The sequence below is a fragment of the Spermophilus citellus genome (assembly GCF_964194105.1).
Source record: "Spermophilus citellus genome assembly, chromosome: 2".
Lineage (NCBI taxonomy): Eukaryota > Metazoa > Chordata > Mammalia > Rodentia > Sciuridae > Spermophilus > Spermophilus citellus.
Window position 1 is genome coordinate 178881823 of NC_138183.1, and position 60025 is coordinate 178941847.

The 60025-nt window shown below is 35.1% G+C and overlaps 2 protein-coding genes across 2 annotated transcripts; both read right to left on the reverse strand.

Annotated features, from left to right (window-relative positions):
- Positions 1-24288: 24288 nt before the first annotated feature.
- Positions 24289-27478, reverse strand: TRIM48 (tripartite motif containing 48; the record flags this gene model as incomplete). Its single annotated transcript, XM_081280314.1, is given in 6 exon segments — positions 24289-24433; positions 24923-24945; positions 26376-26417; positions 26419-26472; positions 27070-27205; positions 27207-27478. Coding segments are annotated over 6 exon segments (672 nt in total).
- Positions 27479-36556: 9078 nt separating this feature from the next.
- On the reverse strand, positions 36557-51068 carry LOC308641696 (tripartite motif-containing protein 64-like; the record flags this gene model as incomplete). Its single annotated transcript, XM_081280316.1, has 8 exons — positions 36557-36653; positions 39783-39888; positions 45849-46055; positions 47125-47222; positions 48107-48129; positions 48849-49079; positions 49769-49864; positions 50658-51068. The coding sequence occupies 8 exons, from the start codon at positions 51066-51068 to the stop codon at positions 36557-36559; spliced, it is 1269 nt and encodes a 422-aa protein (XP_081136442.1).
- Positions 51069-60025: the final 8957 nt, after the last annotated feature.

A 60025-nucleotide genomic window follows, 5' to 3' on the forward strand; every position in this document is an offset into this window, starting at 1 on the left:
TGTGAGCTGCTTCCCTCTGCCACACACTCCATCATGATGTTCTGCCTCACCTCAAGCCCAAGGAATAGAGCTAGCCTTCTCTGTACTAAGACCTCTGAAACTGTGAGTGCTCAAATAAACTTCTCCTCCTTAGGGTTGTTCTGGTCAAATCCTTTAGTCACAGCAGTGAAAAATCTGAATAAAACGGTAGATTTTCATATTGTTGGTCAATTTACATTGTTCAAAATATTTTTGAAAAACAGGCTGAGAAGTTCTTCATACACTATGAATGTTTTGCATAAAATTTTATGCCAGTTTAATTAAACCAATATTTGTAAAGTGCTTACTCTATGATGTGTGAGATTTTGGAGGGTGGGTATTTAAAATTAAGACATGATGTATTTTCTCAATAATATCCTCAGTCTAGTAGAGAAGACAGATATTTAAAAGACATTTTAATACACTATGATCTTCCCTACAATAAATATATATACAAAGAATAAATCCATAGAAGAAAGGAGACTTTAATTTTTCAGGTTTGGAAACCATAGAATATTTCACAAATGTGAGGCCTACAAAGAGGGGAACTGTCTTCAAAGCAAAGAGAACTAAATAGGTAATGGCATATTCAAGGGCAATGTCTAAATTTCCTTACATTATGATTTTTTATATACATAGTAATTTGACATTTCTGTACCTTCCTCACACAGGTTAAAAATGCCATGTTAGCAGGAGCCATAGGAATCATCTTGTACTCAGATCCAGCTGACTACTTTGCCCCTGGGATACAGCCATATCCCAAAGGCTGGAACTTTCCTGGAACTGCAGTGCAGAGAGGAAATGTGTTAAATTTGAATGGTGCTCGTGACCCTCTCACTCCAGGCTATCCAGCTAAAGGTGATGGATGAGCCTATGAGCCTGTCAGTGTACCGTTTTTTGCAAAAAGATTCCTTGCTGTTTTAGATGGGGAAAAAAGCAAGCATCTATAGAATAACATTAAAATAACTACAAAATGTATGCATTATGTAATTTTGGATTATTAATACTAGGAATTCAAAATAATTGCCTTTGTAGTATATATGTATGTATGTATGTGTGAATGTATTTGGCGCTAGAAATTGAACCCTGGGCACTCATTTGCTGAGCTACATTCCCACATCTTTTTATTTTGACATGAGGTCCCAATAAGTTAATTAAGGCCTAAATTGGTGATACTGACCTCAAACTTGCACTCCTACTGCCTCAGCCTTCTGAGTTACTAGAATTACAGGTGAGTGCCATTGCACTTGGCCTTTGCATTATTTTTTAGTTTGAATTCTCATGACATGTAGGCATGGGAAGGGAATATTCAGTTGGTATTCTCCTTTTACCCTTACTAGACAAGAGTTTCAGAAATGTTGCTCCTCATACCCAAAGTAATATTGCTCTTAACAAACTAGGATTTACATTTTCTAAGTTATCTAGGATTGTATGCTTCTTTAGATCACTCACTTGTATTTTAAAAATACCAATGAGGTTTTTTTATTAGTGTTATTTTAAATGTCAATTTTGAAGTTTTGACATGTATAAAGCCATCTTTTTTTAAAAGAGAGAGAAGAGAGAGAGAGAGAGAGAGAGAGAGAGAGAGAATTTTTTTAATATTTATTTTTTAGTTATTGGAGGACACAACATCTTTGTTTGTATGTGGTGCTGAGGATCGAACCCAGGCCACGCGCATGCCAAGTGAGCGCGCTACAGCTTGAGCCACATCCCCCGCCCTGTAAAGCCATCTTTACAAACTCTTCCTTTCTCTGTCTACTCTTCTTCCTTTCTCTGTCTACTCTTCCTTTCTCTGTCTACTCTTCTTGCCTAGGCAACCATTGTTCTGTTGTTTCTCAGCATAATTATTTTGAGATCCATCCATGTTGGCATTTCTGTCATAGTTTGTTTCTGACTAATATTGCATTGACTGGCTATACCAGAGTTGGTTTATCCATTCACTTGTTGAGGGACATTTGGATTGTTTCATTTTAGAAACTTTTACATATAAAAGTGCTACAAACAAGTTTACAAGTAAGTGTCAGTGTGTATACATTTATTTCTCTTTGGTAAATACTTAGAAGAAGAATGGATGAATAAGATGGCAGATTGATATTTAACTTATAAAGAAATTTTCAAATTTGTTTTCCAAAAAGACTGCTCTACTTTGTATTCCACCTAATAATCCAGTTCCTATATCCTTGCCAGTAGTTATGTGGCAGTGGCTTTTAATTCTGGATTTTAAGTAAGTCCTCTAAGTTACAACTCTTCTTTTGTAAAGTTATTGTCACATCTTGGTCCTTTCCATGTGAATTTTAAAGCTGGGAATCCAACAGACATTTTTTTTTTTTCTGTGAGTTTAAAGGAAATCTGTAGATCAATTTGAGGAGATTTGACATCTTAAAATGTTTGAATCTTTTGGTATATGAAAAAAGTACAACTCTTTACTAGTTAATTTCTCTCAGCAATGTGTTATAGTTTCAATGTATGGATCATGCACATCTTTTGTCAGATTTATTCATAAGCATTTCATAATTTTGTACTATTGTAAATTACATTAAATCTCAAGTCCTATTGCTCATTACCAATATACAGTAATGCTATTGTATTTCTAGAAAAAAATAACTTAACCCTTTACCTTGCAAACTTGTTAAATTCACTAATTATTTTTAAGGTTTTTACAATCCATTAGCATATTTACATAGATGATTATATCATTTGCAAAAAAATATGGTTTTCTTTGTTTCTAATTTTTATATGTGTCATTTCTTTTTCTTGCCTTATTGTACTGGCCAGTAAGCACTTTCATTATAATGTGGAACACAGTTGTTAGAGCAGACATCCTTGCTTTGTTTTTGTTCTATAGGAAAACATTCAGTCTTTCTCTGGTAGCAGAGTATTTTGGGGATTGAATTTAGATGCTCTCACATACCAGGCAGGCACTCTACCACTGAGCTCCATGCTGAGTTCTTTCATAAAATTTTAGTTTGAGACAGGGTTTTGCTAAATTGCCTAGGCTGGCCTCAAAATTTCTGTTCTGTCTCAGCTTCCCAAGTAACTGGGATTACAAGTATGTACCAACATAGTCAACTCTCTGTTTGATATGACATTAGCTCTAGGTTTTAATGAATTGTTTTTGTTGGACTGAGGGAGGTCATTTCTATGTGCTTAACATTTTTGTCAGTAACCTATATTGGGTTTTTTAAAATGCTTTTTCTTTGTATATTGAGCAATCCTATGTTATTAATGCTTTCATTGAATCCATACAGATATTTTTATGCTAATCCAATACCATCCTGGAATAAACTAGTTGGTCACAATTTATTTTGATTTTTCTATTTTATTTCATGTGTGCTAAACTTTTCTTAAGAATATTTTCTTTATGGTCATATTGTAAAGTGGTCTGTGAATGTTTTTGTAATATTATTGTGCCATTCCAGAATGGGACACTTACATTTTCCTTATTTTTCTGTGTGAATTTATATAGAATTGGTTAAATTTTGTCTAGAGAGATTGGGATAGAATTTGCCCATAATTCCTCTGGACCTGAAGTTTATTTGTAGAAATTGTTTCTGTTTTAACTACCAGTTGAATTTCTTTAGTAGGCATAAGACTATTCGGGTTATCTATGTAGCCCCGAATGAAATTTGGTAATTCATTTCAGGGATTTTGTTTATTGAATTTGTCAGACAATTAAGAGTGTAGAATTTTTTCATAATACTCATATTATTTTTTTAAACTTTGTCCACTAAGACCATAATGATATTTTCTCCTTTATTTTTTATTTAACAATTTATGTTTCCCCTTTTGTTCATTATTTGTCTCATTAGAGATTGATTAGTTTTATTGATTTTATCAAAGAACCAGCTTTGAGTGTCATTTTTTAATCTCTATTATTTTGTGTTTGATTCATATATTTTTAGATTTATTCCAATTTTTTCCTTTCTCCTATTGTTTTAACTTTAATTTTTTCTTCTTTTTCTAAACTTTGAAGTTGGAATATGATTTCATTTGTTTGAAACCTGTCCTTTTCCTACGATAGGTGTTTTAGTGCTATTATTCTACTAAGCACTGCTCTGTCTTGTACAACTTTTGATATACCGTTTTTATTTATTCAGTTCAAAGTAGTTTATCATGTTAGTTTGCATTTCTACTTTAACCCATAGATTTTTTGTTATTATGTTATTTAGTTTTCAAATATTCAGGGTTTTCCCAAGTATCTCTCTAATGTTGGTTTCTAATTTCACTGTGGTCAGAGAATATAACTTTTATGATTTTTATGGATACTGAGATGTGTTTTATGGTCCAAAATATAGTGTATCAACACTTATTTCATATGTATTTGAAAAAAAATGGAATACAGTATTCTATAAATGTTAATTTGGCCAAGTTAATAGATAGATACTTCTATTTAAGTTATATATTTACTGAATTTCTAGATATATTGTTAAACTTTTTGTTTCAATACTCAATTACTATATCTAATAAGAAATAGTTGTTTGGCAAAACAATCATTTCATATATTTTGTCATTTTTACATTGTTTGAAACATTTCTTCAATCTTGGCTGAAAGCCAAAAGTTCTTAATGGTTTTAAGGCTTTCAATAGTTTTCTGTCTTTCTTTGAAGAGAATAATGCATTACTGTTTGAATAAAATATTTGTTCTTATTTCCCAAGACCTTATGAATTCAATTTTTCCCAATAATTGTAGTTTTAGAATCTGAGATACATTTTCTAGGCATCTAGTTAACTGAAACTTCTCAAAGAAGGATTCAAAATATCCTTCAGGAAATTAAAGAAAATTCTTGTAAGTTAAAGAGAATTAGGTGAAATGTCAAAACAAAATCGAGAATCTATAAACCCTACAATTAGTTTTACCTTAAAATGTAAACAACTTAATTCTTACTGTTGAATCTAATAGGCCATAATAAAACAATAGCTTGGTTTTTTTTTTGGGGGGGGGCTTTTAATTTTTATATAATTGCAAATGTCTAGCGAAATTGGCTGGACATATTGGTGCATGCCTATAATCCCAATTACTCAGGAGGATTAAAAGTTTGATGCTAATCTGGGAAACATAGGTAGACCCTGTCTGAAAATAAAATGAGAAAAATATTGGGGATATAGCTCAGTGGTAGAGGGCCGACCTACCATGGGTGAAGTTCTGGGTTCAATCCCCAGTACTGAGAAAACAATGTGTATAGCAAGCAAAGCTATAATAATAATACAAATATTTCCTACATAGTTTTTGCTCAGATTCTTCAATTGTTTTCATTTATGTACTTGATTTTGCAGATTATACTTTCAGACTAAATATTGAAGAAGGAGTTGGAATCACGAAAATACCTGTGCATCCCATTGGACATAATGATGCAGAAATATTACTACGGTATATAGTTTTTTTAGTTGGATATGAGAGGAAGACATTTTGTCATTTTCTCATCTAAAACCAATAAAACCCAATTGTGTTAAAAGTAAAGTCTTGTATCAAAATAATTCCTGAAGTAGGAATGATGGAACACACTTCTATTCCATAACAGGAGCAGTCAGTTTAGTGACTAGGAAATAAGAAAACAGTGCTCTGGTAGCTCTAAATGAAATTCTCAAATGCAAAGGTATGTTTAAAGATAAAAATGGATACTGGTTTGAGATTTGTTTTCAGGTATTTGAATTTACTTAGATATTCAATAAATACTTATTTATACCCAACCTGTAGTTTAGAAATACAATCATGCTTACCACTTACTAGATGTATGATCTTGGACCAATTGATTCTTCTCTGATTCAGTCTGCTTATTTATAAAACAAGGACAGTAAATTTTCTCCCTGATGGGGTTGTCATTAATTTTTACTAGTTAGCATAGTGTCTAGAATATAGTAAACACCAATTAATGTTTGCTCATACTGTATTCTGTAACTGAAGTTTTTTTACGTATCTCCCAACCCATTGTTTAAATGTTTCTGCCAGAACAACTTCATGATTTCTTTATGGGTACACACTACATATTTGACAGCTTTTTTAAAATTCATTTCTTCCTAACACAGTTATGAATTTCCTGATGTTGGATATCTTGTACTCACTGTTTCCCCATAGAAGTAAGATCAAGGGTGAGGAGACTTTTGCTTCCCATCTGCCTTCACTATTATATGTTTTTCCTCCTCAGCTCTTAGCACCAAAATATTATATATTTTACTTATTTGCTCCAGTTATGTCAAGAATACAGGGAGAAAAGGCCAAAAATTTCTAGCTCAGGGAACTTTGTAGGCAACTTAATTTATAATTTACATTTTAATTATTTATTTCTTAAATATCTTTATTTTACTTTTATTTTATTTGGTGCTAAGGATTGAACCCAGTGCCTCACACATGAACGGCAGGTGCTCAACCACTAAGCCACAACCCCAGCCCCTATTTTTGTTTTTTGACATACTTTAAGTTGCTCAGGCTGGCCTTCAACTTGATATCCTCCTGTCTTCATCTTCTGAGTGGCTGAATTACTGGAGTATACCACTGTGATAGCTCCAATTTGCTTATTATTACAAAAAGTAAAAAAAAAAAAAAGAAAAAGAAAAAATGTGAAATAGTTTATTTACTGAATTTGATAAATAGTGTTTTAAAAAGGAATAAGTCATATTCCTGCTCTACCAAACTTGATTGTTAAATTGGTTATCTCCCTTTTCTGTCATACTTCACACCAAGATTCTGCTGTTGTAATGTAAGGGTTTAGAAGGAACGAGAATTGTTACCTGATCTTTTAATTTTCCAATGTACATTTATATATGTATGTATACAATTCATGGTCTGGTAAATTTTCACAACACTGCTTTTTAGAAATGATCTTGGATTCTAAAAGCTCAGCTGCACTCAGGGGACCCATAATTGGTAAACCTAAGGGCTTTCTAGCACTAAATCAAATTTTCTAACATCATCCTCTCCTCAGTAAAGTATAAAATTGATATTTATTTAAAAAATCTGATCAGGAGCTGTGGCACATGTCTATAATCCCAGCCACTCATGATGCTGAGGCAAGAGAACCACAAGTTTGAAGCCAGCCTCTGCAATTTAGTGAGGACCTAAGAAATTTAGCTATACCGTGTCTTAAAATTTAAAAATAAGTAAATACATGAATAAAAAAGCCTGCGGATTTAACTCAGTGCTAAATTTTCCCCATGTTCAATTCCCAGTACCAAAAATTAAAAATAAAAAAAAATTGAATTTTAAAATAATAAAATAAAGGGATGGTGATGTAGTTCAGTGGTAAGGCACCCTTGGGTTCAAAGAAGAAAAAAAAGAGAGAGAGACAGAAATTACTATATATTTTATCACAGTATTTATAAAGGTCCTGTAAGGGTATTGAGGGTGTTGAGAATGAAATCATTTAATTTTAATAGTTTGTGGGGATTTTTTTTTTGTTATTTTGTTCGTTTGTTTGTTTTTTGTTTGTTATTGTTTTCGGTATTTTACAAAATCCTGATAACTCATGTCTAGTTCTTGTGTAAATGCAGGTTAAAAATGTAGGTAAAATCTAAATATGTTTTTGCCTTGTTTGGGAGAAAACAATGAATGGTTCACTTAACGTTTTCAAAGCTTTTAAAGTTAACTTTTCATTTTGTCTGGAGAAATAAGGACCACCTTTCCCTGAGAAAATCTACCCAAGATCCTTCCAAGATGGATCTGAAAGCTGATAACGGAGTGAGAGAAAACTTTCAGGTTTGTTTCACTTCCACTAGTGTCTACTGCCACCACAAAAATGAGAGAATAAGATTGGATTGTTATATGGCAATGTTCTTGTCAAACCTTTACCTGTATTATTATTATTACTATTTTCCTCCCTGCTAAATCTTACAACCAGAAACCATGAAATCAAGATTGTTTAGAAGTCGTGGATGGGTTGATGGAAGAAGCCGACTATGGACAACAATTTGGTCTGGCAACTTCATTTTTTCAAGTCCTGTGTACATTTCCAAACAGAACAGAGTCCTAATTTGGCACTGATCCTTAAAGAATTTTCTTCTGCAGCTCTAACCATGAAGAGCAATCCAGAAGGCTGTTCTCGCTGCAGGGAGCTCTCCTGGGTTCTCCCACCTGAAGCTTACAGCCCTTGGGCTCCACTGGGCTCACAGAGCTATGACTGGGGAGCCATCTCAGCTTTTTGGATGAAGTGCACCAAATCTCTGGTCCATAAGAAGGGCGCGATTTCTGCCCTGTGTGAACCTTGACCCTGGAACCCATGCTTCCCACCATCCTCCTTTCTCTACTCTGTTCTGTGTGTTTGAAAATTTTGATTCCTTTCCCAAATTAGATGGAACATCTTTTTATGTATTTAGAATTTTTTTATATCCTTTGCCCATTTTAATTAACTTGTTGCTTTGTGTGAACTCTTTAAATGTTAAAGGATCTCAACCTGTAATACGCTGTATTGTTGTCTAGTTTTGCGATTATATAAAGAAATTATTTTTATATACATGCAAAAAAATGGTAAATGTATTAAAAATAAAAAGACTTTCTGAATGGTCATGGTGGTGCACACCTGTAATCCCAGTGGCTGGATTTACTGAGGCATGAGGATTGCAAGGTCAAAGCAATGTCAAGGCACTAAGCAACTCAGGGGCTGTCTCTAAATATAAAGTAGGGCTGGGAATTTGACTCGGTATTCAACTGTTACTGAGTTCAGTCCTGGGATCACCCCTCCCCTCAAACAAAGAAAGAAAGAAACAAACAAACAAACAATAAAGGCTTTCTGGACCCTCCATTATCCTGAATATTCTGGCTTGTGCTTAACTTTTTATCCTTCTTTATTTCACTCTTGTGTCAGGGCCACTCCAGACTCAATGGTTTGCTTTAGTCATTTCAACTTATACTTTCTCCCACTTAATTATCCCTGCCAAACACACTCTAATCATGTTTTATCTCTAAGGTCAAATTTTTCTTTCTTACAGTCATCTGAGTCCACTTTTCAGCACTTATGACCACAGGGACTAGTATTTTCCTTCATAACGTTCAACCTTATCGAAAGTAAGTGATTACTCTTACAACTGTCTCTTCAACAACTTTCTCTAAAAGTGCAAGTTTGCTTTCATGAGAATAGCAAGCTTCCCATAGAGTAATAATTTTCTTTCTTTCTGGTCTGTCCTTGATGGCTAGCACATATTGTTAATAAATAAGGAATGAAAATTATATTCTAATTTATGAGTCACTGAATAAAATACATAATAACCAACAAAAAGTCTCCAATTTCAGTGAAAGCAGCCCACATTAAACTATATCAATCTCTAGTACATACGGATTTAATCATGTAATTTCAGGGGGTGATACATTTCTTTGAATAAAGACAGCATTTATATATGTATTTTTAAAATTATTTTTCCCCTGAGAATTGTACCCAAGTGCACTTAATCAAAGAGTTACATTCCCAGAACTTTTACTTTTTTTCTTTTGAGACAAGGTCTTCTAAATTACGTAAGGCATGGTTAAATTGCCGAGGCTGGCATGGAATGGGAAATCCTTTTGCTCAACTTCCAGAGTAGGTGGATTATAGGCAGCAGTGGCTGGCATGCCTAAACAATTTTTTCAAATTGATATTTAAAAAAAATGACAGTGGAAGGCATCACAATTCTTATTACACATATACAGCAAAATTTTTCATACCTCTTGTTGTATATAAAATATGTTCACTCCAATTTGTGTCCTCATACATATACTTCGGATAATGATGTCCATCACCTTCCACCATCCTTGCTAAACCCCTGCCCTTTCCCATCCTCTCCCTCCCTCCCTCCCTTTTATCCTATCTAGAGTTCATTTATTCCACCCTTGCTGTTCCTCCCTATCCCACTAAGAATCAGCCTCCTTATATCAGAGAAAACTTTGATACTTGTCTTTTGGGGATTGGATAACTTCACTTAGCATTATTTTCATTTACCTGCAAATGCCATGATTTTATTCACTTTTATTGTGAGTAATATTCCATTGTGTATATATGCCTCATTTTTTTAATCTATTCATCTACTGAAGGACATCTAGGTTGGTTCCATAGTTTAGCTATTGTGAATTGGGCTGCTATAAACATTGATGTGGCTATGTCCCTGTAGTATGCTGTTTTTAAGTCCTTTGAGTATGCACCAAGGAGATGGATGGCTAGGTCAAATGATGGTTCCAGTTCTAGATTTCAAAGGAATCTACATACTGCTTTCCACATGGACTGCACCAATTTGCAGTCCTACCAGCAATGTATGAGTGTACTCTTTCCCCCACATCCTAGACAACACTTTTTGTTTTTTTGTTTTTTGTTTTCATAATAGCTTCCATTCTGACTGGAGTGAAATGAAATCTTAGAGTAGTTTTGATTTGCATTTCTCTAACTGCTAGAGATAATGAACATTTTTTCATATATTTGTTGATTGATTGTATATCCTCTTCTGATAAATCTCTGTTCAGGTCCTTGGCCTATTTATTGATTGGATTATTTGGATTTTTTGGTGCTTAGCTTTTTGAGTTCTTTATAGACCCTAGAGATTAGTACTCTTTTTTTTTTTTTGGTTAAAGGAATATTTTATTTCCTTATTATTTAAACATCCTATTAATCATTTTTTTCTATTTGGAAAAATAAAACTCAAAATAAATTCAATGAACATTATTAATATGTAAATATTTTGATGGTACTTTTAATTTTTTTAATTGATTTTATTATTTTTTATAAATACACTACAACAGTGGAATGCATTACAATCCTTATTACACATATAGAGCATAATTTTTCATATCTCTGTATATAAACTATATTCACATCAATTTATGCCATTATACATGTACTTTTATGCATTATAATTCTTAATACACATATATACAATAATTTTTTATATCTGTATTAAGGTATGTTGACAACCAATTCAAGTCATCATACATGTACTTTGTATAATGATTACCATCACATTCCACCATCCTTGCTCATCCCCTTCCCCCTCCCTTTCCCTCCCACCCCTCTTTCCTATCTAGAATTAATTTAATCCTCCCATGCTCTCCCTCTCTAGCTAACTATGAGTCACCACCCCCCTTATATCAGAGAAAACATTCGGCATTTGGTTGTTTTGGAATTGGCTGACTTCACATTGCATTATCTTCTCCAGTGTCATCCATTTACCTGAAAATGTCATGATTTTTTTAATGCTGAGTAATATTCCCTTGTGTATAAATTTCATATTTTTTAATCCATTTGTCCATTGAAGGACATCTAAGTTGACTCCAGTTTAGCTATTGTGAATTGTGCTGCTATAAACATTGATGTGGCCCATGCATTTTATCAGATCAAAATGGAATGAAATTAGAAATCAACAACAAAATAAAAAATAAAAATTTCTGCATCACATGGAGACTGAACAATATGCTACTGAATGAACAATGGGTTACAGAAGACATCAAGGAGGAGATTAAAAAGTTTTTAGAGGTAAATGAGAACACAGACACAACATATCAAAATCTCTGGGACACTATGAAAGCAATACTAAGAGGAAAATTCATTTGCTGGAGTTCATTCCTTAAAAGAAGAAAAAGTCAACAAGTAAATGACTTCACACTACATCTCAAAGCCCTAGAAAAAGCAGAACAAATTAGCATCAAAAGTAGTAGAAGTCAAGAAATTAAAATCAGAGCTGAAATCAATGAAATCAAAACAAAAGAAATGATTGAAAAATCTGACAAAACAAAAAAGTTGGTTCTTTGAAAAAATAAATAAAATTGACATACCTTTAGCCATGCTAACGAAGAGGAGAGAGAGAATGCAAATTACTAGCATACATGATGAAATATGCAATATCATCACAGACACTACAGAAATACAGAAGATAATTAAAAATTATTTTGAAGCCTTATACTCCAATTAAATAGAAGATAGTGAAGACTTTGATAAATTCCTTAAGTCATATGATCTGCCCAGATTGATTCAGAAAGATATACACAATTTAACCAGACCAATATCAAGTGAGGAAATAGAAGAAGTATCAAAAGACTATCAACCTAGAAAAGCCCAGGACCAGACAGATATACAGCCAAGTTTTACAAGACCTTTAAAGAAGAACTAATATTAATACTCTTCAATCTAGTTTAGAAAGTAGAAAAAGAGGGAGTACTTCCAAATTCATTCTATGAGGCCAATATCATCCTGATTCCAAAACCAGACAAAGACACTTCAAAGATAGAAAACTTTGGACCAATATCTCTAACGAACATAGATGCAAAAATCCTCAATAAAATTCTGACAAATCAAATACAAAAATATATGAAAAAGATTGTGCACTCTGATCAAGTGGGATTCATCCCAGGGATGCAAGGTTGGTTAAACATTTGGAAATCAATAAGTGTAATGCATCACATCAATAGACTTAAAGATAAGAATCATATGATCACCTCAATAAACACAGAAAAAGCATTTGACAAAATGCTTTTATGATCAAAATATTAGAAAAACTAGGGATATATCTCAACATTGTAAAGGCTATCTATGCTAAGACTCAAGCTAACATCAATCTAAATGGAGAAAAACTGAAGGCATTCCCTCTAAAATCTGGAACAAGATAGGAATGCCCTCTCTTTCCATTTCTGTTCAACATAGTTCTTGAAACACTCAGCAGAGCAATTAGACAGATTAAAGAAATTAAAGGAATATCTATACGCAAAGAAGAACTTAAACTAGAACTTGCTGATGATATGATTCAATACCTAGAAAACACACACAAAAAAAATACTCCACCAGAAAACTTTGAGAACTAATAAATGAATTTAGCAAAGTGGCAGGATATAAAATCAACACCCATAAATCAAAGGTGTTTCTGTATATCAGTGATAAATCCTCTGAGAGGGAAATGAGGAAAACTACCCCTTTGACAATATCCTCAAGAAAAATCAGATACTTGGGAAACAACAAAAGAGGTGAAGGATCTATACAATGAGAACTACAGAATCCTAAAGAGAGAAATCAAAGAAGACCTTAGAAGATGGAAAGAACTAACTTACTCATGGATAGGCAGAATCAATATTATCAAAATGACCATACTACCAAAAGCACTATACAGTTTTAATGCAATTCTGATAAAAATCCGAATGGCATTCCTCATAGAAACAGAAAAAGCAATCATGAAATTTATCTGGAAAAATAAGAATATCTAAAGCAATAGAATAGCTAAGCAGGAAGAGTGAAGCAGGTGGTATTGCTATACTAGACCTTAAACTATACTAAAGAGCAATGTAACAAAAACAGCATTGTACTGGCATCAAAACAGGCTGGTAGACCAATGGTACAGAATAGAGGACACAGAGATTAACCCACAAAATTACAACTATCTTATATTAGACAAAGGTGCCAAAAACATGCACTGGAGAAAATATAGCATCTTCACCAAATGATGCTGAGAAAATTGGAAATTCATATGCAAAAAAAATGAAATTGAATCCCTATCTCTCACTATGTACAAAAGTTAACTCAAAATGGATCAAAGATGGAGGAATTAAACCAGAGACTCTACATCTAATAGAAAAAAAGTAGGCCCCAATCTTCATCATGTGGGATTAGGCCCCAACTTCCTTAATAAGACTACTATAGCACAAGAATTAAAACCAAAAATCAATAAATGGAATGGATTCAAACTAAAAGAAATAATCTGTGACGTGAACAGGGAGCCTACATCCTGGGAGCAAAATTTTCCTCCTTACACATGAGATAGAGCACTAATCTCTAGGGTATATAAAGAACTCAAGAAGCTAAGCACCAAAAATATAAATAAATAAAAAATAACCCAGTCGATAAATGGGCGAAGGACCTGAACAGACACTTCTCAAAAGAGGATATACAATCAATCATCAAATATATTAAAAAATGCTCATCATCACTAGCAATCAGAGAAATACAAATCAAAACTACTCTATGATATCACCTCACTCCAGTCAGAATGGCAGCTATTATGAAGACAAACAACAATAAGTGTTGGTGAGCATGTGGGGGAAAAGGTATAACCAACATTGTTGGTTGGACTGCAAATTGGTACAGCCAATGTGGAAAGCAGTATGGAGATTCCATGGAAATCTGGAAATGGAACCATCATATTACCCAGCTATTCCTCTTCTTGGACTACACCCAAAGGACCTAAAAACAGCATACTACAGGGACACAGCCACATCAATGTTTATAGCAGCCCAATTCACAATAGCTAAACTGTGGAGCCAACCTAGATGTCCTACAGTGGATGAATGGATACAAAAAATATGGCATATATATACACATAATGGAATATTACTCAGCACAAAAAAGAACAAGATCATGGCATTTGCAGGTAAATGGATGGTGTTAGAGAAGTTTATGCTAAGTGAAGTTAGCCAATCCCCAAAAAATAAATGCTGAATTTTTCTCTGATATAAGGGGGGTGACTCAAAGTGGGGTAGGGAGAGAGAGCATAGGAGAAAGATTACCTCTAGATAGGAAAGAGGGGTGGGAGAGAAAGGGCGGGGTAAGGGGAATCACAAGAATAGTGGAAGGTGATGGTCATCATCATACAAAATACATGTATGAAGATTTGAATTTGGTGTCAACATACCTTATATACAAAAAGAGATATGATAAATTGTGGTATATATGTGTATTAAGAATTGTAATGCAAAAAGAGAGAGAGTACATGTATAGTGTCATAATTTGGCGTGAACATACTTTATAAACAGAGTTACGAAAAAATTGTGTAAATGGGTATTGTGTAGTGTAATGCATTGCACTATTGTCATGTATGTCAAAAATAAATAAATTTTTAAAAATCCAATTCATGTTGAAAGTATTCAAGATACTCCTGATACTTTTTCTGAAATTTCTTTATATGACACAGGTAGCTCCTTTCCAAGTTCAGGAAATAAAGAATCTTGAAAGAAAAGGTATTGTAGTGGTCAACCTGTGACTGCTAATTTAAAGACATATTCTAAAATGCCTTTGTGGGGGCAATTTTTTTCTCTTTTAATTTCTTTACTGGTCACTGAATGCAGGGTCTTAAATTCTTGCTATGAAAGAATTATTTACCACTGAGATACATGTTCATGCTTTTTCATTATATATTGAGTCAAGGTCCCCCTAAATTGCCCATACTGATCTCAAACTTTCAACCCTCCCCCATCAGCCTGTCAAGTAGCATGAACCACCACTGAAGTTCATTCACTGGTCTTTATTTTCTGGTAGAACTGTGAGTGTCTATATTCATTCAGTTTAATTTTACTCCCAATTCTTCAAATATTGTCCTCAGTTAACACACACACACACACACACACACACACACACACACAGAAATTCCTCAGTAAATATTTTGAAGGTAGGAATAAAAAATCTAAAGCAGGAAAATAGGCAGGTATGGTGGCACATGCTTGTACTCCTAATTATTTAGGTGGCTGAGGCAGAAGAATTACAAACTCAAGGACAATCTGACAAATTTAACATAACCCTAAACAACTTAGCAACCCCCTCTCTCAAAATAATAAATAAATAAATAAATAAATGTGGGAAATGTAGCTCATTGTTAAAGAACCCCTGGGTTCAACTCCCAGTTATATAAAATAAAATATAAAAAGAAAGGAAAAATAAAAGAAAGAAAAAAAGAAAAGAAAGTGGTAAAAATAAATCAGAGATTTCAAAATTTAAACAGTAGAAGAAAAAAGCAAATTATTAAAATTGTGAAGTTGTTGTTGTAGATCAAAGTATTATTTAATGAAATAATTGTTTCAGTTAAAATTTCTCTTTGCAAAACCTAAGTCATATGAACTTTCTTGCATCTGATCCCAAATCTCATGAAAATGTTTTACTCTATTACATAAACCTAATAGGTATGATTTTATAAGTCTTTCCCACCACTTTCAGAAGAGGTAACCAACAGGGGCTATGGTCTTAAGTAAATCTCAGGTATTTAAGGAGGGCACTTGTCTGCATAATGCCTTTACCTCTAAGGTACTTCTAAGGAGCAGACTGAATTCTCAGCTTCTGAGCTTTGACACCTGAGAGTTACTGCTCATGGTGATACTGACAAATTTTCCCAAACTTCCACACCAGGGGTCTCCCATAGCTAACTCTGGTGAGTTGGGAATTTAGAGTAAATACTTTTAATCTGTCTTTCTCTCCTAAAAAAATCTTTAAATGTACTTTTCAACCTACTTGGGTTTTGTCCAAGTAAAAACCTATTTATTTTTTCTTGGTTAAAATTATATATAACTAGAACAATTGTAATAAGTGATATGAGTAATTTTCATTCTATTCCCTTGTGTTTTATTAGATTTTTCAGGTTTTAAATGAAATATTTCTGCAGTTTTATATATGTAATCCATATATTGCTTAAATATTCAGTATATTGTATGCATGCAATAGTCTTTATGCACACCAATTTAAATTTTTTTTGGTTGAGTGTGGGTACCAGGGAGTGAATATCAAAGGCACTCAACCACTAAGCCACGTTTCCAGCCTTATTTTTTTTATTTTATTGATGGTCTTACTGAGTTCCTTATCACCTCACTTTTACAGAGGCAGACTTTGATGTCGAGATCCTTTTGCCTCAGCTGCTAGAGTAGCTGGGATTATAGATGTGTGCCACTATCCTTGGTTTCAAATTTTAATGTATAGTTTTGATTGTAAAACCCTTGATGTAAAAGTCCTACATGTTGTCCCTTTACAACCCTCCGTTCACAAAATAGTTGAAATGTTTTCCACTATGTGCAACCAAATTGCAGAAGTTTCCAAGTGGAAACATTGATCACTACAGAAAAATACTAGAAATTAACATGAATTTATCATGCTTCATCAACTGCATCTCCAAACTGAAGTGAAGTCTCTCAACTCCAGTATAGAGAGGAAAGCACCATTGTTACCATTGTTAATTTATGCTGTCTCTCTCTAATTTTTCTTTTTGTTGTTGTTCTGGGAATTGTACTCAAGGCTAATCTACCACTGCATTACAACACCTTTTGAAATGGTCTCACTAAGGTGCCCAGGCTGGCCATAAACTTAAGTTTCCTTGTGAGTTAGTCTCCCCAGTAGCTGGGATATTAGGCATGCACAATTGCACTGGACTCTCCAGTTGATTTTTTTTTAAAAAAATAACAATAGATTAATTATTGCTGATTATTACTCCAGCATGCATACACATCACCTCAAAATATGAAGGTACTCTGATGGTCAGAACTGATTATGGGGAAAATTATTTTCTGTAATGAAAAGTAATAGAAAAAAATTATCTCTTTTATTCCCTCTTCAGTCCTGGGGCAAAAACTCAGGACCTTACATGTGCTGGGCAAGTAAGTGCTCTACCACTGATTACATCCCCAGTCTTACATTTTAATTTTAAAAATTCTTAAATTTATTTCTTTATTGATAATGGGGATTGGACAGAGTGTTGCTCTACAACTGAGTTACATAATCAACCCTCTCTTAGTTTTTATTCTTATTTATCTCAATAAATTGTTGCAGTTGGTGTCACATCTTTAATTCTCTTGCCTCAGCTTCCCAAGTAGCTGGGATGAGAGGTGTACATCAATACACACAGCTTACATTTTATTTTTTGAGAGAAATTGTTTAATTAAGGTTAGAAGTATAAATTCAACTGTGTGAAGTTTCAGGAGTTGGAAGTTGTACCCAACAGTGATTAAATGAGGCCATTTTCAAATGAATTAAACTCAACGCTAATTGTCTTTACAGAAGCACATCCATGGGTTGAGAGGCAGAGAGCATAGATATTTGGCATAAAGACTGTCTCTATGTTTGTTACAGTTATGGAGTCAGACAAAATGAGAGATAGAAATATTTTAGATGAACATTCTGAGTGATCAGCTAATGTAGGTAAGTCTGGAATCATCCTAAACATTCTTCTTTGTCCAAATATTGAACTTGTCCAAATGATTGAGAAAGTTCCATTTTAAAAATAAAGATCATGCTCAACTCATTTTGTTCATTTGTGTCAGAAGAAACTCAGGGTCTCTATCTTTTCCATATTTAGATTGTATTGCTGGAAGTTAATAGAAAATTTGGGCACAATTCAATCGAACAAGCAGGGCTGTCCAAAGTCCTTTTATGTTTTTTTATTTTTTTCCCTCATCAAGACAAAATGAGTCTCTCTTATTTCCCCTTTTCCTCTTACCCACTTCCCCTATATTTTCAGTTTAGAAACATGGATTCAAAGGCCTTGCAAGACTTCCAGAGTGAACTCACATGCTCCATTTGCATGAATTACTTCTTACAACCTGTCACCATAGACTGAGCACACATTTTGCCGACCCTCCTATTCTGCCTCTGCTGGGAGGAAGCCCAAACACCAATGTGCTGCCCTGAGTGTAGAGAAATGGCAGAGAAGGCAGACTTCAGGACCAACATTGTCCTCAGGAAGCTGGTTTCCCTTGCCAGACAGGCCAGACCTCACTCAGAGAGAACCTCTGGGGAGCTGCTCTTCAAGACACATGGGGATAAAAAGGGGCTCTTCTGTGAGGTTGACAGGAGCTAGTCTGTGCACCCTGTTCTGAATCACCTGAACATGTGTTTCCCAGCTATAGCCCAGTGTCATGGGTGGCTGAGGAGTACAGGGTGAGTGAGGGTCATGAAGCAGTTAGGAAGCTGAAGCATCCAAAGAAGAGATAAAGATGGGGACATATTTTAGTGGGGCAGATGATCATGCAGATGGAGGTAGTGCTGTTTCAGTATAAATTTCCCATTTTGACACTATGATCATAACAAAGTTGAATGCTCATGAAATGAAGTTCCCCTAGAAACATTGTCCAAATAAGATGACATGGTGGCCATGTAAATAACCTAGTTATTCAGCACATGGGTGCAGGAGAATCTCAGGTTTCAGGCCACTCTGGGCAACTTAGCAAGACATTATCTTTTTTCTGTTTGTGTGTTTAAGGGGCTTGAGATATTGCTCATGGTAAATGCTTGTCTACCATATATTTAACCTTGTGTTCAATCTCCAGTACTGAAAATAAAAATAAACATATTGTCCAAATATGTAGAATTGGGGCAGTAGTAAGTAGGTCAGATGAGTAGCACTAGGAAAATGGGCTTCTTATTATAAAAGCTGGACCCTTTCATAGTGAGGTTATGTAACAACTGCCATCTCAGGAAATGGACTGTATTATGTAGGATTCTTTCAAATTATTATTATTATTATTATTATTTTTATTATTATTTGCTTCTGATGATATACCAAATAATAAAATTAATTTATACTAATTTTTAAAAATCTGACTCTCTTCTAATTCAAGATTGCTCATCTCCAAAACACTGTGTTTTTTCAGTACACAAAGGATGAAACCTACAAGACTGTCTTCCCTAACACTAAAGCCTATGGTTATTTGGCAGAAAATCCTTTTAAAGAAAATGAATCTGTTATGGAAAATAACTCAAGAGATGCAAGATAATCTAAATGAGAAAGTTTGCAAAACTCATTTCTTCATGGTAAATATATAAATGTTTTCTGTTTTTTAATGAATATGAAAATGATGCTGTCAACTCAGTTTGAATTATCATTGGAAGATAGCATTTTCCTCTCAGAATAAGCAGGGATTTCTGGTAATATTACTAATTGACTTGTGAACACAAGCTAATGTGAAGAATACTACTAGTATGTGGGGTGAGTGAAGCATGACTGGTATTCCTTGTCCAACTTTGGAGGTTTGGATAAATATTCCCAGACACTGAGGATAAGACAGTACTGAACTACTTAGTTTGAAAGAGAGGAGAAATATAGATTTTTAACTTTTGCAAAGTTGAGTTGTTTTTTTAATGTAAAATACAGTGTTATATAATTATTTTTAAAATTTCAGAAGAATCAAACAAAGGAATAAAAAGGCAGAAAATTCATATAAAAGAGGTAAAATAATAAAGATAAAATAATGCATTAAGAACCCTGAAGAGACATCATAAGGAGATAGCCTGAGATTCCTCAGAGGTCTTGATTTAAAAGGAGAGAGGCAAGAAAATGAGAAAGAAATTATCACAAAATACTATTGAGGTAAATGGAAAATGCTGCACCTGCACTGGCAACCACAACTGCTATCTCAACTCTGAAACAGAATAAACAGCAAACTGAGAAGAAAAGTGGTCCAGGCTCAGCAGATTCAGAGGTTCAGTACTGAATGGGGCTTCACACTTCAGACACTGGCCATCTCTGATGGATGATTAATTGATGCATGTGTATATTTTCAAAAACTTAATTATTCTATATAAATTCTTCTAAAATTTGCCTTTTTGAGTATCTAAGTATGTCATGGATCATAGACACACAGATATTTGTGTTAAAACTTTTCAAATTGTACTTTAAAATATTTTATATTTAAAGAAAAGTTATAAATGTGATATACTGACTTAATATGTATGTGTATTTCTATGGCCAGTTTCCTTTTCCTCTAAAATGTTCATACATTTCCATGAGACAGTTCCCAAGCATTGGAAGCTTAAAATTGGTAAGTTATAATGAACTGAAGTCAGACATTTAAAAAATTTTTTAAATTACACCAGCTTGTACATGAACATCCTATTTTCTATTTTCTATTCCAGGATCCTAAAATGGACCATTAAATTTACTCTGATATCTCCTTTTGCTTCATTTGAAAGAGCTTCTTTTCTTACTTTTTATGGCTTTCACAATTTTGAGGAATACTTGTCATATACCCTCAATTTTGGTTTGTAGATATTTTTCTCATGAATTGATAATAGTTATAGGTTCAGAGAGTAAGAACACAGAGGCAAATTCTCTCCTCATTATAAGTATATGATATCCACGTATTTTGCATATCAAATTAAGCTCATTGGTTATTAAAAATGTATCATTCTGACAGAGGATATGGATACTGATTGAAGTTATACAGTTGTATATAGAGAGAAGGGGCAGAAAATATGTGTAATTTTTTTTTATTTCCTCTCAGTTTCACTGTTAACATAAAACTTCTTTAAAAATAGTTAAGGAAGTCAGGACCTAATCAAACATGTTGAATATTTAGGCCTAATTTTTCTTCTGTTAGGTGCAGGGTATTTGGTCCAATTCCTAGGTCCTTAATCCACTTCCAGTTAAGCTTTGTTCATGGTGAGAGATAATGGTTTAATTTCATTTTGCTGCATATGGATTTCCATTTTTCCTAGCACCATTTGTTGAAAGGGCTATCTTTTCTCCAATGTATGTTTTCAGTGCTTTTGTCTACTATGAGATAACTGTATTTATGTGACGTTGTACCAGTTTCTTCTGTTCTGTACCATTTGTCTACAAGTCTACTTGGCATCAATACCATGCCACTTTTGTTACTATGGCTCTGTAGTATAGTTTAAGGTTTGGTCTTATGATGTGTGCTGAATTACTTTTCTTGCTAAGGATTGCTTTAGTTATTCTGAGTCTCTTATTTTTTCAAATGATTTTCATGATTGCTTTTTCTATTTCTGTGAGGAAAATTGTTGGGATTTTAATTGAGATTGCATCAAATCTATATATCAATTTTGGTAGTATGGCCATTTTGACAATATTAATTCTTCCTATCCAAGAACATGGGAGATATTTCAATCTTCTAAGATCTTCTTCAATGTCTTCGTTTAGTGTTCTGTAGTGTTTATTGTCTCCCTGAGAAGTAAATGCTGACACATAATGGGGGTGAGGTTCAAGAATGCAGGAATTTTGATTGGGCAAAGGAGAGGAAGGTAGGGGAAGGAGAATGGGGGTAGGAATGATGGTGGAATGAGATGAACATCATTACCCTGGGTGTTAGGGTCTGTAAACAAGTCTGGATGACACCTGGCATTTTGCCAAAGGGAGTGGTTTATGAAGTAACGCAAGTGAGCCATTAAGTGTGGAGATTTCTTATTGGTTGACTGCTGTATCTAGTTTATATTAATTAAGATAAGCTGTGTGGAATGTATAAATACTACTCCTGTCCTACAATAAATGGCTCCCACTCCTGCTGTATCAATCTACACAAGTTGTTCATCACCCCCCGGTTATTTTGCTGCAGCCGGACTGCGGCACCTGGGTACATGTATGACTGCACATGTGAAACAACTCTACATTGTAAACAGCCAGAGAAATGAAAAGCTGTGCTCAATATGTATACAATGAATAGCAATGCATTCTTTTATCATTTATAAGTAATTAGAATAAAAAATAAAAATAGTGAAGGAAATGAAAGAAATAAAAATAGTTAAGGAAATAGTAGGGATAGAGAAAGGGCCAACTTTAATGGCTTTACTGGAAAATAGCTTCTTGTCCTGAGTGTGGGAAAGAGTTTTCCTTTTTTTATTCCCCAAGAATGAATAAATTAGAATTTCTTAGATCATCAGAAAGGTGAAAACATCAAAATGATATGTCTATTGTGGACAAACAGTTCTGCCTATGATGTGAAAATTCTTTCTACAAAATACTACTGATTATGTATCATACAATTGTGTAATTTTGTTAATTTTCACAAACTGACAAAACATGCAAAGATCCACAACCTATAATAGAGGTGGAAAAAAGGGACTGCAAAGCAATTTATGGGCCACAAAACATGATCTTCATTTAAAGAAAATTAATCAACACAACTTTGCATTCACATTGTCTTCAACACATGTCTTTGTTTTTAAAAGCAGAATGAAGATACATTCAATAATTTTTTTTTTGGTGGTGCTGGGAATTGAACCCAGAACATGTGCAAGTGAAGTGAGGGAACCACTCTACCAACTGAGCCCCATCTAGTCCTTCCTTCCTTCCTTCCTTCCTTCCTTCCTTCCTTCCTTCCTTCCTTCCTTCCTTCCTTCCTTCCTTCCTACCAGGTCTTGCTAAGGTTCCAAGGCTGGCCTCAAACTTGAGGTCTTTCAACCTCAACTTCCTGAATTAATAGAATTGCTGGAATTAATAATCTTGTACCACCACACCAGGCTCAAGTAAAAAATACTGAAAAAAATATTAAAGTATATTGTTGTTGCCTTTTACTGGGAAGGGCTGCCTGAATTACAAAATTCCTAGGCATAGTTTCCTGACTTATCCCTGGTCATTTGTGGCCAGTATGAGTAAAAGGCCTGACTGGGAAATTCAAAGAGTCAGCAAGGTACTGCCATATAAGAGAACTCTTGGTAACATTCACAAAACTCACACTTCCACTCTCAAAAATCAAGAAACACACCAACCTAGCCCTGAAGTTTCTCTATGTAGTTAGGAAACACTGGGGAGGTGATCAAGAGACTGTGGTGATCATCCTCCTTAACAATGAGGAGAAGAAACATGTCTTTGGAGTCAATCCGTGTGCCATTCTTCCTTACCCAGGAATCCTTGCAGATTCCTAGATCCCAGTCCAAAGAGTCCTTCATATCGAATTTCCAGTAATATTTACCAGGGAACTCTTTGTTCCCCATACAGCAGAATAGTTAGATCTATCAGAATTCAAACATGAGTCTGGATGGACATGCTCAAATCTCAAACTTCTCACATCATCAAATAGCTTGATGTTATGATCGATTACTGCATTTTTGAAGAAAATTTCCACTGTGGAAGGAAGACAATATTCCAGTCAAAATCATCTTTTAAATTTCTGTTAGATGAGAAGTTATACCTTTGACTCTTTTGGGAGGAGAGGTGTTTTAGAAGGCAGAAGTAAAGGCATAATTGTGGCTGGAGTATATTGCAAGAGTTCCAGAACACCTGCTGCAGAAACAAGAGCCCAGTCACAATGAAAAGACTGGTAAAAATATGGACACTGTAACAAAAAGGGTGGTCATGCCTACTTCTAGCTCACTGATTTTCATTTTACCTGAGAACTGGAGGTCTGCATTGCCATTAAATCCAAAGAAATAACCACTTGCTTGTTTCCTATTTAGGTTTACCATGGAAATCTATATACTGCCTCAACTTCACCAACTCATTTTATTTTTGATGTTCATAAAGTATTGCTCTGTGAATTCAGTTATTTTATGTTTGTTCATGCATTTTAGTATATTAAATTTAATGTATTTATGTATATTATATTTAATAAAATACATGTGAAACATCCAATTACAAAGGCATTTTAAGGGAAAATATTCAAATAATCTCCATCATTACCGGCACTTAATTTAAAGGGAGAACATTCTGAACTAATTTATAATTGTCTGACGTACTTAAATGATTTTATCTATACCCTGAATCACATTTATTATTATATCAGCTGCATTTATTTTTTTCTTATTTAATCATGGTAACCAGATTACTAAATGTGATTATAGATACCAATTGACAAGCCATTTCCTTTTGGGATATTAAAGGTTAATAAAGTTAAATATTTCCCACAGAAAATCATTACTGAAGGGTGCTATACTGTGTTCCCATCAGTGGGCTGCTACTCACCTTGGAAGTAGTTGAGCTGCCTATCAGTCTAGTGATGGTCTGGGCAGAAAGTGCTGGCTTTATAGGCTGAGGCATGTGCAGCTGCACTGACTCATTCCTGTAAGGAGGAAGGGAACATGAATCTTGTGGTGTGAAAGATGTCATCACAGTTTTTTAAGAAACTAAACAATCATTCCACTGAAAATATTTATTGAAACCTTTCCTTATCAGAGTGTACCTCCATCTTCATGAGGAGGGACTGTTCCTAGGAATCTTTCTTACTTTATTTGCCTGTTAACAACTCATTTCTCAGAGGTGCCAATCTCATTTCCTAACTAGGAAAAACTATCCCATGCACCTCAGTGTTTCTGATTTACAATGTAAAATCATAAGAGTTGTATTTATGAATGTCAGCATTCATCCCTCAACCCTCAAACACAGGGGCAAAGAGAAGCTAACTTCTGATAAAGGGAACAGGAAGTCATATTCACACAAACACATGCACACACAGTTGATTATTATCTACATAAAGTATTTCTTCACTTCATTAGAAACAGCTTGATCCTTTTCATAGCTCACATGGTGCCCTAGTTTGCACTAAACTTACTTTGTCAATAGATCTCCCAAGTCCTGCAAAGAAAACCAGAAAGGCTTAAATTTCTTAAGAAATAGGATGGTATTTTGTTTTTGGAAAGTTCAAGTAAGTATCAAATATCATCACAGCAACCCTTGTTATAAATTCATTTTCATCTCTCAGGACAATACTGGTAAAGCATATTTGAAGAAACTGAATTCTTGAAGAATTCAGCACCCAGAGGGTGAGAAAAGAGTGAGAAGGAAGGACATGTGTAGCACATAGTAGATAATGTCTCTAATGAGGGCATTTCAAACCCACAACTTCAAAACAGAATTAAGGAGCCATTAGCTTTTCCAAAATTTCTTCATATTGTCCAATGGCAGGCAAAAACGGAATGTTCATGAATAAATGGTTATTTATGGTTCTTAAGAAAGAAAGATTCAAAACAACAATTTAAGAAGAAAACATTTCCTAGGACAGCTACTCACAAAATTCCATAAATTTTGCTTATTTGTAGTCAGAATGAAAGTTAAGCTTTACCTAGACTATATCCATAGAGGAAAGAACCCCATCAATTATGCAGGAGATGTGAAAACTTAGATGTGGCACTAAATAATGTGGTCAAAACTGAGAACCTCAAATTACATAAAACACATTCACCTGCATCTCAGTGCTTACCTGCAGAAGTTCAACATAGGGTTTATGGGACATTTTCACCAGCTTCTTATGTATTTCTCTGAGTCGTTTCTTCTTTTGAACCATTTTGTCATTGCTTTTTTTGAGACGCTCTAAAATTAATTCACTTTCCTTTTTAAGGCTCTACATGTAGTTTTTCTTCCTCAAGAAGAATGGGAAACAATTACTTATACTCAGCCCTCATCAGCTCTTCCTGTAGATACATGTAGCACTGCAGGTATAGGTTGTCTAGATCACCTTTGAAGCATGATTTTATCCTCCTCCACTTAAACCTCTCTTGGCCAGTACCTTTTATCAGTATGTTACAAACACCATAAATTCATATCTGCCCATTTCTCAGAAATTACAATTTCACTCCTCTTTAATCTTGACTGTTTTTCTATTCTCTATAATGATGGAAGGAACCAAGCCATTCATTTATCTGCTTTTATCCACTTTTATCTGCTTCATGAGTGTAGAAAATATCTGAAGAAAAAAGTTTTGATTGATAATTTATTCTCCCACATATAAAAGCATCTATGCAAGCAATAAGAGTTTATAATTGAGTCACACATCATAATATGCAAAAGTCTCTTCCATGATTAGTAAATTAATTTTAAACTCAAACCTCCCTACAACACTGCTTGGTCATTTGTTTGACTAACATAGTTGAATTTTACTTTCAGAATTAGAAACCACCAGAAAAGCCACACCTAGTATCCTTACACTATGATGTTAAAGTGACTATAGATAAATTTCTAGAATGTCTGTCTCAAGCTGAGTGTTAGAAAAATAGAGTTATACTTACCATCCATGGACTGATAATTTTGTTCTCTTCATTTAGATTTTTTCTGAATTACACGGATCTTTTTCCATAATGATCTTATTTGCTTTAGCAGCTTCTCCTTTGTATGTATGTATATAAGTAATATATATATATATATATATATATATATATATGAAGAAAAAAAAATTTCTTTTTTTTACCATTGATGATTATGAATTTTAGAAGATTTCAGGCTGCAAAAGTACAAAATGTAATGTATTCAGGGATAGTGATATATAGCTTTCAGATAGTGTGGCAATTCCATCGGAATTGGGATTTTTCTGAGGCTCTCCCTCACTAATTCCAAGCACTTTATCCTATTTATTCCATGTGTTTGTATATCTGCATACTATATAGAAATATTTTGCATATATTATTTTAGTATCCTGTAACTCTTTTCATATGAGAACTTTCTAATGCCTTAGTGTTAAACTCAAAATTAAAGTAACCATGTACCTTATCACTAGCCCCGTAGAAGCAAGCTCAACTAAAACAGGTATATTTGTATACTTTATTTATTGCTTACACCTTTGGTACTTAGCTTCTTCCTTGATGCTTAGAAAATTTTGTAGCAAGCAGTAAAAAACAGGGCAATCGTTGTCGAGATCCTTATCTTTGTTATAATCCTTGAGCGCCCTCACTCACCCTTCATAGTGCTCTTAGTGGATTCATTTACCTGGTAATCCTCAGCAGCCCCTTCTACAGAAGGATGTCCCTGAGCCCTTTGCTCCTGAGAGCTGGAGCAGAGCAAACACAGCAGGGGTTTGTCCTCTTCACAGAAGATCTTTTTTGTCTCTTTGTGGATCACACACATTTTCCTCAGTGCTCAGGGATTTCCTGAGACTGGCTTTTCTGGAAGTGGACATCAAATTCTTCAGAAGAATATTCTTTTTGACATATTTCTGTTGAGTTGGCTCTCTGCACACAGGGCAACAGGCAGGAGTTTGGGCTTGTTCCCAGGAAAGGCAGAGAAAGGACCAACAAAAGCTGTGCCCACTGCCTATGGTGACTGGGTCCACAAGGTTCTTCAGGCAGATGGAGCAGGTGCATGCTTTCTTGAAGGCTTGTGAGATTTCTAAGTCCATTTTCTGAGGGAAGAATATCAATAGAATTTATTCATCTATCCTTGAAGAGAAAAAGTCCTGAACAAAATTTTATTCAAGTTCTTATTGAATATCACACTTCTGCCTGTGCCAAAATAGACTTCCTTTAATGTATGACCAAATATAAAAATTAAAAAATAAATAAATAACTCCAATAAATTATGCATTTCAGAGAATATCTCTCTCTACCAAGCCCAAACTATTTCTTAGCACTGCTTCACACTGTGAAAATATGTAATTATTTTAATCTGTTCCATAAAACAAAGCATCATTTTTTTAAAGAGAGAGAATTTTTTAATATTTATTTTTTAGTTTTCAACGGACACAACATCTTTGTTTGTATGTGGTGCTGAGGATAGAGTCCGGGCCGCACACATGCCAGGCGAGCGCGCTACCACTTGAGCCACATCCCCAGCCCCAACAAGGCATCATTTATAATTTTATTTTGCTAAATATTCGGGTTCTCATATCTACAAGTGGTTGAATTTCTAGAAATAAGAGGGAAGAGATATTCCTAAATATATGTTTAGATCTATAAGTACAAAATTACAAGTTATCTGGAAACTAGTTTCCAAGTCCTTATAAAATACACAGGACTAATTAAGGGATACAAAACTAACCAAATTAAATTAAATATCACTTTAATTCCAAACTATATTCAAGTCAAGGCAGAAGATGAATGATTTTTTAATACTAAGTAGAGAAACAGCATCATTTCATAGAGATAACCTAATTTGATGATCATTTAAAATAGGAAATTTGACTTGATTTGGCTTGGGAAAGCAGCTACAGTTCCACTATAAATTGTGTACTTACCTAACTAGTGGGTCCATGGTTTCACCAGTGCTTGTTGCAGAAGGGAAAGTATGAAGTCAGCTCCAGGATTACAAGCTCCAGTTGTAGAGGAGGTAGATTAAATTGTCCCTTAGCCAGGTGAGTTCTAAAATCTGCTCTGGAGAAGAATGAGCTTGTCTCCAGGAGTGCCCTTTTACTGAGTGCCTGAAGACCACATTCAGTTCTTCCTTGATTGCATTTCAAGATGCTTCCTACCAGTGTTAGTGTAGGTAATTGGGTTAGTGTGGGTGATTGGATTAGTGTGGGTGGTTTGGTAATGTGGGTAATTAGTTTTCAGGTACAGAATATTGATGTATCACCTTGTCTAATCTTCATACATAAACCTCCACAGGCTTACCAACAATGATCAATTAAAAAAAGAAAATGAATCCTCAGCTTCAGATTATATCTAATTTTTTTAGTTGTGTTCTTTTTTTTTTTGCTTTAAAAACATAGAAAGAGGGTGTCATCTATATATGATTTTTAGTAAATATTTTTGAACATTTATAAATATTTTGCCTAAGATTGAATTTAATTTTATTCTGATACTTAGAGAGGGATTTAGTTTAGAAATTTTATTTTACTCACCAGGTGTGGGGGTGCATGCCTATATTCCTAGCTAGGGAAGCTGAGGCAGGTGGCTCAGGATTTCAAACCCCAGCCTCAGCAATTAGTAAGGTCCTAAGCAAGTCAGTAAGAACCTATCTGTAACTAAAATATGAAAAAGGGCTAGGATGTGGCTCAGTGGTTAAGTGCCCCTGGATTCAATCCCTGGTATACACAGACACACACACACACACACACACACACACACACAACACACACACACACACACACACACACACACACACACACACACACGAAAGAAAAAGGAAAGAAAGAAAATAATTTTGTTTTTCTCACCTCAATCTCACGCTTTCCAGTAAGAGACCTAGGGTCCTGCCTTGCAAGTGCTTCTTAAGGAATGACACATATTCAGTGTAAACTGCAAAAGCAGATGAGGCACACCTCCAACTCATCCTGTTTGGAACATGAAAGGTGCCACCACAAAGCTTCTACAGACTCTTTATATGCTGGATGGACTTTTTCTAGAACTTCCCTTGTACACAGATTAGTGTCAAGGATGAATTTGTCCAGTTGTTACTAATTATGATCTTAGGATATAAAATCAAGACTTTTCATACAAGAATCCTAGGCTTTAAGGGAGAGTGTAGCTTTAAGGGAGAAGTAGCTGCCCTGTGATTTCCTGAGCTACAAAGGCATTAGGCTGCCCAGGAGGCCCTGTTTTTTGCCCCAGATTTTCAAAGTGTTAAGATGAGGAAAACTTCTCATTTCTGGAAACCTCAAATGTTCATATTTGCTAAATTTTTTCCCTAAAAGAGAAATCAAAGAGATACAAGCTCTCAGACACTGGCTTGGGCATCCATACTTTATATCTGGAAGATGCAGTGTGGTCACAGTGATTTCTGACACCTAGGATAAAGCAATTATATAAGGTCTAGCTCAGACAAAAAAATTGAGACAGCTGCTGTGCACAAGGGTTCATGTAAATAATACCAGCTACTCAGGAGGCTGAGAGTACTTGGAAGGATAAAGAATTTAAGGCCAGACAGAGACTGAGCAAGATGATGTAAAAAAAAAAAAAATAGTTGGAGGGGGCTAGTTTCAGACAATGTTAATGCTGTTAAAAAGTTATCCATGAACTTGAGTTTCACCTGGGAACCAGCAGAGCATTCACCACTTCCTGTTGAAGTGTTTGGGAGTAAAACAGGGGAGAGACAAAAAACTGCCAAATACTCACAGAGTCTGTGAAGTCAAGATACTTAACCTCTGTGCTATTTACTGCTTCTATCTCTTATGATGGTGGAGGCATGGTACAGGCAGGAAGTGGAAGCTACAAGCTGAAGACCCAGACTTTTTGCACAGACAGCCAGGGTGGGACACTGTTAAACCTTTTGCATGCAGCCAACAGTATGAACCTTTGGAACACACTTCAATCTTTATGTTTCTTCCCCTTGATTTTTATTTTTAAAAGTTTATATCACTATCTTAACTTTTAAAAATTTGCCTTTTAATATCAAAAAGAATAATAAATAGAAGACTTTACCAAACTTGAAATAACTGAAATAAATGAGTGATCTGTAGAAAATAAATCTGATCTATTTACAAAAACATTGTATAAAATGTCATTTTTGTAGCCAGCATGGTGGCACACTCCTGTAATCTCAGCTACTCACGAGACTGATGCAGTAGGATCACATGTTTGTTTATAGGCTGGGCAATTTAGCAAGGTCCTGTCTCAAACTCAAACATGAGTAGGGCTGGAGATGTAGCTCAATGATAGAGGATCACTAAGTTCAATTCCCAGTACCACACATACTCAAAAAGAAAATTATTTCCTTTCCCTTTCCATTCTGTATAAGTAACCTTAAAAGTTACAACAAAAGATATCAAAGTCACAATTTACAAGGACACCTTACCAACCTTTTGGAGAAGTGTGCCAACTGATCTAACTGTAAAGAGTACCAACACCTGTGCCACATCTCAATGTAGTGCTGTAGATTGCTTCGTGTCTGAATGGTGTTTCTTCTTTTACTTTTTTCTTGTTTATTTTTATATATTATAATTTTCTTATAAAAATTTAACAATTCTATGATAATGTAAGATGAAAATTGACATGATTTCTCTCATACTAGACTTTACCTGTGTGTGTTGTGTCTGAATCAATCTGGTGGGAAGTTGAGTTGGTTTGGGGATTCATTACTGATGTCATTATTTCAGTGCTGCATGGGCTGCATATTCACCTAGCATTACTTTGTTTTAAGGGTTGGACTGGCTCACCAGTTTGTCTCAATATCTGCTCCACACTCTAGTTCTTCATACAAACTCTTTTCAGGCTCTCAGACAAACTTCATTTACATGTTACTCATCACTTTCTAGTCTCATTGGGCAATGACAACATGAAGGATGTAGGAGCATTCCTTGTGTTTCTGATGAAGCCATGATCTTAGGCACATTCCATGTCCCTGAGTCTTGGGAGGGGTTTTATCTGTGATCATGTCCACCTCCACCTGTAGGTCTAGACTCATCTCATATTTGTGTCTACTTTAAAATTTCTCTCTGCTTTTAAAATGTCTTTATTTCCCCTTTCCCAAAGGCAATAATATATTTTGCTCTTTGTGGCTTAAAGTTTTGTTAAACAGGAGATATAATTACCTCCTGGTGAAACAAAATATCTCCCCCTCAATTGCAACTTGTCCTATATTTCATTCCCAGTTATTACTGACCTGTATAATTATTTTCTCATGAAGTTAATTACTATTTTAAGTTTGGAGTTTGGGATACACCTCAGTTGTTAGAGTATTTATCTTGCATGCAAAAGGCACTGGGTTTAATCCCCAGCACCTCCCCCCAAAATTTTAAGTTTTAATGTTACATCATAGAGTCTGCAATTTATTTAAGTAAGGTGCCATTGGTATTGTGTTTGTGTGTATGTGGTGTGTGTGTGTGTGGGGGGTAAAAGTATATAAAATGTATTCTATTAGTAAATATCTAATATATCATTCCTTAGATATATACAGTGGAAAAACTGTTTGAATATTTTTTTCAGCTTATGCTTTTGAGATTCATTCACATTGTTGCAATGAGAGTTTGTTCATTTGGATTGCTTCATAGAATTACTTTGCATGAGTGTACAACATTTTAGCTATTCAACTGTTGGTGAGTGTCTTTGGCTCCAAATTTTAGGGTATTATGAGAAATGATAAAAGGAACAACATTGCCTATAAATTTTACCTAACAAGTATATGTAGAAACTGCTGATAATATATGTTTATCCCTACTGGAATACCTAGGCCTTAGAAAATGCTTTCAGTAAGTAAGCCAAAATTTACTTTTTCAATTAATAGTTTCTCTAGCCTTGTGTAAACATTATTTATTCTACATTTTTGTCAACACATATTATTCATCTTTAAATTTTTATTTATTCTTGCCAAGGTCTAGTGATTCAGTTTATGGTTTGAATTTGCAATAATCTAATGACTCATAAATGTGAGTATTTTTTCATATTTCACTGACTACATATGTGTATTCTGTTTTGTGATGTTACCATTCAAGAAAACTTATCTAATTTTTTTTTTAATCAGGTTCACTTTTCTTTATTTACCAAACTTTATGCATCTGTGTTAGTCAGGGCTCTCTAGAGGAACAGAACCAACAGGGAATATATGATTATTGAAAGGAGATTAGTAGATTGGCTTACAGAACCAGAAGCTGTATAATCCCACAATGGCTGTCTACAGGCTGGAGAGCTGGAGAAACCAGTAGCTGCTTAGTCTAAGATACTGAAGCTTCAGGACAAGATCGATTAATGATGTAGTCCCAGTGAGATAAAAGGCCTGGAAACAACCTAATAGTCAGTGGTCAGAGTCCCCTTTGGAAGAGTGAAGGAGCTCGAGTCTGATCCTCTCAGGATATTGCAGCAGCAATCTAAAACCCCTCAAGAAGAATCAAGCTAGAGGGCACTGATGCCTCATTTTTCCAACTTTTATTCCATCCAGGACTTCAACCACACTTAGAGTGAATCTGTACTGGATCTGTACTGAATCTGTACTTCAGTTTGCTGTCCCATATGTCAATCATTTCTAGAAACACTCCCATTGACATGCCCAGAAGCATCCTAATCTTAAGCATCCTTAAGTCCAAAGTGACAATTCAGATCAACGAACACAGCATCTATGATGCATATATATTGTATCTTTGATACATACTTGGTAAATATATTCTTTTGAGGGGAGTGCACTGGGAATTGAAAACAGGGATGCTTTACCACTGAGTCACATACCATGTCACTTCTAGTTTTTGAGAAAGTATCCCACTAAGTTGCTTAGAGCCTTGATAAACCTCTGACCCTACTGCCTTAGCCTTGCAAGTGGCTGGGATTATAGGCATCTACCATCATGCCTGGTTCCAGCTTTTATGGTTTTGAGAAAAGATCTTTCTTTATTGCCTTGAATACCTGAACTCAAACCAACCACCTTATTTGGCTTCCAAGTAGGTGAAATTACAGGCACAGTGCATGGCAATTTTCCAACTCCGGTTTTGTATGTTTACACTTGTGAAATATTATCTTTAAGCAAAAAGTCATTAATTTTAATGCAGACCCATTAAATTTTTCCCCATTGATTATTGTTTTTATGTCTTGTCTAGGCAATTTTTCTATGAGACTACTATTTTCTCTTAAGTCAACCTGTAAAAGACTAGGTATAGGTAGGGTTCAGTTTTCTTTTTGTCCATCTGTATAACTATTTGATTCAGCACTAGATTGATTGTCCTGTGATTGCCAATGCAGAGGAGAATACTAATAATTGTAAATATTCACGTGTATGATTGTAATTTTAGAAAGGAAATCATCACACAGATGATTAAGCATGATTACTCAGAATAATGGACAGGATGGACATATAGTAATATATTTTGAACATGGTTTGTCCTCAATAAAAACCAAGTTAAAGTGTAATTTCATAGAGCAGTGGAGTTTTGGGATGGGGCCTTTAAGTCATTAAAAAGGATCAGTACCTTTCTCCTGGGACTGAACATGAATGAAAGAGTGAATTTTTTGGCCCTTGGAGAGTTATTTTTAAGAAAGTGCGTTGTTATGAAGGATGCCATCCATGTGCTCCCACATTCTGCACTGGATGATTTTTCCTTCTGCTTTTCTGCTATGAGCAGATTCATCATGAAACTTACCAGAAACTGAGGCACCATGACCTAGAACTTACCTGTCTGAGGCACCATGACCTAGAACTGTGAGGTAAATGAATCTTTTCTTTATAATTTACTCAGATGCAGGTTTTGTGTGAAAACAACAGAAAATGGACCAAGATGAGTAAATTAAATTTAGTGAAAAAAAAGAAGGGAGAAAATTATGTTCTTATAACCATTGAGTCTTTATGGTCATGCTTGTTTGGGTAGAGAAAGAGACATGTTCTCTTAGGTTGAATTTTAACTTTATTAAGTCATACTTTATCTATTCTTTCATTTGTGACAGTCCATAAATAAAGTAAAACCAGAAAATGTATTCTATTTCATGTATCATAGGCAATTATATTCCTCAAATGAATAAATTTTAAAAAACAAATTTTATGAATATATGGGCTTTTAATAAAATCACCATAATTAATAACAGAGTAAGCAGGTTTTCACAACATTAGAAGGAGTGTAAAGTTAATAAAATATAACCTGTTTGTAATGTTTGATAATACCCAAGGAAGAGGGCTTCCTTAGATATTTAATTTTTCATACACTGGGGCATAGTCCTTATCTGTGTCTGGTCAGATGTGACTACAGCAGAAAACAGGATTGACATGGGGAGAAAAGGAACAGGAAAGAATACTGTGTATCAGTGAACTCTGAGCAACATTTATGAAGCTCACCGTTCTACCTTCATAATCCAGGAATACTCCTATTCGGCCAATGGGCCTTGGTACATATTGAAGTACAAGTGGGCAGGTGGTAAAGAGAGTGCAATGGGAACCCTCCTTAACACATCCAAGAAGGAAGAGCCCCTCCACCTCATCCATCTTGTAATTTCGGTTCTTTTTCCAATAATCATTACAGACTCCCAAAGCCCAGTTCCAAGAGTCTCCCACTTCCACCTCCCAGTAATATCTGCCAGTGGTAAAAGTCTGAGTACCCCAGGCAAGAAAGCATTCTGATGTTGGAGTGACCAAGGAAGCACCTTGTGGATCGCATCCAACATTCACGCTTCCCAGCTCTCCATACAGGAAGACGTGGCAGTTGGCTCTTTCAAGACAGAGTAATATCAACTATAAGAACAATATTGCAGACATGTATGTAAATAATAAGAAGTTAAAGTTCTAAAAAATGTTTTTCTGAGAAGAACCGATACTACTGAGAAATGTGAAATTGTAACAGCAACAATGATTTTGGTTGTAAAACCTAATAAATTATGGGCATGAATAGTAAATCTGCAGAACAAACAAATTCCTTACCATAGATAAAGAAATTTGTTGAAAATGTGAAAAATCAAATATTGAGTCAATTATAAAACTAATATCTTTTAATTTAATTTTTATTTCAAAATAGCTACAGAGAGGATGCCCTGAACTCTCTGGAGGCATCAAAAATAAGTATCAGAAAAATATTCCTATTTCAAAAAAATGCTGTCATCATTTGGATGAGAGGTGAAGATTTTTCTCTCTTGTAACCTTTTCTAAATAACTGGATAAAAATACATTTATACATTTTAGAAATTATCACTTGGTGAAATTAATTCTTATTCACAGTTACTAAATATTCAAATATATTATAAATGCTGTTGGAATCCACTTTAATCCTTTCTGTTATTCCTCAAATTTTGTAATTTTAGAAAGAATAATTTAAAATTTATTTAGGCAAAACTTTTCACTATCCCTAAGTTTTCTGCATGCTCTGCACTGCACTGCATAGCTGACATTTAACATACTGCTTTTTATATTCAGCAAACCAAAATCAATTTTATGTGTATTTTCCTTTCTTAGTGATAAAGCTGATTTCTTCTCTTAGATTTCCTATAGCTATTCAAAATTTTATGTCATTTAATCACATATACCCATGTTAAAACCAACATAAATTTCTAGTCAACTATTCCCCCCCACAAAGCTTCTCCTAACAATTCAAATTTAGCAGGATAAGGTGGCTTAAGCCTGAAATCCCAGAAGACTGGGATAAGCAGATGAAAAGTTCAAGGCCAGATTGAGCAAATTAGTGAGACTCTCTTTCAAAACAAAACTGGGGGCTGCATATCTGGCTAAGTGGTAGGGTGCTTGCCTAATATGTGCAGGGCCCCAAGTTAAAATGCCAGGACCAAATTTTTTTTCAATAATGAACATACTGAACAACTGCATAAATTTGTATGTGAAATTGAATAATGAAACTTAAATCTAAGTGTAGCTCTGTTTATTAAAATTTCCAATTTTTATATCACTTGTTTTATACATATATATATACCTCAGTACATATGAGCCTGGATTATATTTAAGTAGTTTTTTTAATCTTTCACTCTTTATACTGTAAATTTGACTATAGACACATACTCAAGAATTTGCAGCCAAATTATTTATTTCTAAAATAAGTAAAATATTTAATAAAAGAGAAATACCACCCATGTGATCCTAATAACAAATAATAGATTGTGAGAATACTGCCCATGGGCTTATGCTTACCTCAGAAGCTGTTGAGCCTGTCAATTAGTCCAGTGATGGGCCTTGCACTGAGTTCTGGATTCACAGGCTGGACTATATACAGCTGCATAGATTCAATCCTGCAAGAACGAAGATGCAGTTAACATATGTACAGTCAGAAAATCATGATTCTTCTTGATAAGACACTTAATAAGAATTATTGCAACACAGAGATGTGGAAATACAGAAATTATCACTTTGTGAAATTAATTCTCATTCGCAGTTCCTAAATATTCAAATATATTGTAAATGCTATTGGAATCCACTTTAATCCTTTCTGTTATTCCTCAAATTATGTAAACATACTTAGTTTTCTGTTCAATTTTGTATATTTAAGAGTGAAAATCTGGTGTCCTTTCAGTTTTCGGTGGACACAACATCTTTATTTTTTATTTTATGTGGTGCTAGGATCGAACCCAGCGCTCTGCGCTTGCCAGGCAAGCATGTTACCACTTGAGCCACATCCTCAGCCCATAATTCTTATTATTATGACCTTATATAATTTCTTATTGAGTTTTCATGTTTATTCTATATGTAAAATGTACATAATCCATTCATTTTGTTCAGGACTAATTGCCCTCTTAGGAAATGTCCTGAATCACATTGGATTTGCAGAAACTGACCTTTTGGTAGATAACTAATAAATTCAAAGTGCTGAGTATTTACCATTTTGTCCATTAACACTGAAAGTCAGTACCAGGTTATTATAAAAGAAAGTGCTAAACATATTCTACAATACATACAGGCTTTTAACTCACCATTTGTAAAAAGTAAGTAGAAAAAAATCATCTAAACTGTTCTGTAGGTTAAAGGATGTTCTGTTTCTTGACCTTTGAAGTTCTGCAAGCATAACCTTGCCAAGATTGTCGAGGTGCTGTCTCTTTCCATTCAACATCGGCCTTCCAGAATCCTCCTTTGCTTATTGACTTAACCAGGGCATCCTCTGTAAGGCTAAAGCTGCTGGCCTCAAGGGATTCTTAATTCCTATTCACCCAAAGGTAGAAAGTTCCTCTAATATATCTTAGCTTAATTATGTATTTGAATGCCACTAGTTTTTGTTAGTGAGAGTCCATTTCTATCATGTACCACACCATCTAACAGGCCAATATTTTCACAAATTGAAGTCTATTACCAACATTCACCATGATATTTATGATGTTGAGTATTTTTATTTTGTTTCTGTTTAACCAAGAAATTTAAAATTGTACTAAGGGATTGGGGATATAGCTCAGTTGGTAGAGTGCTTGCCTAGCATGTAAAAGGTACTTGGTTCAATTTCCATCTCCACAAAAAATAAATAAATAAATAAATAAAATAAAATTGTGCTAAGGACACAATTGTGTAAATTAGAGAATCATGTGGAATCTATTGGGAACACAGGTAATGAAATATACTTTATGGATCTTTAAAACCCTTAGTTTGTAGATGCAGCTTGAAAGAAACACTATTTCAAAGGTGTTGTTTGACAGATCATACTCATGTATAAATTAAAAGCTCTGACAAGAAAGCGGGAGAAACGATGCTTTCCTCTAATAATAATAAATGGATCACCCTTAATCACTTTTAGGACAATTTACTGCAGTTTTTTAACTTTTTAAAGGGAAATTTGTTACCTGCTTCTCTTTTTTTATACCTTGTGGTTGTGAGAATTTAAAAAAATATGAAGTGGCACTGTATCAGTAGAATTTAACAAAGAAAAATGAAAGCATGCAGTGCATTTAAAGCAGAGGCAGTTTAATGGTAAGTATTGGTTACACTGGTGAAGGAAGAGCTGAAAGAAAAACACAAGCCAGAAAGTAGCATCACTAGGGATCTGCTACCATCCTAGATGGGAGGGAGAGTGTGACATTACCTACCCTCTGGGCCAGGGTGGTGCATACAGGCAGGGAGGAGATGGTGCCCTGCACAGGAAAAGGAGAAGCCCAGTGATTTCTCCTTTTTTTTTTTCAGTGAATATCCTTCCAGTCCTTGTTGGAAATCAGCTTATGTAGAAAACTGGGAAACTCAGCCCTCAGTGTCAGACTACAATTGACACAGGGCAGAGTAGAGGGGAGACAAAGAAAGCTTCTGGGGTCTTACAAGTCCCTGCCTCATGCAGTCAGTCCTCATTAACACTGGGCTCCTATTCTCCCTTCCTAGGTAGTTTCCATGCAAACACATGGATTAAAGAAAAACAATAATGGTGATATTTTAAATTGACTAATATTAAGAATGCATCAAAAAATAAATGCTGGAAGAAAGTATACAATATTTAATGCATCAACTATAAAATATAAAAGGCCTAACTGGATCCTTTCTTTCAGGCATAGTGCTTGGCATGATTGCCCACTGGAAGTGACTGCCAAAAGAACATAGAATAGATTTTGAAACCTGTGTTCTGTGTCAAAACACAACTGTCACTTCAGTGACTTCCCTTCAGTTGTCTTTTACATGTGTGGGGATTTTTGAACTCAAATCTTCCTTTCTAGCTTTCTTAGATCTTTCTTTGTCATTCCCTAGATGTTGAGAATTCACTTCCCACCTTTCACTTCATTTTCCTGCACTTTAAGATGAGGTGGTCAGGAAAGGGTCCTCTGTCCCATGCAGTCAGCCTTCCAGTCCTCAAGTGGGTGACCATGCAGGTGCTTTTCTCCCAGACCATAGAAAGCCCTTGGTTTGCCTGGGTCAGATCCCACAATGTGTGTCCCAGAGAGGACTAAGAATTTCTTCAGAGAAACCAAGAAGTGTTTGCTAGCCACTGGGAGAGGCTCCAACACATTTGGGTTTCCTTTTGCTTATTCCATTACCAGGAGCCCCCTTTCTTCTGTGCTAGAATGTCAGAGTTGATCTCTAAGGCAGCTCTGACCTAGGCAGGAGGAAAGGGGAGGAGGAACCAGGAGGTCTCACTACTGGCCAGAAGCCAGACCAAAGGGGACTCTGAACTAACAGTATATGCATACTCATTTGCTGAATCCCAGATTTTAATTTTTAAAATTATATCCTTCCAAATTTCTAAAAAGAGATTATTGTAAGGGTAGAAGTGAGAAACAAATATCAAGCTTATTTAATGAATTCATGTGGATTGGGACAAACTCATATGTATATATTTTCTAAAATAATGCAATAAAGTTGAATTGAATCTGGAGTCAGAAAGAACTGAATTCAGGTCTTGATCCTATCCCCCTACTGGTGGCCTTGGATTCTGGACTGTACAGTAACCCCTGTCTCACAGCAGAGTTATGAGGTGTGATGTGACTGTGGATCCTGAAAGCCTTGCACACATTGTTTGGCCAGCCCGCTGCTGCAGGTGCTTAATAACTGCTAAACCTGAAACATCTAAGAAAAAAAAAAGAAGGAGGAAGTATGAAAAAAGGAGAAGCAGGGCAGGGAATGAGTAGGGAGATGGGGAGGAGGGAAAATGTCTGGATGAGTTATTAAAGAAAAGCAAATCTATGTCATACAAACTAAAGCAAAATTTTACTAAGTATTTCAGAAAATGCTAATATATCTATCTACCTATATATCAAAAAATCCAAAATCCGTCTCTTAAAAAAGATTAATTAAATTGTCAAATTTATAGGACTCATATAAAAAAGGGATGGGAAATTCTAATTAAGAATTTAGGACCAAGAATTAAAAAATCAAATGCACATGCGCTCAGAAATTAATGTAAGTAAGAGGATTTTTTTGAAAAATTGTATGCTGACACAATTCACAATTTAGATGAAATGAACAAATTTCTTAAAAAAAGACAAAAGCTGACAAAAAAAACAGATGATATTAGTGTTGATTTTTATTAAAGAAAATTGAACCATTATTTTAAACCAACAAAATCCTCATAAAAATTCATGATATATATCAGTGAATCCATCTAAACATTTAGACAGAAATACAAACTTAGACAATGTCTTCCAGAGAATGGAAAAGGGAAGTAATAATTCCCAATTTATAAATTTTATATCTTAGTCTGACAAAGGCTTTACAAGAAATAAAAACTATGATACAGACTCTCATGTAACATAGATGCAGCATTTCTAAACAAGTTACTAGCTCATCAAATTTAGTTACAGATTAAGGCCAAAGATGCCATGTTCAAATGGAATTTTTTCTAAAAAGGGTAACTTAACATTGGAGAGTAGAATGAATATAAATAACCACAAATCAGGAAAAAACAACTGATATGATTCATTGTTGGTTCATAATTTTTAAAAAAAGTTTCAATCAATGAATCAAAAAGAATAGTGAGATTTAATAATCTAACAAAGAATGTCTATAAAATCTTACAGTCAAGTATCATATTTAATGGAGAATTTGAAAGCTTGTATATGGAGTGTGGGTGACAGGAGGGTATTGTTATCACCAACCAGGTTCACCACTGCTCTGGGTGTCTCTGTCATAACAACTAGACAAGAAAAGAGTCATAAAAAATAAATCATGCATGGACCAGCAAGAATTAAATCTACCATAATTTATAATGTATTATATTACACATAGCTACCATAATTTGTAAAATTATGGTATTTGTGTCATTTTATTATATCACATGCTTGTGTGGTTATAAAACTTCCCCAAATCCATAAACTATTAATTAAGGAAACCAAAAGCTTATGACTGCACATTTGTGTTGTTTCCATTAAGCATATTAATAATAGCAGGTTGATTATTGACCTTAGTGTCTAGTTTTCCCAAAATCTTTAAGTCAAAAGTTTCATTCAGTAGTTGAAATGCAGATGACCATGTGAGTCTGAGTGGGGCTATTTTTCCTAAACAAGTGTTCCCAGATATTTTTTGTTATCTGGGTAACACTGTTGACAATTTAAATCTTCTTGCTTTCTGGTTAAAAAAAAATGCCAACTGTATCTCACCAACTACAATGAGTTGAACCTGAGATTCATCACTCGTCATCAGCAACACACTTATATTGCTCCACTGAAGATTTTAATATGAAACCAATTGATGAGAGTCTGACAGCAGCTAGACACATGTGAAATCCACATTGCAGGTCAGATGTATGTGTTTATTCTCATGTCCTGGCTTCTCATAACATCCCCTGCCTTTCCCAGTCCCTGCTGCAGGAGTTGAATAAACCCAAATTAGATTGAAGGTTGCCACCAGAAGGCAGAGGATCAGTGGAATGTAAATATTAATGCACTGGGCATTTTCTGGGGAAGTGATGAAATTTTTTTCTAGAATTAGATAGTTACAATGGTTGTACAATTCTGGATATGCTAAAAATCATGAGCAAAACACATTAGAAGAATGCTCTCTATGAATGTATATGAATTTATCTCACTAACATTATTTTTAAAGCTATTCCTGATATTCTAGTAAATGCTTCACAATAAACAAGTTTATGAAAATGAATTTCAGTAAGCAAATTAATACATTCAATGTGGTAGATTATTTTTGTAGCCATGGAATAACAGTTTCTTAATGTTACACGTGCCCACAGATCTCATACATACTCTTGTTGTCTGACTTGAGTGGGTCTCAGGACTTCAGTTTCCTGACATGGGAGCTCACCAATTAGAACTTATGACACTTGACTTCATAGGGAACCAAGGCAAAGGACAGGCTCAGAGGGGAGGTAAAGAAGGAAGGAAGAGAATTAACCATCATACAAGCTCACAGTTCCATTGTCATAATCTAGAAATACCCTAACCCTACCCAGAGGCCTTTGCATATATTGAATTAGGGGTGGGGGTTGGTAGAGAGACTGTAATGCCTGTTCCTCTTCAAAGAAAATATGAGAAATGCCCATCAAAATCAATACTTTAATCAATATTGATTGTTCTGGAATATTTAAAATCGCCCAGAATTCAGTTGGAAGAGCTCAGCACCTCTACCTGAGGTCAAGACCTGGGTCCTCCTTGTAGCATAACTCTCTATTCTCTGGGTATCTCCAGGTACACTATGCTGGTCATCCCCAAATGTCACACCTCTGACATCCTTAATACAGCTTTGTAGTGTCAGCCACTTCCTATTTCACAGTACTATTAACTGCAGAAAGACAAAACTCCAATTAGCAAATGGTACTGTGTAACCTTGTTGTGAGAGGCAGAGGATCTATGTTCAATTATTACTTTGTCTCTCATCCTCACTAACAAGAGCAGAGTTCAGCCTCACTCAGGTGTGAAGCAGGTTTATTATGACCTCTGCAGCACTCACAGCTCCTTCCCATCATGGAAAGAGAGAAAAAAAGATAGAAAGAGAGAGAGGGAGAGAGGAAGGAAGGAAGGAAGGAAGGAAGGAAGGAAGGAAGGAAGGAAGGAAGGAAGGAAGGAAGGAAGGAAAGTAGGTCAATTCATATGGCTGTGTGGAGCAGCAATTTATTTTTGTTTACCTCTAGATAATTTGTTTCATAAAATATGAAATCCTTACTTTTGAAGAAAACTGTAATTCCGTTTTTTCTTTAATATTGATAAAAATATTCATCACTTTGCTATGATGCAGGTATTCATTATGATATCAGCTATGACTGTTACATTTCGAAACATCAAAAATTACATGACACACAATATATGCAGATTTCAGCAGTTTCTGAAAAGAATGTTCTTGCTTTGCCTTATCTGCTGAGACCCTGGTTCTAACCTTACCTGGGTTTCAGTCTTCTGCTGTGTATAGACCTGTTTTCTAGTATGGGATTAACACAATTTTGACATGTTCACAGTTCACTTAACTTTCATCTATTTAGAAATCTATCTGGTAGGATTGGAATTATTCCACTTGTGACAATTTTATCTTTTTTTGTTTGTTTGTTTTTGCCTAACAATCATTTTTGTCAAAACTTTCTGATTTACGAATAATATATTTTTTGTAGAATTCATGATAAATGAAACTAGAATATAGGACAAATTAAAAATCACTATTCCATATTCAAAATTCCAAAATTAAACTAAATAAACACAAACGTTTGATTGGTACTCTGAGAAGTAAGCATTGTATCATTTCATAATCACATAAGCTAAAAATTCTGGTTTTTGTTTTTTGTTTTTTGTTTTTGTTTTTTTTTTACTGTGGCTGTGTTCAGATATAACTAAAGTGTGGTCTGAATTTTGCATCTGCAATCTGTAAGTTAAAAGGTCAATCTTGGTCATTGTAATGTGATTATGCAAGGAAGGATGGTACAAACATTCTAGAAAATCATATACAAATTTTATGTCAAAAATTTTAAAATTGAAAATGGGTATTCCTCATTTCAGAAGCCACTGAAGAAAGAAATTGAGTCCTGACTGCCAGACAACTGTTTCTTACCTCTGAAGCTATTCAGCATGTCCAGGATTCCAGTGGTGTTCCCTGATGTGAGCTTTTGGTTCTTTTGCTGAGCCATTCTCATCTGCAACAACTTAGTCCTGTAAAAATGACAAAATTTTTCCATTTGGGGTTAATTTAATCTCTTTGCTCATGTGTTTTCAACCCATTGTGCATTCAGTAGCATATTATTAATCTCCAGGTGTTGGAGTAAATTTTATTTCTTATTTTAGCATTGATTTATAATTTCATTACATTATGATCTAATAGAAGGCAAGGTAGTATCTCCACTTTTTTATATTTGCTAAGAGTTGCTTTGTAGCATAATATATGGTCTATTTTAGAGAAGGTCCCATGTTCTACTGAGAAGCAAGTGTTCTCACTTGTTGAACGATGAAATATTCTACATATGTCAGTTAAGTCTAAGTTATTGATTATTATATTATTGAGTTCTATAGTTTCTTTGTTCAGCTTTTATCTGGAAGATCTATCTAGTGATGAAAGAGGTATGTTAAAGTCACCCCAAATTATTGTTGTGGTCTATTTGACTCTTGAACTTGAGAAGATTTTATTTGATGAACATAGATGCTCCATTGTTTGTGGCACATATATTTATAATTGTCAAGTTTGTTAGTGTATGGTTCCTTTGAAAAGTATGTAGTGTTCTTCTTTATTCCTTTTGATTAACTTTAGCTTGAAGTATACTTTATTTGATATGACAGTGGAAACCCCTGCTTGCTGCTGCAGTTCATGTGAGTGATATGTTTTTTCCCAACCCTTCACCTTCAGTCTGTGGATGTCTTTTCCTGTGAGATAGCATATTGTTGAGTCTTTTTTATATGCAATCTGCTACCCTATGTCTTTTTAATTTTTAAAATTTTTTTATATTTATTTATTTTTTATTGGTTGCTCAAAACATTACAATGATCTTGACATATAGTCTACGTCTTTTTATTGGTGAGTTTAGGCCATTAACATTCTGTTATTATTGAGACATGATTTGTATTTCTAGCTATTTTTATTTATTTTTGGTATTTAACAGACTTGGTTTCTTTTCTGACTAGATTTTCCTTTAGTGTGATACCACCCTCTGCTGATTTTCATCATTGTTTTTCATTTGCTCTTCGTGGAATATTTTGTTCAGGATGTTCTCTATTGTATTCTTTCTAATTGTAAATTCTTTTAACTGTTGCTTATCATGGAAGGGTTTTATTTCATCATCAAATCTAAAGCTTAGTTTTGCTGGTGTGGGAAGTCTGGGCTAGGCCTGGGCTCCCATGGTAGATGGGGTATTGAATTATTTGAAGCAATTGAAAACTAACCTCAAATCACATTGTGGTGGTTTTACAACACTTTATTAAAATAAAATTTAATAAACAAATTTATAAGTTCAATGTGGTTATCATAATTTATGACCATAAAATGTTTATACTTCCTTAAGTTAAAACAAGCCCACAGATATCATGTGTAGAATGGTAATATGACATGAGGTAGTCCCAAGACCACAGTTTCTTCAGACATGGACATTCACCAATTAATTCTTATTTTCTTTTAAAATTTTCATTTTTTTTTCTTTTTTCAGTATTATGGAATGAACCCAGAGACTCATACATACTAGACAAGGGCTCTACTACAGGGCTACACACCCTCCTCCCCGCTTTTAACTCTCTTTAAATGACCAGTCTGCCCTCAAAACTTGTGTCCCTCCTGTCTCAACTTCCTGTGTAGCTAGTATTATAGACATGTGACACCATGCCCAGGAAAACCTAAATTTTATGGAGAATCAAGGAAAAGAAAAGGATTCAGAGGTGAGGTCAAGAAGGGAAGAGAGAAACTGTATATGAGGGAACATCGGTAAATATCATAGAAACTCAACATTTCATTGTCATAATCTAGAAATACCCCAACCCGACCCTCAGGTCTTTATACATACTGAATTAAGGGTGGGGAGTTGGTAAAGATCCTACAGTGGTTGTTCTTCTTTAAGGAAAATAGGAGAAATGCTTTCTCAGAATCAAAAGTGTCACTTTTCATAAAATCTTTACAGACGCCGAGAATCCAGTTGGAGGTGTTCCCCACATCCACCTCCCAGTAGTGTCTACCAGAGGTAAATCCCTCAGCACTCCATATAACGTAACTCTCAACTGTCTGGGGATCTTTAGTTCCACCATCATCTCCAAATATCTTATTTCTATCTTCATGAGAAAGGCTCATATAGCAATTGGCCCATCCTTGAATAGTTCCATTGTTCACTGCACAAAAACAAAACAAAACAAAACAAAAATCATATCAGTAAAGAGCATTTGCATGTCTTGGACAAAAACTGTCTACCTAATCAATCGCTTTATTTGCCCCTCTTCTAAGGAACAGTAGGGAGCAGAGAGAGTTCAAACCCATGTATGGAGAAAGTTTCCTATGCCCTCTTTAGCACCCAGCAATCTTTAAATTATAATGCTAAATAAAAGAAAACAGAAAGTACTCCTTGTTGAGTGAAGGGGTAATGTAATATCAGCTTTTGGATGGTTTGTTTCAGGTCACACACACAAAAAGTCTTTTTTCTTTTCTTTTCTTTTTTTTTTTTTAGTAGAAATCTCTTCTTGAATTGTTTTTGTTACCATTAATAAATAGACACTACTTTGCTATGATTGTGCCTGTTTCATTATCAAACACTAAATAATTTGACAGAAAGCAACATCTGCACACTTGTCAGAAAAGTACCTTGGACTTACATGATCTGTTGAGACCATGAATCCAATCTAACTTGGGTTTCAGCCTTCTGATATCTCGACCTCCTCTCCAGTGATGCACAAACATGGCTGGGTCATGTTTACAGATCACTTACCTTTCAGTTCTTTTGAAATCCATCTGATGGTATTAAATTGTTCTATTTATGGGAAATTTAGTCTTTTTTGTTCAATAAAACATGTATTTTATAAATAGTAATTATTATTTGCCCATTGAATATCATAAATGTACTTGGAATATAGAATAGATTAAAAGCAACCAATATCACATTTAAATCTTCAAAATTAGAATAAACTGAAAAAACACAAAATACTGATGGCTGCTCTGAGAGGTAAACATTGTATTGCTTAATAACTCTCCAAACACCAATAATGTTCCTTTTCTTGTACTGTCTGTATTAGAACTAGAATATGTGTCTGAGCTATAAGTTAACAAGTGTGGTCTTGGTCATTGTATTATGACTATACAAGAAAAAAAGATATAAACTTTTCACATCAGAATATTAAAAATGGGAAGCCCTTTATTTGAGGAACCTAGTAAAAAATTTGAACCTGAGTGCCAAAGGCTCACACTTACCTCGGAACTTGTTCAGCATATCCAAGATTCCAGTGATGTGTAATGAAGAGAGCTCTGGGTTCACTGGCTTGGGCTTCTCCATATCCAGAAACTCGATTCTGGAAAGAATGATACCAGTTACACTTTCAAAACAAAGGTCAAACAAAAAATCATTACAAAGATACCACTTTTAATCCAAGATGTTGTTAAAATTAGCCATGTTGGTGAATTAGGTGTACATTTTATTCAACTCTCTTGGGATTGTATGATACTTTTTTCTAAATTTAATATACTAAAATTCAGTCTCCTTATTCATCTCAAACATTATCCAACTTAAAAAACACTGAATTTCATTCCTGAATCAACCTTGGAAAATGCAAAGATCTTGGATATCTTGGAGAAGGCAGACTATTCAACTTTTGGGTCTTTGGTCCACAGAGGTCAACAATGATATAGTCATTGGTTTCTAAAGGGGAAGGTTCCTTGAACCAGTGACTTTGATCATCTCTGCCCATGGAAGGTATCTAGTACAGCCTGGTAGCACTGATCTTGAGGGTTCTCAGGCAGCCCTTCCCCTCTGAACATGTGCTGTGTGCCATGATGAAATGGGATCTGGTCATTGTTACTGATGGTAATAAAGCCACCACCCTTTCCCATCCTAGAGAGTATTACTCTTTCCTATCTTGTTTACCTCTACCTCACTAAAATTGAATCCTTTTCTTGGATAAGTTATGAAAATCTCCTTAGTAAAGTTTATATGGACTGGGCTGGAGAGGATAGAAGGAATGGGTGAAACAAAGCCCAGAACACCATATCATTCTTAGGTATGGTTGAATTCAGCCACATAAGGACATTTTTGAAACCAAGGTACATATTACCTCAGAGCCTCTTTACAAAAATAATATCCACAGACAAAGATGTTGATATCTGAAAACATAAAATTTCTCTTCTTCAAGAAAAAAAAAACTTTCTCATAAACCAGAGATTATTATGTAACACTCACCTTTCAAATATGTCCCCTAAGTCCTAAAAGGAAAAAAAGAAAGAGATAGTATTAATAATGTGTCCTTCTGTATCCTCTCTGGTATTGTGGTCCTTTGGTGTGTGTGTGTGTGTGTGTGTGTGTGTGTGTAATTTTATTTTTCTCATTTTCCTCTGAAAAGTCACCTGAGTTTATGTTAATACCAAAGCCCACATTAAACATGGAAGACAGACTTGGTGAAGGATGGAGCTTAGAAAGGGTCTGTGCAGTGATACAACAGGACCTAGGTTCCTGTGTCACTCATCTCCCAGTCTTAGTCCCAGGAGACATCTGACCCCCTCTGACAGTTACAGTTAACAGTGAGCTATTTGAAAAATAGTGCACTGAAATTGATCAACAACTTCTGCACATCTTGCCTACTAGAGGGGAAAAGCCTCATCTGCTTTTGTGCAGAACAGAGGGTGATGATGGAGTTGGGAAACATAAACTGAATATTTCCTCAACAAAATTAACTTTCCTCTGATTACTGAGTTTTTGGATAATTTCTCTGTGTGTATAGTCATCTTGATGACACAAGATTTTGTCTCATTTACCTTCTACAAGACTTACAATCTCTCAAGATTACCAGAATATATGGAAACAAGTGATTGGACAATGATGGGTGTAAAGGAGCTCCTACCACTCAGCTGAGCACAGTGGGCTCTGCAGGCAACATTGCCCAGACAAGAATTCCTCTCTCTAAGGATGAACCCTCCCTGGTCACCTGGAGCAACTCCATGTCAGGCTTATGGCACATGTCAGTCAGCTCCCTGTACATTTCCTTCAGCCTTTCCCTGTGTTGGGCCATTCTGATTTCACTGTCTCTGAGTTGTTGAAAAATCTCCTGTGCTTCTCTTTCTAGTGTCTCCAGTTGAAATCGCTTCTCCTCCACGTGAAACTTATGCATCATGTGATATTGAACTTGGATCATGTTCTTCCTTAAGACTACATAGTCCTGTAGAGATATTCATTTGAAAAGATTACATTCAAAAACATTTTTAAAGCTTCAAATATTATTGTCTTAGCATCGAGCAAATATTTCAAATACTTTTTGTCTCATGCTCACAGGGTGCCTTAATTATTTACTAATCCTGTCTACCAATTTTTCTCTGTTTCTTGCCTCTCTCCTGTTTAAGAAAAATGTCTGAGGGGTCCCAGGCTATCTCCCTTTTCTGAGTTCTTAATGCATTGTTTCCTCTTTTATCTGAATCTTCCTCCTTTTCTTTTGTTCCTTTGTCTGATTCTTCTAAATATTTTTCAATATTTATATACACACTGTATGAAACGTTAAATAAAAAGAACCTCCACATTGCCCATAGTTAAAAATCTATATCTCTCCTCTCCTTCCAAGTAACTAGTGCAATACTGTCTTATCTTCAGTGTCTGGGAAGATTTCTCCAAACCTCCAACGTTGGACAAAGAATACCAGTCATGCCTCATTCACCCCCATATACTTGTATTCTTCACATTACCTGGTGTTGGCCAGTGTATTCATACTATTACCAGAAGTCACTGCTTTTTTTTTTTTGAGATGAAAACACTATCCTTCAATATCAACTCAAATTTATCTGACAGCAACATTTTAATGAGCATAATGAATTAGCAACATTTTAATTAGAATAATGAAAACATTTTCAAACTTACCACAAAAGACTGACATTTGTTAATTTCTTCATTTAGATTATCTTGCATATCCTGAGTCATTTGCCATAAAGGATCCATTTTCTTTAGCAGTTTTTCCTGCAACATAACCATAGGCTTGAGTAATAGGGAAGATAGTTTTGTAGGTTTCATATTTTGTGTAGTGGAATAAAATAGTGCTTGGTAATACAGTAATATTTAGTTTAAAAGAGTCAGATTTTTACAAATTAGTCTAAATTGATTTTACTATTTTAGATATTTGAAGCAAAAGAAAAAAAGATTTTGAAAGGAATCCATAGATAATAGATAATACAATCAATTTTCTGATAAAGTAGTTTTTACATAACCTCACTATGTAAGGGTCCATCCTTCAGTAAAAGAAGCCCATGTTCCTAGTACTAGCCATCTGCTGTACTGCTGCCCCAATTCCACATATTTGGACATATATTTACTTCTTTATTTATTTTTCAGTACTGGAGATTGAAGCCAATGTTTCCCACAAATTAGGCAAGAATTTTCCTGTGAGCTATGTCTCAAACCCTTAAACAAATGAAAGAAGAACTGTGTCTTACTAGGTTGCCCAGTTTGGCCTCAAATTTGGGATCCTCCTGACTCAGTTTGCTGAATAGCTAGGATTATTGGCATAGCCACCATGCTCTGTCATTTAGACAATGTTTCTAGTGGAAATGTCCTTCATGAGCAGGAAATGAGCATTATGATTATAGTGTCGAATTGATCAACATTTAAACAGCATGTTTACCTCTTATGATTTACACTGAAACATCACCACCTCTACCATCTGCATTCTCAACTGCCTGATTATCATGGTTCTTAATTTCTCTCTTTGATCTGGACCCTACAGGTTCTAAGTTACTTCAGGCCCATCACTCACCCTGTACTCTTCTGCCGCCCATGCCACTGGGCTGAGGCTGTGAACTGCATGTTCGGGTGAGTCAGAGCAGGGTGAACAGAGCAGGCTCTTGTCCACCTCACAGAAGAGCCACTTTTTCTCCCCATGTGTCCTGCAGAGCTGCTCCCCAGACCTGGGGTCAGAGGGAGGTGTGGCCTGTCTGGCAAGAGAAGCCAGCTTCTTGAGCATGATGTTGGTCCTGAAGTCTGAATTCTCTACTATTTCTTTGCACTCAGGGCAGCACATTGGCGTTTTGGCTTCCTCCCAGCAGAGAAAGAGGCAGGGTCGGCAAGAGGTATGTCCACAGTCTATGCTGACAGGTTCTAAGAAGTAATTCATGCAAATGGAGCATGTGAGTTCACTCTGGAAGTCTTGCAAGACATGGGAATCCATGTTTCTGAAACCAAAAATATAGAGGATGGAGTAAAAGGAAAGTGGGAGAGGAGAGAGTGATATTCTTGTGTCTTGATGATGGTATAAAAACAATAAAAAGACTTTGGTCAGTCCTGATTGTTCACTTGAGGCATGCCTAATCTTTTATTAACTTTTTGTAAGACAAACCTGGATATGTAGGCTGAGTTTCCTCTATGACACAAATGACAAAATGAGATGAACATGATCTTTATTTTTAAAAAAGCAACTTTCTTATTCATTTGGACAAGTGTAATATTGGGACAAAGAAGTTTTAGGATGATTCTAGACTTACTTACATTAGCTGATTTTTCCAGATGCCCATCTAAGATCTCTCTCTCTCTCACTCTCTCTCTCTCTCTCTGTTTTTTTTTTTTTTTTTGTCTCTCTGACTCAATGATGGTAACAAACATAGAGACAGTTAATCTTTATGCCAAATGTCTATGATCTCTGCCTCTCTACACATAGATGGACTTTTCTAAAAGACAATTAAAATTAAGCATAATTCACTTGAAGATGGCTTGACTTAATCACTGTTGGGTTCAACTTCCATCTTCTGAAACTACAAACAGTTGAATTTATGCTTCTAACCTTAATTGAATAATATATTTAAAAAAATAAAATGTAGTGGGGTTTATCAATGCATGCCTCTTGTCCCAGCTATTTGGAGGCTGAGGGAAGAGGATTGAAAATGTGAAGGCAACCACAGGAATTCATTGAGATCCTGTCTCAGAATAAAAAATTAAAAAAGGGGTTGAGGATGTAACTCAGTTGTAGAGCCATCCTGTGTTCAATTCTTATTACTAATAAAGAAATAAATTAAGTTTTTTAAACTGAAAATTAGAATGTAATACTAGGGATGTAATCAGTAGTAGAGCACTTGCCCAGGACTTGTAAGATCCAGAGTTTTAGCCCTAGGACTGAAGTGGAAATAAAAAAAATAAATAAATACATTTTCATTACTTCTTATTAAAGAAAATAATATTTACCAGAATCAGTTCTTACCATCAGAGTGCCTTTATATATTGAGATGATGAGTAGGCATGCTATAGTAGTTATCAGCAACAATTAACCCATTGTTATTTATAACAAAATCAACTAGAGAGCCCGGTGCAGTGGCACATGCCTACTATCCCAGCTACTGGGAAGTCTGAGGCAAAAGGAAATTAAGTTCAAGGCCAGCCTAGGTACCTTATTGAGACCACATCAAAACAGGCTCTAAACAGGGGAACATTAGCCCTGGGTTGAATCCCCAGTATAAAAAAATAGGGAGAGAGAGAGAGAGAGAGAGAGCAAGCATAAATTAACAATAGTGCTTTCCTCTCCAGAGACTACCCTTCAGTTTAGAGATACAGTTTAGAGATCATTGATCATGGTGAAGCATCATCAATTGATCATGATCATTGATCATGGTGAGGCATGGTGAAGCATGATCAATTCGTCTAATTTCTACTATTTTTCTCTAGTGATCAAATTTCTCACTTGGAAACTTCTAGAAGTCTGTTTCATCTACTGGACTACTTTCCAAATCTAGTTTGGAAATTGGAGATTTTAAAGGGATAGCAAATAGAACTTTCACATCAAGGGTTTTACAATCAAATCTGTATCTTAAAATTCTTAGCCAATCATGGTGGCACATGCCTTTATCCCAGTGGCTCTGGAGCCTGAGGCCAGAGCATGGAGAGTTCAAAGCCTGCCTCAGCAAAGGAGGCACTAAGCAATTCAATAGGACCCTATCTCTAAATAAAATACAAAATATGGCTGGTGATATGGCTCAATGGATGAGTGCTTCTTAATTCAATATCTGGTACCCACTAAGAAAGAAAATCTAAATTGATGTGCATAAAAACTATTACATGCATAAAATATACTGAATATTTTAAGCAATTTATGGATTCTAAAATTTATAAAACTGAATAAATATTTCATTTCATACCTGCAAAATGAAATAAAACACAAGGTAATAGAATAAAAATTACTCAGATCACTTAGCAGAAACCAATATTTTACAAATAGTCTAATTATATGTATATACATGTATTATACACACTCACATACACACAGTATATATAAAACAGAAAAAGCAAAGTAGGTTTTTTACTTGGACAAAACCCAATTAAGTTGAAAAGTAAATTCAAACAATTCTTAGGAAAGAAAGTATACTTAAAAGCCTTTCTTCTAAATTTCCACTCACCAGAGTCTGCTCTAAGAAAACTCACGTCTGGAAGTAAGTAAAATTTGTCTGTATCACTGTGTCAGTAACACTCAAGTCTCTAAAGCTCAGTAGCTGAGAATTCAGTCCGCTCCTTAGAGGTACCTTAGAGGAAAAAGCATTCTCCAGAGAAACGCCCTCCTTAAATACCTGGAACTCACCTAAAACCACACCCACTATAGATTACCTCTTCTAAAAGTGGTGAATCATACTATGAGATCACAGTGATTAGATTCATACAATAGAGTAAACAACTTTGATGAGATTTGGGGTCAGATACGAGAAAGTTCCCATGACTTGGGTTTGCAAAGAGACATTTACCTGAAAAATTATTTTATTAAATAATACTTAGTTTTAAAACAGCAACATCTTAATTAAAAAAAAAAATATTCCTTCCTTTACTGATGTTTAAACTTTGAAAGTTTGAATTCCTCTACTGATATTTAAAGTTTGAATCTCTGATTTATTTTTATTTCTTGCTTTTTGGTTACTTCCTTCCTCTCTCTCTCTCTCTCTCTCTCTCTCTCTCTCTCTCTCTCTTCCTTCCTCTCTCTCTCTCTCTCTCTCTCTCTCTCTTCCTCTCTCTCTCTCTCTCTCTCTCTCTTCCTTCCTCCCCTCTCTCTCTCTCTCTCTCTCTCTCTCTCTCTCTCTCTCTCTCTCTCTTTTTGTTGCTCTTTTCCACTGAACCAACAGTGGAAAAAATAGTTTGGCATGGTAGTACATGCATTTGACCTCAGCTCTGGAAATGTACAGAGCTTAGTACAACACACAGCTATATTGTACTAAGAAAGATGAAGTAATAGAACTCAGTATGTTAGAAGAGTAAAGAATGATTCTATTTAAAATAAAGCATCAGAACTATTCTTCAGTATTTTCCCTGTTCTCAATTATTTTTCTTGTTCTCAATTGTTTGATTATTATTTTTTGTTTGTTTAGGGTATTGGAAACTCGTCCCAGTGTTGCTTTGCCACTAGGCTACATCCCCAGCCTGTTAAAGTTATTTATTTTGAGACCAGGTCCTTCTAGATTGCTTAGAATCTCACAAAATTGCTGAGTCTGGATTCAAACTTGCAATCCTCTGACTCAGCCTATTGAGTTGATGGAATTAAAGGTGTGTAGCACCAAGCCAATTTCTAGTCCTAGATCTTAAGTAACACCCTGGTTTCAGGTTTTTAGAGATGAAAAATATTAATGAGAAGCTTAATGAAGTGCTTCTATACTTGATTTTCTGAATTAACCCCAAGATATAGTTACATGACTAGGTAGTCTTGAGCTCTTTATTCTCTCCAAGCTGAATTGTTTAGATTCTTTTTTACTTTTTTCAAGCTTAATTTCTTTATTGAAAAATTAATTTCTCCAAAAGTTTAGCACTTCAGAAAAGTGTTATGAATATTAAAAGAGTCAGGATTAATGCATTACATAGGGGCACAGTTAGCACTCTAGAAAATTTGAGCTGTCATTAAGACAGAAAAAAATCCTAAAAGACTTTAAAAAAATGCTCACCATCTCTAGTAATCAGAGAAATGCAAATTAAAACCACCCTAAGATACCATCTCACTCTAGTAAGAATGGCAGCCATTTTGAAGTCAAACAACAACAAGTGCTGGGGAGGATGTGGGAAAAAGGGTACACTTGTACATTTCCGGTGGGAATGCAAATTGGTGCGGCCAATTTGGAAAGCAGTATGGAGATTCCTCGGAAAGCTGGGAATGAAACCACCATTTGACCCAGCTATTCCCCTTCTTGTACTATTCCCTAAAGACCTTAAAAGAGTGTATTATAGGGATACAGCTACATGGATGTTCATAGCAGCACAATTCACAATAGCTAGACTGTGGAAACAACCTAAATGCCCTTCAATAGATGGATGGATAAACAAATGTGGCATTTATACACAATGGAATATTACTCAGCACTAAAAAAAATGACAAAATCATGGCATTTTCAGGGAAATGGATGGCATTAGAGCAGATTATGCTAAGTGAAGCTAGGCAATCCCTAAAAAACAAATGCCAAATGTCTTCTTTGATATAAGGAGAGCAACTAAGAACAGAGCAGGGAGGAAGAGCATGAGAAGAAGATTACCATTAAACAGGGACTAGAGGTTGGAGGGAAAGGGAGAGAGAAGGGAAATTGCATGGAAATGGAAGGAGACCCTCATTGTTATACAAAATTACATATAAGAGGAACTGAGGGGAAAGGGAAAAAAACAAGGGAGAGAAATGAATTACAGTAGATGGGGTAGAGAGAGAAGATGGGAGGGGAGGGGAGGGAAGGGAGGGACAGCAGAAGATAGGAAGGACAGCAGAATAAACATACACTAGTATGGCAGTATGTAAAACATGGGTGTGTAACAGATGTGATTCTGCAATCTGTATACGGGGTAAAAATGGGAGATCATAATCCACTTGAATGAAATGTATGACATATGTTATGTCAAGAGCTTTGTAATGTTTTGAACAACTAATGAAAAACAAACAAACAAACAAAAAGAGAGCAAAAAATCCTAAAATACTTTACTATCATTTATTTACAGATACAAAATTTGTTATATAATGTATAATCAGTTTATGACAAAGAACTAGAGCAACATTTCTTATTTGATTATGGCAACAAAGACCCCTGGAGATGGTCCTGTGAGGTATTTATGAAATGAAATCATTCTTTTATAATTATGAATCTGAATCTCCCCATAATGAGCATCTGTGCGGCAGTGAACCTCTGTTGTCAGTGTGTCTGAGCTGCTCATTCACACCCTTTCCAGAGGGGGTAATGAGAATCAAATACCTGAGGGCAAAGAATTGTAATTTGCTTTAACAAAGAAAGTAAAGTGCTCTGGCTCTGAGTGGAGCACTTTTCTTAGGATTGGAAGTTTGTCTTGGTGGAGAATCAATAGACTTGAATGGCAGTTGCTTAGGGAGCTGATTTCAGAATACTAAATTAAATGCTTAACCTAGACCCACTGGTCCTAATTTTGTCAACACCGATGGATGATTGAGCATTAAGCACATAGTCTTTGATTTAAGCTACAGTAAAAACATTACTGGGTGTCAGGGCAGCTATGCAGTAAATCCTTATGTTTTTCCATCACTGATTTTTGGCTTGTTATGATATTAACTGGATTCAATTGTCAGGACCAAAAACAAATAAGCAAGTACATACATAAATGCTGTATTAGTACAAAAAAGTGGTGCATTCCCTCAAATTTCATGATTAAATTAATGTCTCCTGGAATACGTAATGTGTACTGCTTTCAGTTTAATTGAGGATTTTTGTTGGTTAGTATAAATGAAGAATTTAACCATTGTCCAACATGGTGAGTATATTTAATAATAATATATTGTGTGTTTGGAAAATAGTATTGCAGTGGATGTCAAGTTATTTATTTATTTATTTATTTACTTACTTACTTACTTACTTATACATACATACATGCATACAGCCATACATACCAGGGATAGAACCCAGTGTGACTGAACCATTGATACAAATCCCCAATTTTTTTTTTTTTTTTAATTTAAAACATAGAAGGTCTTACTGAGCAATCTTTAGGGCCTCACTGTGTTACTGAGGCTGACTTTGAACTTGTGCCTCTCTGGCCTCAGCCTCTTGAGCAGCTGTGATTATAGGCCTGCACCACCATGCCTGGAGAATGCTAAGTATTCTTTTTTTTTTTTTTTTTTAAAGATAGAGTGAGAGAAGAGAGAGAGAGAGAGAGAGAGAGAGAGAGAGAGAGAGAGAGAGAGAGAGAGAGAGAGAATTTTTAATATTTATTTTTTAGTTCTCGGCGGACACAACATCTTTGTTGGTATGTGGTGCTGAGGATCGAACCCGGGCCGCACGCATGCCAGGCGAGCGCGCTACCACTTGAGCCACATCCCCAGCCCCCGCTAAGTATTCTTATTACAAAATAGCTATGTGATGAATAGGTTATGCATAGATTAATTAGATAGGTTTGGTGATTTCCCAATGTGTCTGTACTTCAAAGTATCATGTTTACATGAGTTTATACGATTTTATTGGTCAAATAAAAATATAAGGTTAAACTTAAAAGTTTTCTGAAATAGATTATGTAACACTGTGCTGCATTTGATTTTGACATCCCGCATCCAAACAGCTGCTGTAATGCCACTGTGCTCAGGGAGCCTAGCCGAACCCGGGCGCTGTAAGCTTCAGGTGGGAAAACCCAGGAGAGCTCGCTGCAGGAGATCAGCGCTGCTGGACTGCTCTTCTTGGTTAGAGCTGCAGAAGGAAATTTATTAAAGAGCAGCCCACAAACATATTTCTTCAATGAGAATGGTAATCATCAAAAATACAAAACAAAACAACAACAACAACAAAAAACACAGTAAATTTTGTTGGGAAGTGAGAAAAAAGGAAATATGATACACTTTGGTAAGAATATAAATTGGTTACTGTACTACAAAGGAACAACAATGGAGTCTATAAATTATTGACGTAAATTAATCATCAAATTAATTCCAAGGGATGTACAAAGATAAGAAAATAGCAGTCTAATTATTTCTAAGAAAGCAAATTACATCACTTCACAGAAAACAAGTTCAGTTTTCTAATAAATAAAATTCACATATTTTTTTGTTTTGATATGATAAAGTTGTCAGAGATGCTCTTCTGTACACTCACCTAAGAAATATGTCTGTGGGCTAACCACTACTTGCTGCAGAAGTAATAATATGACAACTATGAAGTGATCAGGGCCTCCATGTGATACTGGCAGAGTTCAGAAATATTTAAATATTTAAATATTTAAAATCGCCCAGAATTCAGTTGGAAGAGCTCAGCACCTCTACCTCCCAATAGTGCTTAACTGAGGTAAAGGCCTGGGTCCTCCTTGCAGCAAAACTCTCTATTCTCTGGGTATCTCCAGGTACACTATGCTGGTCATCCCCAAATGTCACACCTCTGACATCCTTAATACAGCTTTGTAGTGTCAGCCACTTCCTATTTCACAGTACTATTAACTGCAGAAAGACAAAACTCCAATTAGCAAATGGTACTATGTAACCTTGTTGTGAGAGGCAGAGGATCTATGTTCAATTATTACTTTGTCTCTCATCCTCACTAACAAGAGCAGAGTTCAGCCTCACTCAGGTGTGAAGCAGGTTTATTATGACCTCTGCAGCACTCACAGCTCCTTCCCATCATGGAAAGAGAGAAAAAAAGAGAGAAAGAGAGAGAGGGAGAGAGAAAGAAAAGAAGGAAAGAAGGAAGGAAGGAAGGAAGGAAGGAAGGAAGGAAGGAAGGAAGGAAGGAAGGAAGGAAGGAAGGAAAGTAGGTCAATTCATATGGCTGTGTGGAGCAGCAATTTATTTTTGTTAACCTCTAGATAATTTGTTTCATAAAATATGAAATCCTTACTTTTGTAGAAAACTGTAATTCTGTTTTTTCTTTAATATTTTTAAAAAATATTCATCACTTTGCTATGATACAGGTATTCATTATGATATCAGCTGTGACTGTTACATTTCCAAACATCAAAAATTACATGACACACAATATATGCACATTTCAGCAGTTTCTGAAAAGAATGTTCTTGCTTTGCCTTATCTGCTGAGACCCTGGTTCTAACCTTACCTGGGTTTCAGTCTTCTGCTGTGTATGGACCTGTTTTCTAGTATGGGATTAACACAATTTTGACATATTCACAGATCACTTAACATTCATCTGTTTAGAAATCTATCTGGTAGGATTGGAATTATTCCACTTGTGACAATTTTATCTTTTTTTTTCTTTTTGCCTAACAATCATTTTTGTCAAAACTTTCTGATTTATGAATAATATATTTTTGTAGAATTCATGATAAATGAAAATAGAATATAGGACAAATTAAAAACCACTATTCCATATTCAAAATTCCAAAATTAAACTAAATAAACACAAACATTTGATTGGTACTCTGAGAAGTAAGCATTGTATCATTTCATAATCATATAATCTAAAAATTCTGTTTTTTTTTTTACAGTGGCTGTGTTCAGATATAATTAAGTGTGGTCTTAATTTTGCATCTGCAATCTCTAAGTTAAAAGGTCAATCTTGGTCATTGTAATGTGATTATGCAAGGAAGGATGGTACAAACATTCTAGAAAATCATATACAAATTTTATGTCAAAAATTTTAAAATTGAAAATGGGTATTCCTCATTTCAGAAGCCACTGAAGAAAGAAATTGAGTCCTGACTGCCAGACAACTGTTTCTTACCTCTGAAGCTATTCAGCATGTCCAGGATTCCAGTGATGTTCCCTGATGTGAGCTTTTGGTTCTTTTGCTGAGACATTTGCATCTGCAACAACTTAGTCCTGTAAAAATGACAAAATTTTTCCATTTGGGGTTAATTGAGTATACATTTTATTCTACACTTCTATGGATTTAAGAAATTTTACCATTTTTTTTCTGAACTTAATTTATATCAATATCTAATGTCTCTATTCTTCTCTGACATTATACAACTTCTAAAATTATTGAATGTAATTCCCTCCCTGCATTCCTCACTGGACTTCGGGCAATACAAAGATCCTTGGTATCTTACAGAAAGCAGAAGTTCAGTCTTTGGGACTCAGTCCACAAACATCACAAATGATATAGTCAATGGTGTCTAAAGGGGAATGTTCCTTAGAACAGAGACTTTGATCATCTCTGCCAATGGAGGGTATCTAATATAGCATGAAAGCCCTGATCCTGAGGGTTCTCAGGCAACCCTTTCACTCTG